Below are 72089 nucleotides of genomic sequence, written 5' to 3'. Positions count from 1 at the left end.
AACTAGTTGAGCGAGTTCACAGAAAGTATATGCGTAATAGTAAGTTCGTTTGTAACAGGTGGCTCTACTGGGCCGTTTGTATGTTCTAATGGTGGTGGTGTTCCACGTTATTGGTGGTGGTGTTCCACGTTATTGGTGGTGGTGTTCCACGTTATGGGTGGTGGTGTTCCACGTTATTGGTGGTGGTGTTCCACGTTGTATAACCACTAGACTACTCGTAACTATAGGTATCCTTCACAACCGAGGATAGTGACCAGTATAAGTATCCTTCACATCCGAGGATAGTGATCAGTATAAGTATCCTTCACATCCGAGGATAGTAATGTGGTAGTCTAGTCATAGTGTCAATAGTGTATCTAATCAACCTTTCAATCCCATTCCCAACACCCCGGGAATCCCATGCCTTGGTAAGAGTGTGAACTCACCTTGGTTTGCTCGGTATGCTAGGTTATGCACTCACAAGAATTTAATCACGTCCTATTGTATGCACGTATAACAAATCAGTTCATGTTCGCAAGGATACGCATGCAATTTAATGTTCACATAGCAGTCAGTTTGCATGTCGGCACAACACGTATTATTGCACGTATACAAATGTTAACGTTCATCAAGCATGGCATGCCAAATAAATCAAGCATATAATTCCATCTTTCAAAGTAGGTTCATAAATCCCTAATATCTTTCGATCCAGCTGTTATCTTTCGACACATAGTGATCTTTCGACAAACAGTTATCACAGTTATCCTTCGGACCGAATGTTATGTTTCGAACCAATGTCATCTTTCGGTCAACACTACTATGGTTCGGTCAAAGCTATCCTTCGGTCAACACTACTATGGTTCGAAGGACATGTATCTTTCGGTCTCAACTATGTTTCGACTAACAAGTATCTTTCGGTCAAAATCAGTTACGTTTATTCAAAGTTTCCAAGTTTAACCGTGATTATCAATTAACACAAATTTCACAGATCAGTTAACATCAACAAGATCAAACAAGCATGATTCCCATGTTTATCAAGAACCCTAATCTGAATACAAAATCATTCAAACTATCCAATTTACACATGGATGCCGATTACATAAACATGTCCGATTACAATATTCGGCCGATTATAACCTGATTAACATAAACATCTTAACCACCATGACAATTCAATCCAATTATATTTGCTAAGCCTACCATATCCGATTCATAACAACATACCAACATATTGCAATACTAACATACATATCCGGTTATCATAGCCGATCCGCAAAACATTATCATTGAACATCATCAAAACAGATCCGATTAACATACTAACATTATATTGTAAGACAATTTATTAATCACGAAATCAAAACATCATAAACACATCACACACTAACCGGAAATCTGGATTACGGGATGAAATCCTTCGAACAGAGAGTAGGTCTGCTATATGCCGTCACACACACACAATGGAACTAGGGTTTTTGAAAAACTAACCGTCGACTTACATGCATTCACGTTTATAAACATATTACAGGAGTGGGCCGAGCCCATCAGAAGACTGGGCCGAAAGATGTCGAAGGATCTCTTCTTGGCCCGAAGGATATGTTTCGAGACCCTTCAAGCCGAAAGCTTGATCTTTCGGTTCGAAGGATATGTTTCGTGATCCTTCGATCCTTGAGCCATGTTTCGTGGTCAAGATTAAGTGTTTTAATAATAATCCTAACATTATTTTATTTTCTACCACAGCAAGTAATCACATATAGGCAAAAATGACAATACGTTTCATTAAAACACAACTCGTACAATTTCAAGTCCACAATCCAAACAACTAAACAGTCAAAGTCAACGCGCATTTAATGCGAAAGTGAAAGTCAGAAACTCGAGCTGTCACAAAAAGTTCCCAAAATTTAAAATCCCATTGATAAAGGAAAAGGGATCGAGATTGAGGAAAATGCTAGGCAAGTAGAAATGGAAATTGGGGAAACTTCTAGGCAAGTCGAGGAATTGCCACTGCAAGAAGAATTAGATTGCCTACTGGCAAGCTGTGACATCATCAGGCCTATCAATAATAATCTCTTTCCTTATCCTTCTGAAACCCAACTTCCAATAAATTTGGAACCAGCCATTCCAGACCCTCTGATCCACACCCAACCTTTAGGAGAAATGGATGAGTGGTGGACTAACGACTGGCAGTTTCAAAACCTCCTTAACAACCCTTATACCTTTTTCCCTCAATTTGACCTAGAACTTGCACCAAACCCGCCAATGAGTAATGAAAACTTAGCTGAACTCCGCCATTTTGGCGAGGAGCTGGTGACTATAGGGAATAGGATCCGTGAGGTGGGAGAACAAATTTCCTGGAAGTACAACGAGAGGGAACGTCGCATCTAAAATACCAGCTGATAAGGGATAGTGTAGTTGGGAGGCTGTGTTTGTATAATAACAATAGTAATAAAAATATAACTCTGTAAAATAACTTAAAAATAAAACTTTTGTAAAATAACAGTGTGTATGGATGCCTAATATAATATAAAAGAAATGGAAGTCGAGAAATCGACAATTTTGGCTATACGTGTGTTGTAAAAATTTGTGTGATTATGTGCAATTGTTTTGTTATATTTGGTTATCAATTATTTTACGCTAATTATTTATATAAATTAATTATCAGATGGCAAACGCTACTAATGAACCAGTTAACGAAGTTAACCAATCAGAGCAAAATCAGGAAGGTCAATTTATGACTAGACAAGATATCGAAAATATCGTTGCTCAAGGGATAGCCAATGCTATTCCAGCAATCCTGGCTGCTGCCCAGAAACCTGTTGAACCTCAACAAATTATTCCTAGTAAACGTACTCAAGAAGATAACTTCAGTAATAGCGTAAACGGAGGCGGCAACCATACTAATCACGATAATGATCCACGGCAGGCCCCACTCCCTAAGAAAATGAAAGTTGCAACGCCTGGTTGCACTTACAAAGAATTTCTTGCTTGTAAACCAGCTGAATTTGCAGGCAATGAAGGGGCGACTGCGACACTGCGTTGGTTGGAGAAAACCGAAGCAGTAATTATGATAAGTAAATGTGCTGAGGAAGACAAGGTCATGTATGCGTCGCATCTTTTTAAAGAAGGAGCGCTAGAATGGTGGAATACGGTACTTCAAGCCAAAGGAAGAAATATGGCCTATGCCATGAATTGGGAAGAATTTAAGCAGCTAATGGAAAGAAAATTCTGTCCCGAATATGAAAAGAAACAAATGGCAAATAAATTTCTGAACAATCGGATGATGGGGGTAGATTGTCGAGGGTATACTTCAACATTCTTCGAGTATGCGAGAGTGGTACCAACCCTGGCTTCGCCAGAACCGGTGCTTATTTCCCGCTATATTTGGGATTGATTGGGGAAATCCGTAATATCGTTAAAGCTGCGAGACCTCGCACTATTGACAATGCGGTAGAATTAGCTAACACCCTAACTGGCGAACTGGTACGCACAAGTGAAGAAAATCGGAAAAAGGAAGTAGCCCAAAAGATTACCCAAGGATTTCATGTGGGTAACCGTAATAATTTTCGGAGAAAAGGAACTTGGCAATCTTCCACTGTTCCATTTTGCAATGCCTGTAAAAGGAAGCATTTTGGAAGATACAAGGGGTATTGCAATTTCTGTAAAATTCCAGGGTATCAAGAAGAAGATTGCAGGTAGAAGAAAGCCATGGTCTGCTATAATTGTGGAGAGACTAGACATCTTAGGCCAGATTGCCCAAAGTTGGTCAAACCAGCAGACAACAAAGCTAAGACGGTCGACGGAGTTACTAAGAAGAATGCCAGAGCATTCCAGCTGACCACTCAAGAAGCAGAACTTATTCCAGATGTGATAGCTGCTACGTTCCTAGTGCACAACGTGTATGCAAAAGTATTATTTGACTCTTGTGCAAACCAAAGTTTTATTAATACTTCATTCTGCCAAGCTCTTAATTTACCTTTAACCAACCTTAGGCAGATTTTTACAGTAGAAACGGCATATGGAAATTCTGTTAACATAGATAAGGTTTTGCAAAAAGGAAAGATAGAACTCTTAGGCCATAAATTTTCTGCAAACCTGTTACCTATGAATTTAGCCGGATTCGATGTAGTATTAGGAATGGATTGGTTAATAGCCAACCATGCTCGAATTCTCTGTGATAAAAATTCCATAGAAATCCATACACCCACAGGAGAAGTAATTTCAATTACAGGAGATAAACCACAAAAGCCACTGAAATTAATTTCAGTAATGAAGTTGGCCAGTTATTCAAGAAAACAAGAAGTAGTGTAGATGATTTCAGTAATCATTAACACGAAAAGTAAGGAACTTAAGGAAATCCCAGTAGTCTTAGAATACCCAGATGTGTTTCCCGAAGAACTACCGGGATTACCACCAAATAGGGAAGTAGAATTTAGGATTCATCTAATTCCTGGAATTACACCGATAGCTAAGGCACCTTATCGGTTAGCACCCACAGAAATGCTAGAACTGAAAAGCAATTAGATGAATTACTAAGTAAAGGTTTTATACAACCTAGTTCATCCCCATGGGGAGCTCCAGTATTGTTTGTGAAAAAGAAAGATGGGTCAATGAGAATGTGTATTGATTATAGAGAATTAAATAAGGTTACAATTAAGAATCGATACCCATTACCTAGGATTGATGATCTTTTTGACCAACTCCAGGGAGCTAGGTATTTTTCTAAGATAGACTTACGCTCCGGATACCATCAGTTGGAAGTACAAGAAGAAGACATACCTAAAACTGCTTTCAGAACTAGGCATGGTCATTACGAGTTTACAGTCATGCCCTTCGGACTAACAAATGCACCTGCGGCATTCATGGACATGATGAATCGGATCTGTAAACCACATTTGGATAAATTTGTAATTGTCTTCATCGACGATATACTTATTTATTCCAAAAGTCAGGATGAACACTGTCAGCACTTGCATGCACTCTTAACTTTGTTAAGAAGGGAAAAGCTTTACGCCAAATTCTCGAAGTGTGAATTTTGGCTACAGGAGGTGCAATTTTTAGGACACATGGTGAACCACGAAGGTATTCACATAGATCCCTCCAAAATAGAAGCAATCACCAAATGGAAGGCCCTACAATCAGCTACGGAAGTTAGAAGTTTTCTAGGATTAGCCGGATATTATAGGCGATTCATTAAGGATTTTTCTACGATAGTTGTGCCATTAACTAAGCTAACCTGTAAAGCCGTTAAGTTTGAATGGGGACTTAAGCAAGAAGAGGCTTTTAAGATTTTAAAGCAAAAGTTAACAAAAGCTCCGATTCTAGCCTTGCCAGAAGGAACGGAAGATTTTGAAGTATACTATGATGCTTTAAACTAGGATTAGGATGTGTGCTAATGCAACGTAAGAAGGTAATTGCGTATGCCTCAAGGCAATTGAAAAAGCACGAGGAAAATTATACGACTCATGACTTAGAATTAGGAGCCATAATTTTTGCCCTTAAGATTTGGAGACATTATCTGTATGGAAGTAAGTTTACTATCTATACAGATCACAAGAGTTTAAGATACATATTTGGGCAAAAAGAATTAAACATGAGGCAAAGAAGATGGAGGGAAATCCTAAGTGACTACGACAGTGATATTCAATATCACGAAGGAAAAGCAAACGTAGCCGCAGATGCTTTAAGTCGTAAGTATCATGAAAAACAACGACGAGTTCGTGCTCTTAGATTAAATCTGCAATTAGATTTAATGGAACAATTAAAGAAAGTTCAAGAAACAGCAATCGAAGACGATACTGAAGGAATGAAAGGACGAATAAAAGAGTTAGAGCAAGGAAAGGATGGAATTTAGAGATTCCATAAGAAAAGAATTTGGGTACCTAAGCAGGGAGATTTAAGAGATAAGATTGTAGAAGAAGCTCATAAATCTAGGTATACCATATATCCCGGAAACAATAAAATGTACCAAGATTTAAGAAATAATTTCTGGTGGATGGGAATGAAAAAGGATATAGCTAGATATGTATCTAAGTGTCTAACTTGTTCACAAGTTAAAGCAGAACACCAGAAACCTTTGGGACTACTACAACAATTAGAAATGCCTGTATGGAAATGGGAACTTATAACAATGGACTTTGTTACTAAGTTACCCAAAACCAGAAAAGGTAATGATGCGATTTGGGTAATTGTAGACCGATTAACCAAGTCAGCTCATTTTCTACCCATGAAAGAAACCTTTAGTATGAAAAGGTTAGCTAAGTTGTATGTAGACGAAGTAGTATCCTTGCATGGAGTTCCACTCTCCATTGTATCGGATAGGGATAGTCGTTTCACTTCCCATTTATGGACAAGTTTCCAGGAAGCAATGGGAACCCGACTAAATTTAAGTACTGCATATCATCCACAAACAGACGGACGAAGTGAAAGAACGATACAAACCCTGGAAGACATGCTCCGAGCATGTGTGATAGATTTTGGTGGAAACTGGGAAGATCACCTATCTTTAATCGAATTCTCCTATAACAATAGTTATCATTCAAGCATTGAAGCTGCCTCATTTGAAGCACTTTATGGAAGTGTAGAACTCCAGTTTGTTGGGCAGAAATAGGAGAAAGTCAATTATCAGGTCCTGAAATTGTACAAGAAACTACCGACAAGATCACTCAGATCAAGGAAAGACTGAAGACTGCTCGAGATCGCCAAAAGAGTTATGCTGACAATCGACGCAAGCCACTAGAGTTTCAAGTTGGAGACAAGGTACTCTTGAAAGTTTCCCCGTGGAAAGGAGTAGTACGGTTCGGTAAGAAAGGAAAGCTGAGTCCAAGGTACGTAGGACCATTTCCCGTCATCCAACGAATAGGACAATTGCTTATCGTTTACAACTACCAGAAGAATTAGCTGGAGTACATGATGTGGTTCATGTGTCCAACCTCAAGAAATGTCTATCTGACGAATCCCTGGTAGTACCTCTTCAAGATATAGAGGTAAATGAAAAATTGAAATTTGTAGAGAAACCACTGCAGATAGAGGATAGAAAGATCAAGTTTCTCAAGCACAAACGACTCGTGCTAGTCAAAGTCAAGTGGGATTCGAAAAGAGGACCTGAATACACTTGGGAGCTGGAATCAGAGATGAAGCGAAAATATCCCTACCTGTTCCAGTAAATCTCGAGGACGAGATTTTTATTAAGGTTGGGAGGATGTAACAACTCTCATTGAAAGTATTATTTCTTATTTTATTTTGCCCAATAGGAAACCCTAATTGAGACCCCCAAGTAATCCTACATAACCCCTAAAATTTTCAGAATAATCAGAATCAGGATCAGGGCCCCTAAAACTCAAGGGGGGGGGTAAACCCTAATTGACGAATATCATCACAATTCGTTGTCTAAATTGAAAATTCTCTAACTATCAACTCAGCAGGCCTACACCAGTGACAAGCCTACCCTAGCCTACATTGGATTGCCCCGCGATACGCGACAGGTGCGGAGGATCCTGTCGCGACAAGCGGGAGGCTCCTGTCGCGACAAGCGGGAGGCTCCAATTCAGGCTATAAATACAGGGGCTTGGGACTTGAACTGTTTGCCTGTTTCGACGTTAAATTTCGCTTCATACACTGAGTTATACACTGTTTACTTCAAAACACACACGAACACGAAACGCTACCGCACCAAAAGGGTAATAACTCGAAATTTCGCTTCATACACTGAGTTATACACTGTTTACTTCAAAACACACACGAACACGAAACGCTACCGCACCAAAAGGGTAATAACTCGATCGCTATTACGATTTAATGTCCGATCGATTGTAACTATCCAATGGATGTTTAAGTGCTGCCCACATTAGGGTTATGCTTTGTCATTCGTCGTAAATTCGATGGATGTTAAGTATCGCACTTTGTCATTCGTTGTGAGGGTTTGTATCTCGTGAGTTATCGTAATTGCTGTATTAGTTACTAACCTAGTTCGTGTGCATTATTGTTTAAATTAGGTTATCAAGCTTATCAGTAGGCTAAACTTTGCCCGTTAAACTTGCAATGTGAGTCATTCTCTTTTTATCAACTATTTTACAATACCTCAAATTATTTTCAAATGTTATAATTACAGGGATTAAGTCGTGGTTATCTTAATCACTGGCTAGTGGGGTATTGTGCACATTACTAATTTCTCACGGGTTAGGCTAATAAATCCTCACCGTGATAAAACGTCACTACTTGGGGAAGGACCCAATAGTGGTATGACCATCGTCAGCAAGTGACAAAGTGCCAGATAAAAATAAGATAGAAGCCATTGTAATCGCTCTTATGCTGTAATTTATAACTATGTGTCATTTTATCAAAATGAATGATTCACTCAGTATTTCCCCGCTGACAAAATATTTTTAAAACATGTTTCAGGCGACCTGCTGTAAATCAAGGAAAACGTGCTTTGGAGCACTAACCAGCTTGAAGAGGTGGCTCAGTTAAAATAAATAAACATGTTTTAATAAATCAGGGAATTTCCTAGTAAAATTCCTCTATTGTAAATTACGGGGTTATCCCGAATTATGAAATAAAATAATCAGGCATTTCAAGTTTTAAAAGATCTTGTATTAAAATCTTCCGCTGTCGCATAAATTAAATACCACGGTTTCCTTTCCTGCGGCTCCTGACCGGGTTAAACCGGGGCTGGGGTCGTGACAAAAATCAACGCGTTATGGCTTGAGCGTGATAAATGGATGTGAGGGGGTGTGGGGTTTATTGTTGGGTGTGGTGGTGAGTGATGACCATTGCCAACAAAAAAGGTTGTGAGTGATGGAAAAATTGTTGATGACGTGGTGGAACTTGATTGGGTGCTTGTGAGTGATGGAATTCTATCACTAGTGACCAACCCCACTCGCCTTAGGCTTCAAATTGACAGTCACAATCTACCCATATAAGTTAAAAAAAAACTTTTACTCTTAATTCCCCATCTATCAGTTCGATTACTCCCAAATGGCTTGCACCAAACATATCGCCAGAATATCTACCTGAAGAAAGTCTCCGGTCAAGCAACTCGCCACCAAGGCTGCTCGGAAGTTGGCTCCGACGATGTGAAGAAGGCACATATTTTCTGGGCCGGAACCATTGTGTGAGGTACCGTGTACTATTCAGTGATTTGTTTACACACTGATAATCTCGGTCGCTGTAAAATATTGGAGGTTACCAAAGTCCAATTAATCCCTTACCGGTAACCGGACGAACCAATGAATTCCTTTCCGTCGGAGGTCGCCGCTGGACGGAAGAGTTTTTGAAATTTGTTTAGAATGTGCATGTGAACTTGGCAGGGTGTGCTCCTGCAGCATCGCATGCAACATGCGACTTTTATGGTGTCATAACACTAGCCACATCGCCGGAAAAGCAAACACCGTTGGTGGCGCACCTTCTGTGTTCGATGGTGGTTAATGTTTTAGGGAAAAGAAAGTCACAAAAAGTGGTTTGTGGTTTTGATGAGAATATGGTTTTTGCCAAGACAACGACTTATCTGACTATCTTATATACGAGAGAAGAGAAGAGAACAGCAAAGTGAAACGAACTAATCGCTAATTTATGAAGTGATGAATTTAATCCTACAAAGATTAACTTGACTCCTTTATCAATATACAATATTTACTTCAGCCCCTTGATTCCTCAGCAAAATTCAATAAAACACACCAACTATTCCAAAACTGCAACATTAGTCCTCTATTATAATTTGTAAATAGAATTCTTAACACACGAAGTATACAAAACTAATAGAGTAAATTACGTTTTTGGCCCCTGTGGTTATATCAGTTTTACTATATTGGCCCAAAATAAGAATTTTTAACATATCTGCCCCCATGGTCCCTATAACTAACCGTTTTGGCCCCTAAATCTAACCAAACCCTAACTCAGGTTAATTTCTTGGTCACATGGGTAGCACATGATGTCCAAATTGGTCATTTTACCTCCCCTAAAATGTCTGTATAAATAAAACCTTAAATCCTTATTTTTTTCACCTCCCCTTTAAATCTAACCTAGATTTTTCAAGAACATCATCATCTTCAACCATCATCATCATCCCCAGATCTTCAATTAAATCTAACCCAAATTTTTCAAGAACGTCATCATCTTCAACCATCATCATCATCATCCCCAGATCTTCAATTAAATCTAACCCAGATCTTTAACGAACATCATCATCATCCCCACATAAACTTCACACACAAAATCTAACGCAGATCATCATCATCATCATCATCATCCCCACATAAACAACATCCAAACACCCCCTAAATTCCTAACACAAAATTGTCAAAAAAAAAAAAAAACATAACAAAATACAAACCTGAAGATGAAAATCCACATAACAAAATACAAATCTAATATCCCAAGGTGCATAACCCAGAACAAGAATATCATTATAACAAGTATCACTATCTACAAGAAATCAAACACATACTTAATCAAACCCTAACAAAACACAAATCTGCGGATCCATATAACAAACTGAACATTTAAATATAAATAATAATAGTAAATCTCCATTAAAGCCAGTTTACCTTCCTGCACTTCTTCACCGGCGGACGTTCACCAAACACCTGAGATAATTTCCAGTCAAGAGGCGGTGGAGGACCGTCGGGAGCTGCCGCAACATCTCCGCCATCGCCACCGTTCATTTCTCCTCTTCTCATCCTCTTTTTCAATATTCAAATCAATCGAACGATAAATCGATCAACTGAATCCAAACTAAAACCAAATCAACAACAACAATCACGCCATCGATGAGTGTAGGTTCGCCGGAAGTTGCAAGTTCGCCGGAATCTGGGTAAGGTCGCCAGAAGTTGCAGGCTCGTGGATAGGGTGGGGTGTTTTATGTTTAAAAAAATTAGACACCATCTCACTTGAGATTAATTGATTGCTTGTTCTGATTGATGATGATGATGGTTGAAGGTGATGGGTTAGAAGATGATGATGATTGAAGAGGGTAGATGATGGAGAAGTGATGAAGAAATCTGCAAATGTGGGTTAAAAAGAAATCAGGATGAAGGGGGAGGTGAAATTACCATATTACCCATCATGTGGTTATCATGTGCCTAATAATTAACCTGAGTTAGGGTTTGGTTAGATTTAGGGGCCAAAACGGTTAGTTATAGGGACCATGAGGGCAGATATGTTAAAAATTCTTATTTTGGGCCAATATAGTAAAACTGATATAACCACAGGGGCCAAAAACATAATTTACTCAAACTAATAAGATAGAAGTTTACCATTAAATTGAACTGATATTTTCAACAGTTTTAATTTAACCCATGGTTTGTTCTATACTAAGTTTGAGTTTGTATTTTGGTAATTACTATAACTCAATATATTATATTATCCATTTTGATTTCATATTAAAACGTTTTTCGCTAATTTGATTTACCAAATTGAGAAAGAGACAGTTATTTTGTCAAATTATATTTCAACTTATGTTATTTTAACCACTTTATAAAAATAGAGTAATAAACTAAATATTAGCAAACTATGAGAGCAAAAATAGGTATAACAAAAACATAATTATTATTATTAGAGAAGGAGGGGTGGTTCACTAGTGATAGTTTCTATCACTCCCACTATCCAACCAAATCATGTCATGTCATCACCCAATATTCTATCACTAGTGATAGAAATGTAGTGGGGGTGATGACCATGTTAATTATCAAATACATATTTATTACTATGTTCAAGTCAGTGTACACGTGTAAGTGGTGAGACATGCCATGTATCCAAATACATGCAGAGATACATACATGTAGAGCCTTTATCCAATCAACTAGAGCCTTATCCAATCAACTTGCAGAGCATTCAAAATTTTCAACGCGTGATGATTCTAACGCGTTATATATTCGGCGGCGGCGGTGTGCGTGATTATATAACGCGTGACAGAGGATCCATCACGGACCGCCCCGCCTCCCCTTAGAGATCATATTATTTAATATAGGATTTCTACTAAGTTTTGTGTTATCAAGATTTTGTACATAAATAAAACATTAGACCCAAATTATATAAGCAATATATCCAGACTATAAAATAATAATAATTTTCATACAAATACATGGTTAAAGCAATAATGACCGGACAATAAAATAGGAATAATTAATTAATGAAATTGAGGTCTTAAACTTTTCATACAAATACATGGTTAAAAGTTGTGAAAAAAGTATTCACTTCATCATAATTATTATTATTATTATTATTATTATTATTATTATTATTATTATTATTATTATTATTATTATTATTATTATTATTATTATTATTATTATTATTATTGTTGAGTTTTTTTTTTATTTTAGTATGTTCGTAAATTGTTTACTTGAAACCACCTAAGAATTTGAAAGTATAGGTGTTCAATGGCCAATGACGCCTAGCTTAATTGGTAAAAACCTGGGGAGCTAGAGCTGAGGTAAGGTGGAGGTTGGGGGTTCGACTCCGGTCGAGCGTGTATTTACCACCTTGGGTGGACGGTTCTCAGTTACGCTGCGAGTTGCCCTTAGCCGTAGTTCGCTACGGTCTCCTAGCGTAGCTGGATTGTCGTTAAAAAAAAGGTGTTCAATGATTAAAAATTTAGAAATTAGACCGAAATAATTAAAATTATCAAACCATACAGAATCAAATAGTTGATTGGGTAAAAGGTTAATTGGGTAATTTAAGGGAATAAGTCAATAGAGGGTAATAAAATATATTATAAGTAAAATGATCCGAGCTAAGGCGAGCCGAGCTAAAAAGCGAGCCAATCTGGCTCGTTACGAGCCTAGCCGAGCTAGACTCACTTTCTAACCGAGCCGAGCCGGCTTGGCTCACTTTTAAACCGAGGTATATCGAGCGAGCTTTTTCCGAGCTAAATCCGAGCGAGATTCGAGCAAGCTCTGTGCCACGAGCTTTCTTAACAGCCCTAACCGCAAGCCACCCCCTGTAGGTTCATTATTATTACATTTGTTTATCCTTTAAAGATAAAATATAACTGGAATTAACTTGTTAATAGGTATTTGGATAAACTGTTATCCTCTTTATTCAATTGTAATACTTATACTTTAGAACATATGCTTTTCAACAGGTCTTTATGTAAGTTGTTTCTATGGCTTGAGAACATCTCTCCTTTGTTAAATTGTTTCTACGAGTAAGAAAATAATAGGTGTAATATATAATATATCACGAGATGATTGTTAAACTACAGAAAACGAGCATCGCATTGTGAATTATTGGTGCCACAGCAAAGCGCAGGTTTCCTACTAGTATACATATATGTATATTGTCAAATCTTGAATTATACACATATGTATATAGTCAATTTTAATCTATACATATGTGAACACTAGGTTGAGAGTGAACTGTGTGAACTAACCTGGGCCATTGGATTATATTATCTAGATATTTTTAAACAATGGTAAGATTGTAATTATAATGTTGTAACTTACCTTTAAAATAAATGACATAAGGGTATTTGCGTCTTTTGTAAATTGCATTTATTAAACAATATAATCAAAATCCCTAAAATCTCGCTAGTTTCCGTATATACAAGATACACGGCTGTTAGTGTATACATATGTGTACAGTCTGGCTAGTATCGGTTTATACAAGATACAAATATGTTAGTTTATATACATGTGTACAGTCTCGCAAACTATCAGTTTATACGAGATACACAGCTGTTAGTTTATACACATGTGTACAGTCTCGCTAATAATCAGTTTATACAAGATACACAACTGTTAGTTTATACACATGTGTACAAACTTTTATACATCTGTGTATTATATTCAGAAATAGTTACATATGTGTATATTAACAACATATAGTATATTATGCATGCACACCAGTAGATTCATATAAAAATTATGAATTTAATGAAAACGAAATAAGTCACATGTATGCAAAAATAAATAACTTCATTACATATTCAGAAAAAAAGGTTAATGCTCAAAAATAATTACAATTTCAATCTCAGAGAAAATTTTCAATATTTGTTGAAAATTATAAGAAGTTAAAAACAATATCCCGACTACCTGCCATTGCTTTGTAATTGCCCTTTTTCGTGTGGAATGATATTTTTCTTTTAATAAATATATTATGATATCTATATATACGAATAATAAAATAAAAAAATTTAAGTTAAAATTAAAACAAAATCTATGTATAAAGAAATGAGTGCTACGAATATTTGGAAATTAAATAATTTGTAAACAGAATATTTCAAAAAAAAAAACATTTGAAAAAAATAATAGTTTTGTCTTTATCATTTTCTTGAGTGATAAGAATACTTGCAATATTCATTAATCAATTCTACATATGAGCCGAAGATATAGAATGATAATGTCGTAATCCATAATGATCTATCAAAATTTAAAGTCCTTGGATTTCTTATAATTAAAATAATAAAGAAATAATTAAAATTGGTATGTCCAATCCAATACCTGACCAAATAAACAAATATGTAATCACCAGGGACATCAATGTAATTTAGTAGTTTACTCCATGAAAATTGGTATATCCAATCCAATACCCAAACAAAAAGATTAAATGTGACACAACTCAAAAGCTTTTGTCTTTTTCCCATCCATCGTCACCATCACACGTTCACACCTCAACCTGCAACCAAAGAAGATATATAAAACTAAACTATCTAAACCCCTAAAAATATCTCAACCCCCCCCCCCCCCCCACTTGCCAACAACAAAAAAAAATATCTTATACTCATACACCCCCCCTCCCCAAAATCTTTCAATTTCTTGAAAAAGCAGCCGCCTTTATTCTCTCAATCTGTTTCTTTACAATCTTTATACATTAAGGAGGTTGTTTCAAGGATCTTTAGTGATCAGATGTTGTGTTGCAGTTGATCTTGAGTTTAAAGTTTTGATCTTGATCTTGACCCTTCAGGAAATGGATCGGTCCATGGTGCCGGGTATGGATCTACCGATCATGCATGATAGTGACCGGTATGATTTGGTTAAAGATATTGGGGCTGGGAACTTTGGAGTTGCTAGGCTTATGAGAGATAAACAGACCAAAGAACTTGTTGCTGTTAAGTATATTGAAAGAGGCCAAAAGGTTGGTTATAAAGAGTTGTGTTCTTGATTTTTTTTTTTTTTTTTTTTTTTTTTGTAGATGTTGGTTTGATTGATGATTTACTATTGTTGGCCTTGAATCTTGATGGGTTTTGGGAAGTTTCATTCATTTATTTATTTATTTATTATTATTATTATTAATTTTTTTTGGATCTTTACTATTTATGTTAGGTGAATTGGGTTCTAATTTAATTATAGTTAAACTACATTTGCCCATGTTTAAATTTGGAAACAGATAGGACATTGGAGCAAAATCAAAGTTGAGACCATGTATGATGAAACTTGGGGATTTTTTAGTGCCTACTAGGGGTGTTTGAGATTACGTTTTGAAGTGATTATTTGATTATTGCGTTTGTAAAATATAAATAATCTAAAAAAATGTTTGGATGAAAAAGCGATTATCTGCCTCCAAAACGCAGCAGTTTTGGAGAAGCATGTACCTACATGCTTTTTCAAAACGCAGTTTTGAAAACGCATAATCTATTTTGAAAACGCAACACCAAAGACCCCCTAATATGTTAGGTTAACACATTCATTGTGACAATTTGGATTATGCTAATTATAGGAAGTTTTAAGGTCATGGATTCATGGGATCTCTTGGGCAAGTGTTTTTGTTTTAGCTTTTAAGGATTATGCTAATTATGGAAAGCTTTAACTGGAGGTTATCCCAAACCCCTTTTGGCAATTTACTCTTGTTTTGTTCACTAATCTTGGCCATCTTCACATTTACTCGTTGATCAACCAAACACTAGTTGTCATCTAGGAGCATATAAAGCCTATATGAATAATAATCGAAGATTATTATAATTTGATTTTAAGGTAATTGTTTCCCGCACGTTGGTATTAATTCTATGATCGCAGCATGACATGGAATACAAGTGCCTCCGTGTTCTAGATCACTTCAAGAGTACAATTATATAAACATTGTATTGGTTATACAATTAGGTTTTGATGAGGTGGCGTTTGTCTGCAGATAGACGAGAATGTTCAAAGGGAAATCATCAATCACAGGTCTCTTAGACATCCTAACATAGTTAGGTTCAGAGAGGTTTGTTCGTTTTCTTTCGCTTTTGGTATATCATGTTTAATAGTCAATCGGGCTGCAAACGAAACGGCTTATTGTTATTCGAATCTTGTATTTCATTGCAGCTCATATTGACACCGACCCATTTGGCGATTGTGATGGAATATGCTTCCGGGGGCGAATTATTCGATAGAATTTCCAATGCAGGGCGCTTCAATGAGGATGAGGTCTTTTTTTTTTGTTTATTTGCTGTTTTTATGTCCTGAAAATGATTTCTTCTGTTCATTTTTCACAGGCCCGGTTCTTCTTTCAACAACTTATATCTGGTGTCAGTTACTGTCACTCTATGGTAGTTGAAACTTCAATGTTCTTATTTTTCTTGTTTTTGTACGTCTTATTCTTACGTTTAGGCTGATAATTGTTTGCCCTTTATCTGTTGTTTTTCATCATTGAAGCAAGTTTGTCACCGCGATTTGAAGCTAGAGAACACTTTGTTGGATGGAAGCCCGGCTCCCCGTTTGAAGATTTGTGATTTCGGTTACTCCAAAGTAATTTTCTTGACAACTCAGAAATGTTATGTTTTCCAAATATTTGGTCAAAATTCATATATTTTCTTTCTGTGTTGCGTTGCAGTCCTCAGTGCTGCATTCGCAGCCAAAATCGACAGTCGGTACACCAGCATACATAGCTCCTGAAGTGTTGCTCAAGCAAGAATATGATGGAAAGGTTAATTCATCTATCTGCACGTTTTTTTTATTCGTGAATCATAAAGACGTCGGGTCAAATTCTTGATTTCTTGACGTGTGATTGTTTAAAGTTCCGAACTTTAGTTTTACATTTTTTTTTTCAGATTGCAGATGTGTGGTCATGTGGGGTGACATTATACATCATGCTCATTGGCGGCTACCCGTTTGAAGACCCTAACGAACCAAAAGATTTTCGCAAGACGATTCATGTATGGTGTCGACATATTTATATTTACAATTCCTTTTAATGCTAAAATGTGATTTTTTGTTTCACCTTTTTGTGATCTACAGAGAATTCTTCATGTTCAGTATTCAATTCCAGAAAACATTCAGATATCCCCTGAATGTCGGCACCTCATCTCAAGAATATTTGTGGCAGACCCTGCACAGGTTTAGTCATACAAACAGTTGACCTTTAATCGACGAGTGGTACTATGTGCTAAGTTGCTAACGCTGTCGTACATTTTGTCAGAGAATCACCATGGATGAGATAAAGAGGCATGATTGGTTTCTAAAGAACCACCCCGCTAACCTCATGGACGAAGATAAGACGATGAGCAACCAGTTTGAAGAGCCTGATCAACCGATGCAGAGTGTGGACACAATTATGCAGATTATATCGGAAGCCACCATTCCACCTGCAGGCCTATATGATCTTGATATGATGGATGATGATGATCTTGATGACTTCGACTCTGACCCTGACGAACTTGATATCGATAGCAGTGGTGAGATCATATATGCTATGTAATGGTCGAAGCTATATACACGTTGTTGTAAGTTTTCATGTATGTAGAATTGTTTACGGGTTGTGGTAACATGTCAAGATGGGAGTCAGGGTTGTGTTTTTTGAATCTTGGGTAGGTCCTTTTTTCATGGGCTTTTCCGCGAAAGAAAAAAGGACCTGACCCTTTTGGTATTACCACTGGAGTTGAATATATACGCCGATTGTTGTTTCGTGTACGCCTTTTTTGTATTACAGAATGATCAATCTGGAGCAATAACTATTATTTCCATGTGTGCTAATGTTGTGATTTTTGGGAAATTCTGCTAGGAAATGGGGTTTAGGGTAGATTTTGCATTTAGATTGTCTGGTGTTGGCCGTATTTAGTTTCTATTTTGATACGACCAATATAGTGAAAACACTTATCAATTCTAAAAGTGTTTAGAAACTGAACTATCTCTACAACCTTGTTAATAATATATTTTGTTGTTTTCAGGCACCCTATCACTTGCATAAGGTGTTTCAATTGTAAGTTGTTGAACTTAGATTCGCTATGTAGGCCTCCTCCTACCTCACCACCGACGCCTCCCTCTGCATGAGCATCCTCTTGCACATGTCCACAAGCCTAGACTCGTCTTCGAAAATGTAAAAGAAAAAAAAAAAAAAATTGGGCCCTCGGCGAGATTGAAAAACCGGGCCCTATCCATCCTGTAATAATATGATATTTTAAGTTTCTAAACAAAAACATTCGAAGTTTAAATTTAATACTATATCAAGTTTTATCAATTAATCCTGATTATATAAACTATAAAACTAATAACTATAAAGCATAAACATTTAAACAAATAATATATACAAGTTTAATCCTTATTTCGTATTTCATAGTAAACTAATAAGTGACTAAAATTCAATATATAAAATCAGCAACTTAACTAGTATAATTAGTAATAATCAATTAGAAACATCCTGATACAATCACACTCTCTCATGTAACCACACTTTTAAATTCTAAAAGTCAATAAATAAAATGATATTTAAAGTTAAGGGTTTTTTTTTTTTTTTTTTTTTTTTTTTTTTTTGTAAATTCTTTTAACTATGTTCAGTGGCGGCTTTGATGGTGTGCGGGGAGAATCTTCAAACAAAGCCCGTGATTTCGAGGGGCACATGATTTAAAAAAAAAAAAATCTGATATGTATATGTTATTTTATTAAATTGTAAACACATACCAATTTCAATATAGGCCCATTTACAAATATTTTTTATGGTTTAGAACTTAGCTTACTTGACATAGGTTTACTAAGCCCAATACTAACTTGATTATTTTTTTAAATAATAATAAAACTTACTGAAGGACATATACGTGAATTCTCGAAGACGCCTCTAACTATGTTAATAACCCGGCCACATCACAATCGTTTAAACAAATTACTTGCTCAATCTTTTAATTCCTTAAAAACAACAAAACAGCCCAATGATCACTAAGTTGTTTTAAGCCCATAAAAACAACTTTGAACACCCGGCTTGCATCAGCCCACTTTGCATTTAAATGCAATTTTGAAATGTTGGGACTTCAACAAGAAATAAACCGGATTTCATAACACAATTAAATGTTTGGCATTCCTGGTTGGGACATGTATCGTTTGATACAATTTTATCTAATACTAATAAAATGGTCTACTTAATGCCACATGGCATTCTCATATTAATAAAAGAGTTTACATAATGCCATATGGCATTATTCTATCCTTCAATTCACTAATATTATTATTATTATTAATATTAATTAATACAAAACAATGAAAAATTTCTTAACAACTTAATACTAATAAATGTTTTTATTGTCTACTTAAATATTGATCATTTACTTTTGAATTATCTAAAATATATAATTAGTTATTAGTACCAATTCTACTTATAATAAACAATTTCAAATAATGTTAATGTGACAACACATTCTTATTCTTTAAAAGGATTTTTTTCTATATGTTTAAAACATCTATTAAATAAATTATTATTTTATATTATAATAATAAAAATGGTAAAGAATAGGTTAGTCAGATATTTGAAAACCGGTTTACTTTCATGCTTTAAAAACACTTTTAATGTTATTAGACTCGTGTAATACACGAGTTTAAGGATAGAAGATCTTCATAATAATTTTGATGCAAGTCTATACTCACCGGATGTCCTAAATAGAGTTATATTGATCGAAAGAATAGTTTATGTAATGGAACTCTACTACAGGTCCTATCACTGGTTATTAAGGCACTCATATTATCCGGAAGTAATACTGGCACTTAAATGTTTATCCCTAGATTTCATTTAATATTGCCAAACAGAAGGATATGTATTGAAAAGAAGACAGTTTCTCTGGCCCTATGTTTTGCCATGACGATAAATAAAAGTACAAGACAATTTCTATGTAAAGTTGGTTTGTTTCTAAAAGAATCGGTTTTAACACATGACCAACTCGTGCGTCATCTGTGGTAAAAAAATTCACTTATATAAATTTTTAAAGACAACATAAAATTAAATAAGTTATAATTTTATATCCTTAAACCCGTGTAGTACACGGGTCTAATAATCTAGTTTTTAAATAAGTGTGAGCACTTAAAACCACCTCTATCTTACCTAAACCGATCGTATGTTCTTCTTGTGAAATTTCAAAAGGACAATGTTTACCATTTTAAATAAATGAAAGTTGGGCTTCAAATCAATTAGACTTGGCTCATTGTGATTTGTGGGGATCCTCTCCGTACGTCCATTGACAATTTTACCGTTGCTATGTAATTTTTGTGGATCACTTTTCACGGTTCACTTGGTTTTACCCATTAAAAGCGGAGCCCAAGTTCCACATCTTCTAATTAGTTTTTATGAAGTTTGTACAAGATCAGTTTTTACGATCCATTAAAGTATTACAAAGTAACGGGGTATAGAGTTTTTAAACCCTCATGTAAAACGATTAATTGATAATGGCACATTTCATCATATCTCTTGTTTGTATACACCTCAACAAAACAGATGAACCTAACCAAGCACGATCATGTTGTTGAAACTGGTTTGGTATTACTTTTTAATAGTCATGTTCCGACACCTTATTGTGTGCAGACTTTTTTCATACTGGTTATATTATCTATCGTATTCCCACCATGGTGTTGGATGGTAAATGACCATTCAAGCTTCTATTTTTCAAGCAACTGGCATGCAATTATTGAAAACTTACATAAGTCTAAATGAGAAGTATAAATTCACTATCAGGCCATGTGTTATAGTTTTATTTTTTTCATTACTGCCACGTCATAAAGTTACTGTCACCTCACTGACACATTATCACACCACTTTCACTCACTCTTTTTTTTCTACACCTTGTTATAATTTCACTAGTTCTCACTCCACCCCAATTATTTTTTTATTAGAGTAAACTGCAATTTTACCCCCTGGTGTTTAAGCCAATTGGCACTCTGACCCCCCTAACGAAATAATTGCAATCCCCCCCCCCCAACGTTTGGTGTTATGTCGCAAGTTTACCTCCTGGCGTCAAATAAGTTAACAGATCTGTTAACTGGAATGTGAAATGACTATAATGCCCTTTCATATTACCCCTATGTTTTGTTCTACTCTGTAATATTACCCCTTGGTTCATCAAGAACTCAAACAAAACCATCTCTCTCCTATCTCTCTCTCATCCACCACCGGGTACCACCACTGCCACCGCCATTCACCACCACAACCACCACCAAGGATTCGTTCAATTCGTTCTCCATATTTACGAGCTGATCCAAGGATTCGTTCAATTCATTCTCCATATTTGCAAGGATTAAACTCTCATGGATATCCCTCCAACATCAAACATATGTATAACCAAATTTGCAGAGGAACCCTAGAGAAAAATCATACAAAAATTGAACTTTTGAATAATCAATGAACCCGGAAACTGCTAATTGAGTTTTCGAATTAAACCGAAGATCAAATTTAAATTTGCATTTACACAAGCAGGTGGTGTACAACAAAATAAGCCACAAATTTGGGCAATTTCTTTGCAGATTTCAGATTCTTAGTTGTAATCAAACTACATACATACATACATATATATGCAACATGAAAACAATACAAACAAGAAACACAACAATATGAAAAGGGTAAGAAATTACACACATAAAAACTCTTGGTCTCTGCAGTTTACTCATTAATTTATGTTAATCTTCTCGTGATTTCCCACCACCTAATTCTCACATTTTTGGCTTTTCACACTTTCAATAATCATTGTTTCTCACTCCCTCTCTAGGTTTCTTAATCTCATTTTTTTTTTTGAAATTTAACTTTTATTCACAAGCAACCCTCAACCGAGGGAAGCCCAAAACCAAAAACCGATTACATCAAATTAAAAGAGCACCAGTCTCTCCAAGCAATACCTCTATTCTTAGATCTATTGTGGTACCAATGAAATCCTAAAATTTTTATATCTTGAAAAATATCTAAGGTTTCTTTTCTTTTGTTGTTGAATCTCCTCTCGTTCCTTGCCAACCAAATACACCAACAGGCAGTGATGATAATACCGTGAAGAGCTTCACTAGCAACCTTGTTCAACCCAACATGTTCATGAATACGAAGAAGATCTTGTATGGAGAAGGCAAAAATAGGACTTATCTTGCACCAGCTACTGATCATGCACCAAATGTTAGAGGCAACAAAACACGAACAAAAGAGATGGACGGCCGACTCGTCTCCGTCTTCGCAGAGGGGACAAAACGAGTCACCATTGAAGCAATTCCTTCTAATAAGCGCGTCAGACGTCGCGATCCTACCCATTTCTGCTCTCCAAATTAAGATGTTACACTTCTTTGGCACCCATTTTGACCATTTAAAAATGAAATTCCTGCTATAATCGACCTCACTTCTTAGAAAAATTTTAACATCCTTCACCGAAAATTCCTTGTTCTTACCACCGGTCCATTCCCATTTATCACAGTACTCCCGTAAGGACATGTCGGACAGCAATGATTCCAACGTCAGCAGATCGTCGGACTCGAGCCAGGAAGCAGGAGGTCTCAACCAAGCCCATTTACCAGAAAAAGAGCTGGTTTCAACATTATATCTTTCAGCAACTTTGCAATTTTTAACAGATTCAAGGCGGAATAAGGCTGGGAATTTATCCTTGAGAGTTTGGCTATCGGCCCACCGGTCCAGCCAAAAATTAAGAGATGTTCCGTTGCCAACCTTACCGAAAAAATTATAAGTTACACAAGCGTCCCCGATCTTTGTTTTCTCCAACAAAGCTATGACGTTTTTCCAAATACCGTTGATACTATTGTTGCACGGGATCGAACTCCAACTATATCTTTTAGAGTGAATCGAAACAATAACTTTCCTCCACAACCCATTAGGCTCGGTTTTGAATCTCCAAAACCATTTAGAGAGGAGCGCAATGTTAACATCCGAGAGATTAGAGATACCTATCCCACCCATCTCAATAGGCAACGAGAGACGGTTCCAAGCGACCCAAGGGATTTTGAAGGCTTCATTGCTCCCACCCCAAAGGAATCTCCTCATTATCTTTTCCAAACCTTTGACCACACTCACCGGAGCTTTGAAGAGCGAGAGGAAGTAGTTAGGAATGCTTTCGAGAACAGACTTAATAAGGGTTAATCTACCACCGATTTTTCTTATTCATTGATACAACGGACAAAAACTTCAAATCTTACTGTAAATTCATCAACACCCATTTCAACAATTTACATTTATTCAACTGGGTATTCTTCTTTTCGATGTCACATCATTGTGATACCCAAATCTTGAATTCTTGAATCTTTTTTTCCATTTTCTCACACACCCAGTTCGTCCAACAACCCAGGTGATTTTATTTGGTTAAAGATTGAATCTTTTTGTAATTTTATGAACACCCACATCAAGATTTGATCAGTTCTCCGTCTGGTCGCCGCCGTGGTGGCGGCGTTGTTGCTGCTGTTGTTCTCTGCTGCCACTGAGTCTCACCGGAGACGAAACCGGGTGGGAGTGGTGTAAGGGGGAGCAGGAGGTGTTGTGGGTGGGTGATTGAGTAGTGAAGTAAGGAGACCAATGGGGATTATGGGTGGGTTGAAGAAGGTGTTGCATAGAGAAAGATTCAAGATTGTGAGTGTGTTTGTGTGTGTGTGTGTTTGTGGGTGTGTTGAGATTTATGTGGAGGTGATGATGATTTGAAATTTCATTTTATGAAAACCCTAATACGGAGGAGAAGAAGATGCAGTGTCTTGTAAATAATAATAATGGTTTGTTGGAAATTACCTTTTTACCTTTTGACCTTTACATACTTACGTTGACTGTTAACCATAATTGACGTCGGGGGGGGGGGGGGGGGTAAACTTGCGACATAACACCAAATGTTGGGGATAAAATTGCAATTATTTCGTTAGGGGGGTCAGAGTGCCAATTGGCCTAAACCCCAGAGGGTAAAATTACAGTTTACTCTTTTTATTATTACCTATTTATTTAAATCTTATATTTTTATTACCCACAATAACCTTGTAAAAACTAAAAAAGTGCGGTCAAAATTAAAACAACTAAGATAAAAATACATTAAAATTAAACAACTAGACTAAAAATACATTAGAATTCAAAGAAATAGGCTAAAAGTATATTAAAATATCAAATAACTAATCCAATTTCACTAGAAATCATTGGCGAATTTTGTCTTTTTTCGTTTCAGTTATTTGTTTGTCCAACTTCGACATATCGTTAGTTTTCATCCAAAGCACCATAAGATCAACGCCATCGGACTTTCATTGCTTGAGTGCTAACAATTGTTTGATATTCTTGTCGGGACTATCCATTTGGGCTTGGATATTCGATTGAGTTGAAGACGAACCTGCACCTTTGCGTTTTGATTTTGCACGATATCTCCTATTGGGAGACTCACTTCAACTCGTTCAACTGGAATATCAAAATCACCGTCCGAATCGTTTAAATTATATTTGGGTTGCGCATTCGAAGGTATATCGGTGGTGGACGATAAGCTTTTCGACCTTTTGGACCGTGTCCCCCGCACGTCTATAAGCGAGACAAGATGCCACTTGGTGCTTTTAATTAAGATTTGTCACGGTTTCTCCATTGTAAACAAATGGTTTTTATCTTCTTTGTAGGTTTTATAGGTCTCGATAAGTAAATCTACATCATTAGCACCGCTCGTTTTGCCACCGCATTGGTTGGAGAGGTTGTTGTAGATGGCTTTAAAGGCATTTTCACATTTCTCTCTGTTTACCGAAAATGGAATCCAGATTGCGGTAAGGTTCAAGTCCCATAAGATTGTGAAAAGTTTTACAAACATGACTCAAAAAATCGGTTCTTTTCTGACCGGTTGTAAAACATTTATATAAATATATAATTAAAACATAATATATTAGGAAATATAAATATGAAATAACGAAATAATATATAATACCGGTAGTCGGATCCTCCGAGATGTCCACCCAAGCATGAGACAAATTTATCTCCTCCGTAGCCGTCCATCGCTCACATGATTTTTCAACAGCCTCGTCGTCATCTCCCTTTTTATGCACTCTTTTCTGTTGTTGTAAGGAGGGGCCCGTTTGTGTTGGTTGTATAAATCAGGGTTTGGTTTTGAACGGTCAATGACGTGGTCCCACACAACCACAACCCCTTCACGTCGTTACCACCACCACGCCCCTCCGATTTAGCACACCTTAATCCCCCTAAGGGCGGTGTTTCATGCCATTAACAATGAAATCAGAGCCAGGTTGACATGGGCGTAGCTCTGTAAGCCACGCTGGTAATGGCGTGGCTCTCTAACACTTAACCTCACTACAATCTGATGTATTATGTGTTAGAAGTTAAATCCTACTACAATGATAACTTACTTTGAAAGAGTTCGAAGTTCTTCCTTTTGTAGGAGTTCCAAGTAGTTGAAGTGCACCTTTGTAAGCGTTAGTAGCAGGTCATATCTTGAAATTTCTTCTTCAAATTTCAACAGTACTGTCTTGCTTTCTATCATTGGATGCCCTTGATGAAGAGGCCTCTTAAACACATGTTTCTGATGCAGTTTCGCGTGCGATCAAATGGCTGAAGAAACAATTGATAATCAAAGACGATAAATCGAACCAAAGGTTCCAAGAACATTGTTCTTTTCTATTATAAATCAACCAAAAACTGTCAAAACAATAACCCTAAACATCCTATTTATAAGATATGAATCGTAATTCAAAAGGAAACAAAATAAGATAAAATATTAAATTCAAATAAAGAGATAACTAAAGAGATCGAGCCTATCCGCATCATTCTCCCCATCTTAAAAAAAACTTGTCCTCGAGTTTTGTCTTCAAACCAAAGCCACCTGGATCAAAAGGAAAGTTAACCCAATTCCAATATGTTATTATTATTACGACCCGCCTAAACGGTTCAACCTCATGGATTGTCTCGCGCGACGTTAGATTTGTACCACCGGGATCGAATGGAGCATTGGACCGCATCTTGTTCACTAGCCATTCAACAACAACAACTGATCCACCCATTTTTGGCCCATCAACTAGATCAGTTAAAGCCTTCGACCCAATCGTTTTTTCCACTTTCGCTTGTTTCACTTCCACACATGTTTGATCTGCAAGCTTTGAATGAAGTGGATGTGTCCTATTTAATTTGCAAAGTGCGTTTATAGAGCCACAAATATAAGACTCCAAGAATTCTTTTTTATGCTGCTCCCCCATCAAAAGTAAACTGTGCATTGGCCACCATTTGCATGACAAAAATAATGACTAAAATATAATGGACCAATAGGAATATTTGGAAGTGGACTTCTAAAAGTTATAATGGTCTCCACTGATTCATGTAAATCTTTCTCATTATTAACTTTGCCACATGATCCCATTCGATTAGCTTGTATTGTGTGTTAGCCTCATCTTTTTCAAAGATACTGCACTCTCCAACAATATCACCCCTATAACTGGAAATATTAATTTTTCGAATATTTGAATTATTATCTCCTTCTAGTTGAAATCCCAAAAAACATGCGTCAACATTTAATCCGAACGTTTCATTCAGCATGAAAGAAGGGATTGCCTTTGATTGTGATTGAAACCCACCACTAGCCGTTTGACCACCTCTCAACGTCGTAGAACCACCGGAAGCTATCACATCACCTCCATTTTCAACCGTAACACCCGGCACGTTCCGATCAACACCGGTAACCCAAGAATACCATTCCTCGTCCCCGTATTCATTATACACGGAAGGGGGAATCATAGATAGTGTCGTCATTGGTAGCATGCTCCTCGTCCCCGGATAACTCATCCTTGACGGGGTTTTCCGGTTCCGTTTCCTTCCACGATGACGAGTCCTCAAGATCCCAGATCCTTTGCTTGAGTCGTATGATCTCGTGTTGTAACTCGAGATTTCTGACTCGTTGCCGAAGTCGCATGATCTTAAGATCCCATGGGTCGGATTCAACTCTTTCGTTGCCTCAGTCGGCGGTTCTACAAACAGGGTGTCGATCTTCTCCACGAGCACGTGAAACAACCATACTTCTGTCGTTGCCTCTGTCGGTGAATCTACGATTGAGCAAGTATCTTCCTCCACACAGAGCCATTTGAAAACCAAAGCCCTGATACCACCTAATGCAGTTTCGCGTGCGATCAAATGGCTCAAGAAACAATTGATAACCAAAGATGATAAATCGAACCAAAGGTTCCAAGAACAATGTTCTTTTCTATTATAAATCAACCAAAAACTGTCAAAACAATATCCCTAAATATCCTATTTATAAGATATGTCGTAATTCAAAAGGAAATAAAATAAGATAAAATATTGAATTCAAACAAAGAGATAACTAAAGAGATCGGGCCTAGGCGCATCAGTTGCACTTTCCGTGCAATGGCTTCATCAAGGGCATTGGAGAGGCCTTTTCACCAAGGGCATCTAATGGTAGAAACACGACAACTACGTTTAAAGTTCGTTATGACAACTTAGTTAGTTATTTAACCAACTATTGTTAAAGATCGTTACATTTGTTACTTTATTACAATATAATCCCTGATACAAGTATTATGTTTTTACACATTTAGTCCCTCTATTCATTAACAGTGTAACACTTCGGTATTGAAATGCTATTTTTTTGCTTTACTATTTGATGACGGGGGTAGCCCGAGACCAAATAAAATGGCCAAGTATGTAAACACCTAAAAGGTTAAAAGGTTCAACGCTTGAAAAAGCTGAGGAGATGGAGTAAAGTAACACGGGAACAGTGAACAAGTCACATCCCCAAACAGTCTCACCAACCACAGCCGTAAAATCAATGCAGGTCCACAGAATACACGCTATTATCCGGGGGTCAAAAGGCTTCAACCCCCGAAAGGGTAAGCCCCTCACTGCAAGCTGGTTCACTAGTCAAATGAATACTCCTTTGGGACATGTCTTTGCCTATAAAATGACACTTCATTCATTAACAAAGGCATCCTGGATCAGACTTGTTCTCTCAAACTCTGGTCCTTTACATCGTACATTCACTTCACTCAAAGTGTCCCCCATTCAAAGTGACATTACACTTATTCTTTCTGTTCCTCAATCCATTTCTGAACAATACTTCAGAATTGAATCCTTAAACAAGAAACATAAATTAGTGAACCTCCTTCCACGTCTTGCAAACGTGGTCTTGCAAATTGAATCCTTTAACCCTTCTGCCTAACCACCCCTGTCACTATCCTCGGTCTATATTATGTTGTCTCAACAAGTTGGCGCCCACCGTGGGGCTACGCCACTATTTCTCCTCAAAAAAGACCTAGTAGTGTAGCTCTTCTCTCTCAAAGTCGTCATGTCTGAAAGTGGATCACCAGGTGAAGTGAACCAGGTACCAAATACTTCAACTCCGGGTAGTAGCCAAGCCCATGTGGCTATCCCGACTTCTTTTTCAACTCCGGGGAGCACACCCAAGTTTCTCACCTTTAACACTCCAACCCCCTCTAGATCTGGAGTTCCTTCCCCTAACGTCGGTGTCACGGACACCCCCACACGTATTGAACTCACCCCCGAGGGAGTTGCTAACGATTTTCTTGAGTTGAGAACCCTCCTCAACCAGTATGTGAACAAAGAGAAGGACAAGGGAGTAAGGATTCGCCTAGATTACGATGAGCCTGAACCAACACTATCTCCCGGACCTCCCATTCCACCTTTTACAACCAGGAATGAGGCTGGCCCCAGTAATCCTTCCAACCCTGTTTCATATTTACCCACCATGGCTAATCCTACAACATATCCCCTCTTTTCATCCCAACCAATTACAAGTGGTGCTCCTCTGGGTCATGAGCTGACTTTGGATCAGCTCCTACATTCCCCAGTAGCAAGCTTTCCAGCTTCAACCTCCACTTCGTGGGAACAAGCCCTGTCAGTACTTCCATTAGCACGGAGTGCGGTAATGAGCACCCCCCTTGGGGTTAGCTGCCCGGTCACATTCGGAAGCCTCCAAGGTTTCAACCCTATGTCCCAGATGATGACCCAGATGATGGCCAGTTTCCCGTGGCAACACTTCATTAATCAAGTGCTAGCCACTCAAAGGGCCAACAATGGCAATAGTAATATGGGTACAAGGGTCGAAGAAGACTTGGCTAAACCCTACAAGCCGAGTAACCTTTCATGCTTCTCACAACAAATAACTGATTATGATTTCCAAACAAAGATCAAGATGCCGTCCCACATCAGAACGTACGACGGGTCTGAAGACCCGGAGGACCATCTTCAGATCTTTACCGATGCAGCAAGGATAGAAAAATGGTCAAACGCTGAATGTTGCTTAATGTTCATGCAAACCCTCATCGGATCCGCTAGAATCTGGTTCAACGATTTACCCGCTCGAAGCATTCGAAGCTTTGACGACCTCAGCAAGGGTTTTTTGGCCAACTTCTCCCAGCAGAGACGGTATGTCAAAGATGCAACCCTCATTTTTCAAATAAAACAGAGAGACAATGAAAGTCTTCGCGAGTCTATTGAACGATACAAGAAGGAAGGTCTAACCTATGTAGGGGCATATGAAAAAATGAGGGTAGCTGGTTTCATGAACGCTATCACCTCAAAGTACCTCACAAGAGATTTCAACAAGTCCCTGCCTAAGACCTTGGAGGAGGCCCTGGAAAGAGCAGAAGCCCACATTCGGGGAGAGGAAGCGGTTGACATCAAAGAACAGAGGAAGAGAGGGTCTAGCTGGAGAAGTAATAGCCCAGTCAGAAAAAGAGGGAATTACAACTCCTATGACAGACGGAAAAAGGGTTCAGACCATCGAAGGTCTGAAGGCCGGAACCCTCCAACCAGGGAAAAATGCATGAGTTTCACACCCCTCACAAAGACCCCTCAAGAAATCCTGGCAACCGAGGAAGTCAAACAGAACTTTAGGCCTCCCAGGCCTCTCCCCAAAAGTAGAAAAAATGAGAACTCCACACAGTTCTGCGAATTTCATGAAGAAAAGGGACATCACACCAACGATTGCTTCCAGCTAAAGAAAAGAATTGAAGAGGCTGTTAAGTCAGGCGAACTCGCCCATTTGGTAAAAGGGGTTCGAGACAAGATGGCTGAAGGCAAAGGAAAGGAAGTCAATATGGTAAACTCTGATGAAAAGGTTCCTCATAAGAGGCAGCGGTTGGAAGCTTGGGAGCTTCAATGTGTTTGCTTTCCCCCAACTGAAAAAGACCCCCTTTCAAGCCCTCTAGTCGTAGAAGCTACCATTGGAACGTTGGAAACACATAGGGCATACATAGACACTGGGCAGCCACTGAAGTCATGTTCGAGAAATTTTTCAACCGGTTAAGCAACGAAGAACGTTCAAGGCTTCAACCCTCTGGAACCTCCATAAAAGGTATCGCCGATGTACCCCTCAAGCCTTTAGGGCAATTAACACTGGATGTTTGCTTCAGTGAAGGTCAGAAGAAGAGAGTCCAGCCGCTTACCTTTGTAGTCCTCAACATACCTTCGAACTATGATGTAATCATAGGAAGGCCAGGGCAATGTGCCTTCTTTATGGCAGTATCCGTTGGGCATGGCACGGCTAAATTCCCAACCGAAAGGGGGGTAGCAACCCTTCAACCCTCCCAAGAGGCCTACATGATCGAAGGTGAAAGTCCCAGAAATGAAGAAGACAAGCAAAGGCTTATCATAAACCCTGAGTACCCTGAACAAAGAATAAGGGTCAACCCAAACCTTTCACAAGAAACTCTCTCCTATTTGGAAAAGTTGTTGACACACTACAGCGATGTCTTCGCTTGGTGTCCGGAAGATATGACAGGAATCCCTCGAAGCATTGCCGAACATGAGTTGAGGGTACCTCCTAATGTCAAACCTGTTGTACAAAAGAAAAGGAGCTTAGCACCAGAAAGAAGCCTGGCTGCTTGTCAGGAGGTTGAGAACCTCGTCTCAGCTGGCATTCTCCGAGAAGTCAAGTACCAATCATGGGTTGCAAACCCGGTCATGGTCAAAAAACCTGATTACTCCTGGAGAATGTGCATAGACTTCAAAGATCTCAACAAAGCTTGTCCTAAGGACTGCTACCCACTACCAGAAATTGACCTTAAGGTTGACTCGCTCACCGGTTACCCTTTCAAATGCTTTCTTGATGCTTACAAAGGGTATCACCAAATACTCATGAAAGAGGAAGATGAAGAAAAGACGGCATTCCACACTGATAAAGGAATCTTCTGTTACAAGAAGATGCCTTTTGGGCTAAAAAACGCCGGTGCAACCTACCAACGTCTAGTGGACAAAGCTTTTGCAAGCCAAATTGGTAAAAACATGGAAGCCTATGTTGATGACTTAGTAATCAAAAGCAAGACGGAGAATCAAATGCTCGACGACATCCAAGAAACTTTCAAAAATCTCAGAAAGGTTAACATGAAACTTAACCCTGAAAAGTGCTCGTTTGGGTTCGAAGAAGGAAAATTCCTGGGTCACATCGTCGGAAAACAAAGCATCAAAGCCAACCCAAATAAAGTAAAGGCTGTCCTTGAAGCCAAGCCACCAAAAACCAAAAAAGAGGTTGAAAGCTTAAACGGGAAACTTGCTGCCCTGAAGCGTTTTACTTCCAAGCTTGCTGAAAGGTCCGTACCCTTTTACAAAACACTTAAAAATTGTTCTGATAAAAAGGATTTCAAGTGGACCAACGAGGCTGAAGAAGCATTCAACCAGATGAAACAACACCTGGCCTCCTTGCCAGACATTGCAGCCCCAGAAACGGGAGAATTAATATCAGTTTATCTATCAGTTGCTGAAGAAGCGATAAGTGCAGTCCTCACAATCGAACAAAACACGGCTCAGGTACCCGTTTACTTCTTCAGCAAAACTTAAAATTAGCTGAAACTAAATATCCTCCCCTCGAAAAACTTGCCTTAGCCCTAGTTCAAACAGCTAGAAGGCTTAGGAGGTATTTCCAAGCACATCGAATACAAGTGGTCACTGACCAACCTGTCAAAAATGTGCTCGAAAAACCTGAGAACTCAGGCAGACTAGCAAAATGGGTAGTGGAACTAGGTGAGCATAACATCACCTACGTCCCACAAAAAGCCATAAAAGCCCAAGTTCTGGCCGACTTCCTTGTGGAAATCCCAAGCCAAACAATTTACGAAGTAAACACCACAATCACTGAACCCTCCAACCCTGAGGCCTGGAAACTATTCACCGATGGGGCTTCAAGCATTGAAGGGTCAGGGGCTGGGTTGGTTCTAATCAACCCCGAAGGGTTAGAATTCACATATGCTCTCCGTTTTGATTTTCAGACCACCAATAATGAGGCTGAATACGAGGCACTGATCGCCGGCTTAAGACTGGCCAAAGAAATGGAAGTTCAAAAGCTTGAAGTGTTCACAGATTCATTACTAGTCTCAAGCCAAGTCAACGATAGCTACGTTGCAAAATAACCCAATATGAGAAGATATAAAGAAAAATCCAAGGAACTGATGAACACCTTCCAAGCATGCAACATCAAGCAAATTCCAAGGTCCCAAAACAAAAAGGCTGATGCTTTAAGTAAACTAGCATCCCTCACCTTCGCCCACCTCACCAAAAAGGTGTTGGTTGAAGTGTTGAAGGCTCCATCGATTGATGAATTGGAAGTCTAAGATGTAGTCACCGAAGAAGATCCAAACTGGATGACTCCCATCAAAAAATTCCTTCAAAATGGTGAATTGCAAAATGATCAAGTAGAAGCTGAAAGGGTTAAAATCAAAGCAAAACAATATGTGTTGCAAGGAGAAACCCTCTACAAAAAGGGTTACCTTGCCCCCTTGTTAAGATGTGTTGGTCCCGAGCAAAGTAAGTATTTGATCAAGGAAATTCACGAAGGCATATGTGGAGCCCATTTTGGAGCAAGGTCGGTGGTTGCAAAACTCATGAACCTCGGATATTTTTGGCCCTCGATGCATCGTGACACCACCGAGCAATTGAAGAAATGTGATGCTTGCCAAATTCATGCTCCAATCCCAAAAAGTCCCAAGCATGATCTTGTCCCAATAACCTCGGCATGGCCGTTCCATAAGTGGGGAATGGACATTGTTGGACCATTCCCTCCAAGCAAAGGAGGAGTGAAATTCTTGCTAGTGGCAATAGACTATTTCACCAAATGGCCCGAGGTTAAACCCCTTGCAAAGATCACAGGCAAACAGGTCATTGACTTCGTTTGGGAAAGCATCATCTGCCGCTATGGATTGCCAGGAGAGATCGTCACCGACAATGGAAAGCAATTCGCTGACAAACCTTTCAGCCTTTGGTGTAAAGAGTACAGAATCAACCAGATCTTCAGCTCAGTGGCTTATCCACAATCGAATGGCCAGGTTGAAAGGGTTAACCGAAGCATAGTGGAAGGCATCAAGACAAGATTAGGAAGGTATGAAAACAATTGGCTTGAAGAATTGCCTAGTGTTCTATGGGCAATTAGAACAACCGAAAAAACAAGCCACAATAAAACACCCTATAGCTTGGTTTTTGGATCTGAGGCCGTAATCCCTGCTGAAATAGGAGTTGTAACCCAACGAATCGTCAACATGGATCCCAAAACAAACCAAAAAGAGACCATGTTGAATTTACAACTCCTAGAGGAAGCCCGAGATCAAGCCGCAATCCAAGAAGCCAAATACAAGCAGAAGATGGAAGCCTACTACAACAAGAAGGTTAAGAACGAACGATTCAAGCCAGGGGACCTAGTCCTCAGGAACAATGAAGCTAGCAAAAAGGAAAACCAAGGAAAGCTGGGCCCAAAATGGGAAGGTCCATACACCATCCTCGAAGCACACAAGGGTGGATCCTACAAGCTAGCAGATTCAGAAGGCAAAAGGCTTCCAAGGCATTGGAACGGCAAAACCCTGAGAAGATTCCATGTTTAGACAGTAAAGTTTGGTTTGTATCAAAATGTACCTCGAACAACGCTATGAAAACCTTTTGTAAAAAGCAAAGTATTGCTTAAATGAATGAAGTTGTTTTATCAAACTTGTCTTTCTAGCCTAAGATCAGGTTGAGAACCTAGCAAAAAACTCCATGGCAAGGGCCATGTAAGGGGATGAGCTCCCAGGCCACATCGCTCAATAGGTTCAAGGGTTGAATGAACCTATATAAGGGGTGAGTTCCTAAATCAATACAACTCCATGAGACTTATTAAGCCAAAACAATAATGTCTCATAGACAGGTTTGAACAACCTACACCAATCGTTCCTTAAGCCTTAGAAATATAACCAACAAATAGGCTTACGAAATCGAGTAAATCACAAAGAAATAATAAAGAGGATAGATACTACGTCTTCTTGTTCAAAAACACCAAGGCTAAGTGTCTGCAGCACTGAACCCTTTAAAGTGTAAAAAACATAAAGACAAAGTAAACTCAACAAAGACAAGGTAAAAAAAAAAGAATGAAAATTGCAAAAGGAAAAATAAGCAAATCCCTCAATAAAACATACAAACCAAACCAGAAGCTATCAAGGCTTCAAGCTGCCCACACAACATCTTAAAACGTTGCAGGCTTCAACCCACCGACGATTAGCCAGAAGGCTTGCAAGGTTAAAGCCAATCAAACAAACTAGACAAAACAGGCATAAAAACACAACACAAGTAACATAATAACCATCATATCATAGCAAAGAAAGTCATAAGAGACTTTCAAATAAAAGTTAAAGCAAGTTCTAGTAACTCGCAAGGTAAAATATTGTTCAGATGGCCATGCAGGCCCAACACACCACCAACAGGAACCTTAAGGGTTCCTGGAAACCTAATATTGTTCAAAATAACATTACAAACCATAGAGTGTTTTGCTAAGAAAGCTACGAATAATCATCAGATGGCAGAAGACTTGGAACCTTCAGCTTTGGACTTCTTGGCTTTCTTAGACTTCTTAAACTTAGCACCATCATCACCATCAACAGCTGATGTCTCTAAACCAACATCCTTCGAAGCATCCGGCAGACTCGAGAGAGTATCATCACTATCTCCGGAATAAGATCTCTTCTTTGAAAGGGAGCCCAAGACCTCAGTGCAAACCTTTTGATTTAGACCATCTGGTTTCAAATCCTGTAAAACAGACAAAGGCTTACCGAAGCAAGAGGAAACCTAATGAACATAAGGATAGGTTAGCCTCTCCATTTGTTCAACTAAGCTTTTGAACACATCAGGAGCATCTGGGCGAAATAAGGGAGACTTTTCCAGAGCATGCCCAACTTCATGCAGCTTGTAACCAACAACGAGACATTGGTGTTTTCCCAAGTTTAGCAACTTTGTATATACATCACCAAGAGCAGAATTAAACTCGGTAGAATGAAGCAGGTAAGTGACAACCTGTTGAAAGCCCTGCTCAATCAACCACTGGTTATCACTAGTTGCACGAGATACCGAAGCCTTCAAACTCTCCTTCTCTTCATCAAAGGCTTTCTGGGCAACAGACAAAGCCTCCCTGTCCGCCTTTAGCTTCAACCGATCAGCCTCAAAGCTCTTCTTAAAGTCAATCATTTCAATCTCATGCTGCTTGGACAAGCCTTCAACCTTCTTCGACCAAGCTTCCTCCTTCTCAGCAAAGATGCTTATCTCCTTTCTCATCGACGCCATCGAAGACTTCATCTTATCTTTCTTCTTGGAAAATTCTTCATACTCTCGCATCCTTTGGTGAAAACGAGCAACCCCCTGAGGAAGCATAGCAGCAAGGTTGCAAGTACTAAGAATCATCCGGGACAACATCACATCATCATCCATTTCGGAGATAGTCTTGTGAACCGAAGGAGGAGCAATATGACTCAAGGCCTCTTCACAAACAACAGCATCTTTAAAGCTATCGTCAACCTTTACCGACCAGCTTGGCACATAAACTGCATCAGGATCCAACCCTTCAACGTCTATACTCGAAGAACCTTGAACAGGTGTAGCAGCAACCTTCCTGGTTGAACCCTTTTTGCCATGAACAACTAACTTCCTCTCCCTTTCAGAACCCGCCTCAACACCTTGGTCCTCAGACTCTTCAACATCATCACTCAACTCCACCGGTTCAGTAGAAGTGGATTGAGGAGCAGCTTTCAGACGACGAGTAGATCGCTGGGTTGAAGTCTTGGGAGCAAGAGGTTTAGAGAAACCTTTAACATTCGACACACTAACATACCCAGCACCTTCAAACCTTTGTTCGGCACCTTTAACCACAACATTTTCATCAGGAACAACAGGAACATCCCCAAAAACCACATCCGAAGTGTCATCACTTTTGATGAAATCCAAGGCAAACATAACTGCAAGCAACAAGCAGATAGATCATGAGACAAAAATTAGAAAGATAAAAGAAAGGAGAAAACAAAAATGCATACCCGTGCCATCTCTCATCAGAACCGGATCCCGGTCAGCTTTTTCCCACAACTTACTAACCCCTAATAAAACCAGCAAATGCTCAGGAAAGGGACGAACCCTCGCAGGGCATTTACGAATAGATTTCAGAAAAGCATCATTTAAATCAGATTCAAGGGGTTCCGGTTCATTGAGAACAGCATCCGGGTGACGCCACACAGTTTTAAACGGAACAATAGTGTCTGAAACCCAGAAAAAACGATTCTTCCAAGTTCCAAGTGTGGTAACCATAGATGAAATAAGGCCAGAATCAACCTTAGATGCTTCAAAAGTAAACCAATCGCCATTCTTGGCCAATCGGAAAAAACGACGGAATAGCAATAAGGAAGGATCATATCCGAGGGCACGACACAAAACCTCGAAATGTAAAACCCTAGCCATGCCCTTCGGATGAATCTGACCAAAAGAGACCCGGTAATACTCTAACAAATTCAAAACAAACAAAGAAAACGGATAGCGAAGGTTTGAAAACTCAAAGTGACGACAATAAAGGGCGATGAAACCAGTTGGGCATTTATCAATCGAAGCATCACACGCAGGAGCAGTAGGTGTAAACTCAATCCTAATGCCATATTCCTTACAAAATAACTCTACTTCCTCTTGGGTTAACCGGGAAAAGGATTTTGCTAAATCCTTAAGGGCACCCATTTTTGCAAAGAAACTATGAAAAAGTAAAGTAAAAGAAACCAACACTAACCTTGAAAGAAAAGGGGAAGACTTGCAGAAAATACTTGGATGGAACAATGAAATGGCAATTAAGAAAAATATAAACAAGTTAATATAGGGGAAAAAATGTAAACAATACACCCTGCAAAACCGCCACCCTAGGAACTGCTACACATCAATCAAATCAGTTGTCAGAATTTCAAAATTCAAACATTAACTGCCGACAACCTTCCAATCCTCCAAACCTCGAACCCTTGAAACCTTCAGGGAATAAAGCAGATGCTTAAAAAAGTCAGAAGTCTTTGAGTTACTCCCAAAAACCTCTGACTTGGGGGGCTGATGACGGGGGTAGCCCGAGACCAAATAAAATGGCCAAGTATGTAAACACCTAAAAGGTTAAAAGGTTCAACGCTTGAAAAAGCTGAGGAGATGGAGTAAAGTAACACGGGAACAGTGAACAAGTCACATCCCCAAACAGTCTCACCAACCACAGCCGTAAAAGCAATGCAGGTCCACAGAATACACGCTATTATCCGGGGGTCAAAAGGCTTCAACCCCCGAAAGGGTAAGGCCCTCACTGCAAGCTGGTTCACTAGTCAAATGAATACTCCTTTGGGACATGTCTTTGCCTATAAAATGACATTTCATTCATTAACAAAGGCATCCTGGATCAGACTTGTTCTCTCAAACTCTGGTCCTTACATCGTACATTCACTTCACTCAAAGTGTCCCCCATTCAAAGTTTACATTACACTTATTCTTTCTGTTCCTCAATCCATTTCTGAACAATACTTCTGAATTGAATCCTTAAACAAGAAACATAAATTAGTGAACCTGCTTCCACGTCTTGCAAACGTGGGGGGACCCCACGACCTGCGTTAGGCAAGGTTAAACCCTTTAACCCTTCTGCCTAACCACCCCTGTCACTATCCTCGGTCTATATTTTGTTGTCTCAACACTATTCCTAATAAGAACAAAAAGTGTTTCCCAAGTAAAATTACTAAAAGATATTCAACATCAAACATTTCATGTAGAGATTGAATATTATTGTAATTATAAAGAGAGTAAGAAGTTACTTGTGTGAAAAGTGAAAAATAAATTAAATGTTGTTTTTTTTGAACGATATATTTGGATCACTGACGGACTGCTGGAATATAATCGTGCCACCAGCGAAACCACCCGATCATATCCATCTCCACTAGTCAATAATGCTTATATACCAATTCAGGAGGAAACCTTAGGAAAAAACCCCCTTATGGAATCGAACCCAGGACCCAATGTTGAACCCAGGACCAATGGCCCATAAGCTTTATCCCACCCCGAAAATACCAATAGGCTATAATGACATGAGCAAATTAAATGTTGTTTTGAGTTAGGGTATTTTGATTCAACCAATATAGTACAAAACATATCAATTCTAAAACTAGTTTAGAAACTGAACCATATCTAACAACCTTGTGATAGTTATTAAACGTTTATACAAAGCATTTTAAACGGTACAATCAAAATATTCATTTTGTAATGCCGTATCAGAAATTAAGATTGAATAATAATCTTATCAAATTCCAATTCATAACTTTGTACTACAAATGTTTTTTTTTCCCTCAAGAAGTCATTAGCAAGATTGTAACAACAATCTCAAATCAAATTTAGCTTGAATATGGCACCCAAATCATTTAAATCCGGTTTAAGGTTGTATGAACATTCTGAAATAAAAAGTTGTTCAAGACAGAAGGGTATAGAAATTTTATCAATTATAACAAACTAAAGATACTCTCTTTATTTATGAGAAATAACATAGTACAATAACATTTGAACAAAAAAAAATATGAAAGAGATTCTATCTAGTATTCAACACCATCTCTAGCTATTCTATTAGAGATTATAAACATAATTCGTATATTGTTGTTGCCGGGAACTTTATTATTTATGTGTGTGTATGTATAACGGTATAATCGAATGGGTATGTCGGTTGGTTGATGTCATTCCAAATGACGGTTATTCCCGCCAATTTCAACCACCCTTCATAACCGTTCTTCCTGATGTATATATTGCTGTTGCCGGGAACTTTTCTCGGTACCAAGACAATTTCCTTAACTGTCGAATTGTCTTTATTTTGATTACCATTCATTGATCAATCAAGATCAGATAATGAATCCCCTGTGTGATAATACTTCCGCTGTGAATCATTTCAATGATCAAGAAAGTGGTATCAGAGCCAGTTTCTTCAACAGTGATGAACTCCGGCCAACTTCAACAATGATGCCGTGTAAACACTGCTCGGATGAGAAAAAGGAACGCAGATGGCTGCAAAGACGGTGCTACTACTACAACAAATCTGGTCACCAGATGGCTAAAAGAAAAGGATGAAGAAGTTCAATTGCTTCGTCTAGCGGTTGATACTGGAACGCAGAAACAACTAAATGCAGACTCCAATCAACAAAACGATCAAAGAATGGAATACACGGTGATCGGGACAGATGGAGGATATTGGTCAGAGATGTGGTATGTTAGTAAAACCCTTAAGCACCATTTTTCTGGAAACTTAGATATGTTTAAGCGAATAAAAAGCATGTCTAGTGTTGAAACAATGACCGGAGAAAATCAATTTTTCTTCATAAGGGGTATTTGGTGTTGTTGAAGTTATAACTGGGTCGGAAAAGGTTCGTGTTCAGAGTGTGCTTTATACTCCGGACATAGACATAAATGTCTTAAGCCTTGATCAATTAATAACTCAAGGTTTTACGGTTAAATTTATGGGGGATAAGTGCAAGTTATTTCCAACATTTAGTGTTCCTTTGATCAACCAAAGAAATGATCAAACGGGAATGACAAGGGAGGAGGAAATCAGTAAATTAGAAAAACAGTTTATGATGAGTAAAGATTCAGAGCATGAGAAGTATAAATCTGAATTCTTAAACGAATATTTTGAAAATCTGAATATCTCAACGAATGAACCAGATTGGAACGTTCTAATATTACAAGCGATGTCCTTTAAGGAATTTCAAGATTGTAAGGCATTACTGGACATGCTTGATGATGAAGATTATGTTATTAAGTATAAATATCATCTCGAAACTACATTCAACAATATGATAGATTGGTTTCTCAAGGAGAAACTAGGAATTAATCCGAGGCCACTACCAGCATATGCATCAAATAACCGGAAGGTAAGTTTATTAGATCTGCATATGGCTATGAAAAGAGAAGGTGGTCATCGGAGAATCACCGAGAACGGGATGTGGGCAATGATAGCCAGGGACACAGGATTTGAATATGATGATGGAGAATACATGCGGCTGATATACGCGATGTATTTGGATGTACTTGTATACTATTACAAGTACAAGGCAACTCAAGAAATGGCACTCGAGAAGGAGGAAGTGAAGATGACAGTCGATCCGAGACAGAGCAAAAGTGAAGGTGATAAGGCAGCAGTGACTGATGCAGATCAAACAGAAATGGAAAGCCGTTCAAGGTGTGCGGATGCTGTAGGTAAAGATGCAGATCATTATGCTTTCTTCGCCGGCAATGACTGGGATGGAATCAAGAAGCTGAACATTCGAAGGAGGTTTGATTTTAACCGAGCAAAAGCTGCTGTAGACGATGCCAACAACAGTGTTCTCAAAAACTCTCGTAAACACAATTATGTTTAGGGGAGAGTATTAGAGATTATAAACATAATTCGTACATTATATGTATTAAACATAGGATTTATTATTTATGTGTGTGTGTGTATAATGGTATAATCGAATGGGTATGTCGGTTGGTTGATGTCATTCCAAATGACGGTTATTCCCGCCAATTTCAACCACCCTTCATAATAACCGTTCTTCCTGATGTATATATTGTTGTTGCCGGGAACTTTTCTCGGTACCAAGACAATTTCCTTAACTGTCGAATTGTCCATATTTCGATTACCATTCATTGATCAATCAAGATCAGACAATGAATCCCCTATATGATAATACTTCCGCTGTGAATCATTTCAATGATCAAGATATTCACTAGCTTTATTCATTGTTACATAAATATAGATACGAATCCAGAACCACTATTTATTACATAGGGACTGAATCGCATAACAAGAGTGTAATATACTTCTTCAAAGTTTTTTCAGGAAAAGTAAACCCGTCATTGTACTGGTACGCCACATCTATCATTCGTGCAAGATTAACAATTGGAGAAAGTAGATCCATTGGGACCTCCCTTGGCCTTAGACACCCCTCGTTTATATCTTTCCACGCATTTTCAACAAGTTTTTTGACTTCCTCGACTGCTTCATTTTCCGGCACCCCATAAGTCTTCATATATGCCTCTACACCTGTGGCTGATGGACCTCTTTCACGCTCAAACTTCATATGAACGTCAAATGCTATTAGACTAGATAAACACTATATGATTTCTTGTTTTAGCTAATAAACATGGAAAAAAAATCTTGTTATTAAGGTGTATATGAGTATATTGACAATTCATTACAATAAAAATCTTTCCAAAAAAAAAAAACCCATGGGTCTATTCAAAACAACAATGATCTTCTTGTAGGTAATAAATTTTGGAATTTCAAAACTTGGTTGTACAAAATCTTTTACATTATAAGAGTTGTTATGTATATAGATAGTGTGAATTTAATACCTCAACAGTCATCACATCATCATGGAGTCTTGCAATTGACTCTGAAGCTATCAAGATCTTTGGATGACTTTGGTACCAATTAAAAGCCTCTCAAACTTCATATGAACGTCAAATGCTATTAGACTAGATAAACACTATATGATTTCTTGTTTTAGCTAATAAACATGGAAAAAAAAAAATCTTGTTATTAAGGTGTATATGAGTATATTGACAATTCATTACAATAAAAATCTATCCAAAACAAAAAAAAAAAACCCATGGGTTTATTCAAAACAACAATGATCTTCTTGTAGGTAATAAATTTTAGAATTTCAAAACTTGGTTGTACAAAATCTTTTACATTATAAGAGTTGTTATGTATATAGATAGTGTGAATTTAATACCTCAACAGTCATCACATCATCATGGAGTCTTGCAATTGACTCTGAAGCTATCAAGATCTTTGGATGACTTTGGTACCAATTAAAAGCCTCTTCGGTGACAATCTCGCCCATACCAATCCAAGCAGCCTTACCAAGAAGCTCATGTGTAGAAGTAGTTAACCCAACCCTCATGTACTCTTCAAATGATGGCACCTCTCCACTGTGCCTCCATTCAGCCTCTTGAAGATAGCCTCTAGCTAATTCTTGAAACTATGTTCATAACATAAATGAACAAAAATAACAATATAAGTATAACTTTTTTTTTACCATGTTTCTAAGTAAGAATTTACACGGAAGCATAATGTAGAATGGAATCATACTGCTTTTTTTGTAGCCTCAATGAGATCTTTTGTTTCTTGCTGAGGTAGTTGTTTGTTCAGTTCAACAAACTCATCCAATAAAATTTCATAGAATGATTTGATAGATTCTGGAAGTTGTGACACAGCACTAATATCCCACCTAAAAAGAAACAAGGGTTAACATCATACTAAAGGAGTAAAGGACATGTACACAAATATTTTAATTAAGGAGCGTATATAACAAAGAACACCTATTTATTGCATGCGTTAGAAGTCGGCTCTCCTCAATCGTAGCATATGCATCATATGTATCATCTAACATCAACACAAGTTGTATGACTTTTGTTGTTATGATTCGGGCTTGAGAGTAATAAGGTTCCAAGAATAGTGCCAATATCCATACATAGAGCTCAGGCACCCTATCTCTTACATAAGGAGTTTTCACTTGCAAGTCCAAGTCCTTAGACCACCTAAATCAAAAGCATAAACTCATTATCACTAGAATCTCACATTTTCTTGATCATATATCAGAAATAAATGCTTATGCAATGATAACTTACTTTGAAAGAGTTCTAAGTTCTTCCTTTTGTAGGAGTTGCAAGTAGTTGCAATGAACCTTTGCCAGCATTTGTAGCGAATCATATCTTGAAATTTCTTCTTCAAAGTTCAACAGATATTGCCTTGCTTCTACCATTGGATGCCCTCGATGAAGAGGCCTCTCCAATGCCTGTTTCACTTGCCGCGCAAGAGCACCTTGGAGTGTTTTCTCTATGGTTTTTAGTTTAGTTTCAGTGAATGCAATGGCTTCATCTAAAATAGATTCTCCTCTTATTCTTAACTGAGAACTCTCATAGAAACTCATCATTCCCCTCACATCTGTAGTAATGTCTTCCTTGAATTCACCCGAACTAAAATCCTTGAATTTGTTGAACACCTCTACATAACCACCCATGATAAATTATTTGAGTAAATCTTAGAAAAATGACACATAAAAGAATTTTATTAAAGATCATAAAATTAAATCTTTTATTAACCAATTTTTATGAGTGACATACCACAAGAAAATTTGTAACCAAAGATTCTAAACACTTGAAAGTGAATAGATATTGTATATAGATCTGCTTCGTCGTAATCTTGCATGTTTAGCTGATTGAAAAGTTTGTCAATTTGGCCATCAATATCTTTCGTGAAAAGATACGCCAAACCAAGACGATACACATAATAAATCAAACTCAATTTCTCGTTCGAATCAATTAAAGGGTTTAATATCAATCTTCTCAGTTCTTCTTTCGGCTGCCCCATAGCTTTACTATATGCTTCCAGTTGCTAGAAAATGAAGCAATGTATTTGTAGTTTATAAGGAGCACATACCAACACAACAAAGTTTAGTTAAAACTGCAAGTGAGCTCAATCTTACCGAATTGTCAAGCAAGAATAATAGGAAGCGATCGGCCCAAATCGAAGGAGGAAACTTGGCCAAAGAACGTGCAGGCTCTGTTGCGCAAATTTGTGCGTGGGCTTTGAGGATAGTGTTAGTTTCAGTTGAGGCCATTTTTGGTTTTAATCGATTATTACCACAAACTTTGTTGATTGGTATACATTATCTTTGGTTTTCAGTGGTATTTATAGAGGATGTATCCACATGCAGGGATAACGATGTTTTCTGTTGACATGATACGATGAATGCAGTTAAGTGGGTTTTATACCAACTAATAACGGTTAAGTTATTGTACAAATTCTGTTGACATGATACGATGAATGTAGTTAAGTGGGTTTTATACCAACTAATAAGGGTGAAGTTATTGTACAAATTATTCTTAACATACAAAATATCTATAACGTAAGAATTGAAGAAGATTTTTTTTTTTATTTTTCCTTACTTATTAAGCACGTATTTCAATAAAAAAAATCATGATTTTACATTAGTAGAGTAACTATGTAATTTTGTAGAGTAATTATAATTAATTAGATTATAATTGCCTACTTATTAAGCACATATTCTGACCCGAATTTTGCAATTATAATTAATCAGATTATAATTGCCTACTTATTAAGCACATATTCTAACCCGGTTTTTTTTTTGGAACGGCCGACAAAATATTTTATTCATTGTAGCGGGATGCTACAACCAAACATACATATTCTAATCCGAACTGACCCGTAAATGATGGAACTGGTTGTAATTGCATGCTCTAATTAATCTACAAAGTTGTAGAGTAATTATAATTACCATACAATAATTACTCTACTACTGTAAAATCATGATTTTTTTTTTTGTTTTTACATTTTGTAATTAAATGTCATTCTTAAGTAGTAGGGAAAGAAATTCTCTCGTTCACTTTTTACGTTAAAGGTATTTTATATGTTATATTCACTAGGTTATAACCCCGTGTATTACACGGTTAAATAAATAAATTTTATATACTAAATAATAAAACAATATATCTTTAAAAACTCCTTTATTAAACGGGTTGAATAAATATAATTTTATATATTAAATAATAAAAATTTATATATATATAAGAACCATATTGTACGGGTTGAATAAATGTAATTTTATATGCCAAATAAAAAAGTTATATCTTTAAAACCACGTGTATTACATGGGTTGAATAAATGTAACATTTTTTACTAAATAATAAAATAATACATCTTAAAAAAACCCCATTTATTACACGGGTTGAATAAATGTGATTTTATATATCAAATAATAAAAAATTACATCTTTAAAAATATGCGTATTACACGGTTTAAATAAATGTAATTTTCTGTACTAAATAATAAAAAAATATATATATCCTTAAAAAACCCTGTGTATTGTATGAATTGAATAAATCTAACTTTATATATCAAATAATAAAAAGTTATATCTTAAAACACCTCATGTATCACATGGGTCTAGTAAATGTAATTTTGTATAGTGAAAATAAAAATATTTAATATATTAATACAAAGTTTGGTTTTCGTGATAAAAATAGATTATTCTGTTGTTACAAAATTTGTTAACGAAGTCTCAATAAATGTAACCCTTTATTTAAAACTCCGTAAGTATATAAATGATAAATAATATTAGTTAATTTTATTTCAAGTTTCGTAAAATCTATTTGATATCAAACTAAACAAAACGTTCAAATATATAGTTAAGATCAAATTAGATAACTAAGTTTGAATTTGAAGTAAATAGATAAATATAAAAGTAATAATTAATTGAGTTAATTACTGTTTTCGTCCCTGTGGTTTGTCAAAAATCACTATTTCAATCCATTAGTTTAAAAATTGCGATGTCACTCCCTGTGGTTACGACGTGGACTGAAATAGTTACGTAACCATTTTTGTCCCTATGATTTCAATTTCGTAACAATTTCAATCCATTATTCTGTTAATTACAGAGACTGAAATGGTTACGACGTGGACTGAAATAGTTACGAAAGTGAAACTATAGGGACTGAAATCGTAATTTTTAAACTAATTGACTGAATAGTGATTTTTGACAAATCACAGGGACGAATACAGTAATTAACTCTAATTAATTCAAATAAATAATATTATAAATGAGAAGGAGATTAAACTAAATAATAATTATCTATAAGTTATTAAACTAAATAATAGTTAATAGAAGGATTATCTATAATTAATTAGAAGAGATTAAACTAAAATAATAATTATAGATGATCTAATATGATGACAAGTGTCCCTAAAGTGATTTCTTTTATTATACAGTAATAATTTGTATTTCATCTTTAACTAATTAATAATGTTATGGCTTCCTCGTGTTATTTCATAAGTGAAATAATATCTTTATAGTATTCAATATTAAATTATTGATAATAATTATTATTTACGAGAATTAATATAAATAAAAATATAATATACTACACACCATTGTCATATAAATTCAGTTATATTATTGTAGCCTATATATTGTCATAAGAAGTTGATCACAAGGGTGCAACGACTTTTAGTCACCCTCGATAGTTTCGCTTCTTCTTGATTCTTTTTTCCAGATTCAAAACTAATATTATGTTTCTCTCTAAATATTCGATAAATTGCATTTGATGTGTTTGATGAAGTGATTCAGTTAGAATTCTCTGAGATTTATGATTAATAATTACACGTAGAAGATTGAATATTACGTTTCCCTCTAAATATCCAGAGCCTCTTACCCGTTAAACCTCTTACTGGTTAGTACTTTTGGGTTTAGAGGTAAAAGGTCGTCAAACAGCTTTTGTTCCTAAGGAGATAGTCTGGTAGTAAAGTGATGTAGTCACCAATCAAGTGGTTATGTGTTCAAATCCTAAAAAAAGTAGATGTGTGATTTTAACCATTAAAAAAAAAGTAGATCATGTGAAAATACACATAAAAGGATCTAAAGAATAATTTTCTTTAGGTAAATTGGAAAATAATAATCTCATCTATCTGAACTTGGCCAATAATAATCCGAGTAAATTACAAGTTTTGCCCTTTATGTTTACACCAAATTGCAGGCGCTGTCCTTTAGCGCAAAAGTTGACAAGTTTTGTCCTTAATGTTTCAAAATCTTGCACATTATGTCCTTTAGACCAAACCCAGTTAGATTTTTTGGTTAAATCTGGTCACTCAAGGGCATTTTAGTCTTTTTACCCCATTTATTTAATAGTATTTAAAAAATAGAACAAAATAATTTAAAATATTATTATTATTTTAACTATATATATAACCTCCATCACCACCACCCTTCACCACCACCAGCACCCTCCACCGCCACCGCCACCGCCACCCTCCACCTCCACTGCTACTTGCATCAAAAAACTTGTCAACTTCACTCAAATCTCGTCCAGTATTTTTTGTAAAGTACTCCACAGTTAAATCTAGTTAACGACGTTATAAAAAATTGTGACGTCGCTGCCACATGTTAAATGACTCAAATGAGATTATTTATTTCCAATGACATGATTTATTTTAATCCTTTACTGTTGACTGACTATAAAAAGGGGCATTGACCCCAACATAACACACCAACGATCAAAACACCATCTCTTGAAAATCCTAAAATCCATCTCAAGAAGAAAGCTGCAAACGATCAGGCATGCTAAAATTGTTGCTACATTCTTGTTGTTTAAATTAACAAAAACTATTTTGTGAAAGAAAGCATGTACTTTTCGTTGTTGTCATCTTCACTCAAATCTCTCATTCTTTCCTACATTTGTCTGCAACGGTTTTAACGTCAACCCAAACAGATTGTTTTAAGATATAATATATGATTATCTGATTATGTTAAAAATAAATTAAATAACCTTATGTTTTCATCCAATCCATGTTCTTACATAGAAAGTCTTTGAACCTCTGTCTGTAACAGGGGGACATCATCCTCCATCTCTTCGGGTTTAGTAGCATCAAGGCCCCTAAACATTTAATTAAAAAATCAAGTAAAATACAGATGTTGAAACATGTGATATGTGATAAAAGTTACTTACTTCCAGCGGATTCTGTTCTTGAGCTTCTTTTCGATAAGACCAATGCCTTCAAGGACGTTTGTTATATCATATATCCGCCTCTTCTGCACCTATATAATGATAGCTCCTTCAAAATTATGATTTTAGATAAGCGCATATAATACAAGTGGCCTAGATCCGCCCCTTTCCAGCCACCCTATGGCTTGTAACTAATTCATGGTTACAATAAACTTTTCCATCCGTGCCAAATCTGAAAATTTTGGGGTTTTTTGAACGAATTGAAGCAGACGATGATGATGAACTCATATTTTCGTTATTGGGATCGATTCAAGAAGCTTAATTTGTAGATTGAGGGTTCGCTTATGAATGTGTAGAATTAGGGTTCATGTTGGTGTGTTTTGATCTTCTGGTGTTTTAAGTTGGGGTCAATGCCCCTTTTATACTTGGTCAACAAAACCAATAAAAGATTTAAAATAATCCATGTCATTTGAGTCATTTAACATGTGGCAGCCACGTCCCCATTTTTTATAACACCGTTAGCTAGATTTAACTTTGGAGTATTTTACAAAAAAATTGGACGAGGTCGGAATATTAGCGACTAATTCCTGAATTGGGATTATTATTGGCCAAATTCAGATAGATGGGATTATAATTTTCCAATTTGCCTTTTCTTTATATATTATATGTGGTAGAAAATATTTGGTAAGGCTGGGGGTCTCACCGGAAGCAGCCTCTCTATTCTTATGGGGGTAAAGGTAAGGCTGTCTACATCTTTCCTTCCCCAGACTCTACCTTAGCTTTGCTATTGATGGGATTTACTGAGTATGATGATGATGTGGTAGAAAATATTTGGGGATTTTTATCAAATAAAAACTATACGATTCACAGAACTGGTACTTTTGCCTTTTAATAGATTTTTAGTTAAAACAACTATAACTACTAGATCACCTATAAAATCTAGTCGGGCATGTTGGCAAAACCACTAACGGTGACAAATAGTAGGCGATCTATAGATCGGTAAAATTGTTGTCAGCTATCTGTTGCTAAAGTTCCACTGCCGATATATTAGTGATGTTATCGGTGATATGTAGTTTTTTTGTTCATTGGGAGAAAGGCCTTCGATGACCCATCAATAACATGCGTCGTTTATCTTTCGGTTAACTCTTTACCCACACTTAGTTTTCCAAAGAATTACAACGACAAACTATCGACGTTTGAAATCTTCACCGACATGTTCAAGATGCATCTTGCAGTTGTAGGTTATTGTTAGGCTGCTCGGTGTGGGGGATGTCCCCGCCACGTCGAGCGCTGCCGCCGTCCCAAACACCATTTCCACCGACTCGGCGTCCTCCTAATCGTCCTCCACAAGCCGTTTGTGCCAGTCCTCTCTCTCCTTCTTCTTCTTCTTTATACACACACACACACACACACACACACATATATATATATAGTGGAGGGTTCAAATGAGAAGAAAAATTTTGTAAGAATAAAAAGAATAAGTTTTAAACCAATAGAAATGCTCCATTTTACTTCATTTAATATGTGTATTTAATGTTATTAATAAGGGTATATAAGTAAATTTCTAATTGTAATCAATTAGCTAACTAATTAAAATTGTAACTCCCTTTTAAATATACTCTTTCAAGATAAAATAATTTAAGATGAATGACAATTTTCGACATATGTAGGATAAATTTTAGTATGTGTAGGATAAATTCTTAAATGTGTACGATAATTTAGATATGCGTAGGGTAAATTTCGCTAAGTGTAAGATATATGTAGGATAAATTTTGAAATGTGTAGGATAAAATGTTTTGTGCTTTATTAATGAGAGATAACATAATTAATGGGATGAGTTATAAACTATTTAATGTTTTACCATTATGCCATTTCTTCTTTTTCTTCTCACATTAACTTTCTTCTCAAATGAACCTTCCCCTATATATATATAGAAACGGGTTCAGGAGAAAACGCTCAAAAGTGTGAGAACGGTGAGAACGCTTTCTGGCCTAACACGTGTCCCGCGTCATAGAGAAGGGCGGAGGGGCTTTTTTGTCTTTTCATTCTTCTTTTATTTTCTCAACGCGGTATTATATTTTATGGCGTCTAAGTTTTTTTTTTGGCGTTAATCGTATTTTTTAAACTTTTTGATGTTGAATTAATTGTTTTTGTGTCACATATATAATTTTTTGGCGTTATAGAGTTCTCTGGTTTATTTTTTTTGGCGTTATGGTGTTTTGTATAATAATTCACTACGAGTCTCTAATTTTTGCATATGATTTCAATAAGACCAATTTTTTTTGGCGTTTAGTGAATGTTTTGGCGTTTAATAACCTTTTCAAGGTTTTTTGCCAGCAGCTTTTCTCCTAGTTTTCATACTTCTAGCTTTTTGGTGTTTGTAGTTTTTGGCGTTTTATATAATAATTTTATTTTTTTTTATAGAGAACCAGTTAACAAATCAACATATAACTTGATATCAAAACAATATAAAATGAAAACTAAAATAATAAAAAATTGTAATCTAATTTCTCTTCCGAATCTTCACTGTCATCAGCCTATAACTTCTTGAATTTGTTTTGGCGTTTTGAACCTTTTATGAATAGTTTTGCTAGTTGCCAACTTTCCTACATAAACCCCGTCTTTTTCAGAAGAAGCTGCTTAGTGGCATCCTGTTTTTTGGTGTTATATTATTTTTTGGCGGCATGTCATTGAAGATCAACTCTTGCTTGATGCTATTTGTAATAATGGAGTCCAAAATAGCATTTTAAACTTTAGTTAAACCCTTTCTTCCATGACTATAATCATCAAGAAGAAAGCTCACATGATGGCATATCACTGTCATCAGTCTCTTTTTCTTAAATATTTGTCCATCTCATCCAGCAAAATACTATTGAGTTACCCCCCTCAGGAAAATGATGCATTTCAGTGAAAGCTTTGACATCTGTGGCGTTTTAAAGGGAGTGGTTTCTAAAGGATATGGCGGTTTTTGTGTTTTTCTGTGTGTGATTAATTTCATTGTGTATAGACCCTCTCTTATAGGAGTTTTCTGGCGCGTAGTTTAGGCGGGACTTTTTATTGTAATAAATGATAGTTATAAAGTAACTGTCTTTTCAGTTACTGTATTTTGTATTTACTGTGTTGATCAGCTTTTATCAGTTTTATAGGTTTTAGGCGTCCCATCTTCTAAGTTTAGCTTTTTTTTAAATGGCCTTATGCAGACTATCATGACAAAATACAATAACGGAGTAAATAAAATAGTAAGGATGAAAATATTTTTTGTTATTTATGGCGTTTTGTTAGGGTAAACCATGTTTAGTATTATTTTGGCGTTTTGCTAATAAAGATAGTAATATATCATTTAATTATCTTTAAAAAAAAAGATTACATAGAAGAAAAAAAAGAGGAAAAAAAATTAAAATCCTTCGTCAGAAGGTACTTTATCTGAATAGTATCCATCACTTGTGTCATCTTCTTCCTCCTGGGAGTCTTCATCTTGATCTTCATCCATGCCATCACATTCATCTTCATCAGCTTCTTGTTCCTGAAGATTTTGAAGCCTCCACCTGAACATGTCTTGCATTAACTCCAATTTTGAGTCTATTTCTGGGTTGGTACAGGTGGCGTTATACAATTCTTCCATGAAACCGAGTCGTTGCTTTGCCATGATGTTCTCTAGCCAGTAGTCTTGCTGCTCTCCGCTGTCGTATGTAATCGTCACCATGTCTGTTTCATCATCAAAACGCCATAATGTCATGATAGGGTCTGACTTCACATTTCCTTTGATTGGTCCAAATTTGCTGGTTAATGCTTTCATAAGCATATGCGTTTCATGGCATTCGTTGTCTAGAGCGATGCCAATGGATATGATTTGCCTCTGTATCTCTTCTTCCATCTTCAGAGTAGCCCTGATCGTCTTAACATGCACCCTCCTTCTGTTGTCAAAATGGATGACGTATCGCCTGATCCCCAGAGTGTATCTCCACGAAACGATTGTTGCCATTTTTGGCGTTTTGTTTAATTTGGCGTTTTTGGTTAAATGTGTTTTTTTTTTGCAGAAAATGGATAGATTGAAGTGATTATGGAAGCTATGGTTTCCGTTTATTTATATAATGATGTTTTTGGCGCGTAATTTAGGAGGGAATTTCTTCTAATAAATGTTAATAACTGAAATTCAGTTATTTGTGTTGTTTCATCTTCCTGTACTATTCAACGCGTTTTATTTTTAATTTGTGACGTTTTGTTTTAATGGCGTTTTATTTTTATATGGCGTTTTGTCATATGATGGCGTTTTGAATATGAGGGTAAAAAGACCCTTTTACCCTTAATAAAGCGCGTCCCACCTAATAATATTGATGTTATTTACGAAAACGCCACCGCGCAATCTAGTCCATGGATTGTTTTGATCGGACGATCCATAATCGTTCTCACCGTTCTCACACTTTTCACCGTTTTCTCCAAATCCCGATACTATATATATATATATATATATATATATATATATATATATATATATATATATATATATATATATATATATATATATATATATATATATATATATATATATATATATATATATATATAGGGAAAGTGTATTGTACAATATTCCTTATCGTACATTACGTACGCTACAATCCCAGCTGTTAGATCATCTTCCCGCATTGAAATCGCATGTTGTTTTTTTGTAACAATTTCGCATGTGATAATTTTTGATGAAATCACATGTTGTTTTTTTAACAATTTCGCATGTGATAATTTTTGATGAAATAGCATGTTTTTTTTTTGTAACAATTTCGCATGTGATAGTTTTGATGAAATCGCATGTTAAAAAACCAACATGCTAAATTGTTACAAAAAAACAACATGTGATTTTCAATGCGGGAAGATGATCTGACGGCTGAGATTGTAGCGTACGTAATGTACGATAAGGGCATTTGTACGTTAACCTAACCATATATATATATATAGGGGAGCGCTAAAAAGAAAACCACCTCCAGTTGTAAAACCATGAGAACCATTTTCTAGCCATTAGATCAAGAAGATGGATGGATGAGATTAAAAGTATTTAAAAATAATAATAAGTATTTTTTGTCTTATTATGTCTTTAATATTTTAATCTAAAAGGGTATTTTAGTAAAATTACTCTATTTTGTCTTTTTTTCTTTATTGTTTTTTTATTACTTTTTTTTGTATTATCATATTAGTTTTTATTTTTGTAACATAAGTTTCTTTATTAAAAGCATTTTCAAATTCAGATTTTTTTACAGATTTTTACGTTTTACGTTAAACTTTTTACGTTTTACGTTAAACTTTTTACGTTTTACGTTAAACTTTTTACGTTTTTATGTTTTACGTTTTTACGTTAACCTTTTTACGTTTTACGATTTACGTTTTACGTAAAACATTTTACGTTTTATGTTAAGCTTTTTACGTTTTACGTTAAACTTTTTGCGATTTACGTTTTTACGTTTTACGTTAAATTTTTTGCGATTTACGTTTTTACGTTTTACGTTAAACTTTTTACGTTTTACGTTTTACGTTAAACTTTCTATGTTTTTACATTTTACGTTAAAAAGTTTACGTTTTACGTTAAAAAGTTTATGATTTAACTTTTTTTTTTACAAAAACTTTTTTACGCAAAAACGAAGGCGCCTATAAATCGCAAACTCGAGAGGTGTCTCAGATAGATTGTTATCATCATCGACTGGGGAAAAAAATAAAAAACGAACAATATCAAAACAATATGTATCTCGAAAAAAAAAATGGGGCTTGGCTCAAATTTTCCGATAATCAAATGGCTGCAAAAGTGGGGTTGCAAGTTAAAAAACTACCCTCCACCGTCCTTGTCGCGCCATAATCATCAAAAGCTACGGTTTTTTTTTTGCATCATCGCCGCCCTAAATCGAAAACAGAAATAAAAACCCACAGATTTAAAATACAAATAAAAAACAGAAATAAAAAAGAACACATCAGATTCAAGAACACACCACATCATCAGATTCAAAAAACCATCAGATTCAAAAAACCATTAGATTCAAGAACACACCACCATCAGATCAAACCCCCAAAACATATCGGAGGTCTCAATCACCAACAGGTTTTGATTTGATTTGATTTGATTTTCAGATATAGATATAGATGAGAGAGAGAGAGAGAGAGAGAGCAATGGCGGTGGTGTCGGAACCCTAGCTGCCGTCGTTTGAGATGAGGGTCCATTAAGCTGGAAAAGTGACAGATCTGAAAAAGGGATACGTCGCTGCTGACCGCCACCAACCATCCGTCGTTTTGTTTAGGGTTTGATGATGGGTTTGGTATGTGTTTGGAGAAGGTTTCATGAAGCAGGTGGGCGGTGTCGGGAGTTGCAGGTGGGGTTTGTACCCACCGCCGTCTTCCGTTGCAGGTGGGGTGTATGGGGGGTCGGAGTTGCAGGTGGGGTTTTTACCCACCACCGACTTTCGTCGCCGACCAACAACCTCCCACCACCGTCTTCCACCGCCGACCAAACCACCTCTCACCCACTGATCAACGATCTTTTTTGTTCCTTGATTTGGGTATGAAACAGAGAGAGATGAGGGAAGATGATACAAGAGATAATGAGAGATGATGTCTTATTTTCAAAGAAAGAGATGTCTGCAACTTTAAAAGAAAGACAGAGGAGAGAGAGGAAGGATTTGACATTTGGGGTAAATGACCAATATACCCTTTATGTTGGCATAATCTGATTGGTAAAGAGTGGTTGCGCGGGGCATGATCAGGGTCCGAGGGTTTTTTTTTTGTTTTTTTTAGTATTCTTCTCCTTTCACGATTTTCGCGTTTGACATGCTTCTTTATTTTTTGTGTGCAAAATAATTTTGGCGTTATGTAGAATTATTAATTATTTGGCATTTTACTGTTTTTTCTCAGATTTCTTCTCGTTGAATTAATTATTTTTGTGTCACATAGTTAATTTTTTGGCGTTATGGCTTTTTCCATGTCATTTTTGGCGTTTTGTATCTTTTTGTTAATAATTCATTACCATAGATTAATATTTTATAAAACTACAATAACACAAAAATCAAAATTGTGACAACTAGCACCCAACCGGTAATGTCCGTACACTTTAATTATTAATTAATGACTGCAATTATGTGTTTAAATGTCAACGTTGTCTGATTTCATACTATACAAGTGAATTCATGCACGTTTTATACTACAAGATATTGCTTTATGCATTAATGAACAGCGTTGCGTCAGAAATACTAGTAAACTCACCGGTAAGACACATTGTGTCAACAAATCTGAAGAAAGCAGTCAGACAAAAGAATTGGGCCTAGGTGTAGGTCCAACGTCAAGAATACATTAAAACCCAAGAGTACATACAAGGGTTTATATATATATATATATACACTTTCCGGAAGCTAAAATACGCACTAAAAAGCACCCGAAACCCACTTTAAATGCTGAATTTCACATATTTCAGCAAAATTCAGCATTGTGACAAGTTTATAACATGCAAAAACATGACTAAATGGTCTTGACTATTTTCCTAAGTGTCGGGAATTAAAAGGGTCACAAAAGGATACATAAAGAACACTAAACGGTGCAATTTAGCACTTTAACGAACCGGTATCTAACCGAACAACAGGACATTACCCGGTACACCAAAACATTGCTAGAAACATTGTTCACTTTTTTCGAGCTAGTTATGGTTCCCGAACACCCTAACATATTATAGAATGCATCCTACACATTAAACACTAGACTTACACTTAACACCTCCACTAATTAACATCATGTGCCATCAAATTACATTTACCCCCCCCCCCTTTGATGTTCACGACCCATGGAGGGGCCCCACACCCAAGATTTACAAAATCTTCCTAATATCTTCCATAATCCTTTTCCGAGATCTTATTAAATGGTGTATGTACTTGAGGGAACACAAAGACTCTTGGATAATAACATTTAGTTTATAAATAACCATCATCAACATTCTATCTTCATCACAACACAACTTCTCTCCTCCCTCTCCCAAGCTTCGGCCGAACACCCCACTCCACACTCCACACACCACCATTTTTCATTCAAGTTTCATTCATCCCAAGTGTATCTCAAGGTGTATCAAGGTGATTTAGGTGGCTCGGTGCTCACGGAACTTGAAGGACCTCTCTTGTGTGCTTTTATCCACCACATTTTCAACCTTGTTCTTCCCTAGCTTTAAGCTAGTTGTAAGATTCTTGAACACCCTTGTTTACTTCACATTTTAGTGGTTAAAAGTGGTTGTTTGATGATTAACACAAGAACACTAAAGAACATACACTTGAATCTTGAAATATAAGATGAACATGATGTAAAATTTTTAGAATGATGTTGTTTTGAATATGTTGATGATTGCTTGTTGATTTCTTGATAATATGATGTTGATCATCATATAGAACTTGTTAGATTATGATTAAGAACATGATTTAACAAGTTAGGAGATGATTATGTCTCTACATAAAATAATCATCTTCTAATAAAGATATGAACTTGAAAATAAAATGATTTCTTGAAAAATGATAATCAAGTGAGTTGTTAAACTTATAGATCTTATATTTATGAATGATTTTCCAAGAAAACCAAGTTCAAAATATGATTTTTGAAAAAATCATGGTTTTTACTTAAACCTACACTATTTTTAGTAGAAAAACAAGTGTATAAACACTTAGGAAACAAGAAAAATACAAAAGAAATATTTTTAGAAAAATCATCTTACAAGTTGTAAATGACTAAATCCTTCAAGAATGAGATTTTCAAACAAACAACCATGTTTTTAAGGGTAACTAAACCTACTAAATAACATGGAAAGTTACTACAAGTTTTTACAAAACTTCAAGTTCATGATGTAGTGTAATTTACTGGATCTTGACACTCGGTAGGTGTTGAATGAGTTGATTATTGATTGTGATGATTTAAAAGAAAATAAACACATGTTTTGAAAACATGGGAAACCTCCATTTTTAGGGGAAACTATGTCAAAATTTTTATAAATTTTGACACTTAGAAGAATATAAGTCTTTGAGAAACTTATTCCCTAAAAATGTATCTAAAAATATTTACCAAGGTTTCCCTAATTTTTGTCTTAAGAAATGATGATTTCTTCAAGATTAAAATTGATATTAAGTATGTATATTTTTGAGAAAAATATATATATTTATTGATCACCAAATTTTGTGCTAAGTGTATGTAGTATGTATTACATGTATAGTGTATTAGGACTTGAAAATACACTAAATACTCCTAAGGAGTGAAAATACAAAAATACATATACAACATGTTTAGACAAATACAAGAAAATATATTTATGAAAATATATTACATGATAGAATAAATAACTTGGACAAGTTATGAACAAGAAATGAAGTTTTGGACAAAATACATTATTCGGGTGAAAAATACAAGATACTTATGTTTATTTTTGAGAAAATAATATAAGTAAGACACATAGTTAAAAATATAAATTATTTTTAACACAAGAACAAATACATAAAATATGGTGACTTGTACTTGTGCGATGCAAGTCTAGTGACTAACGTTAATAAAACGCGTTTAGGTCACGAAGCAATATAAGCAAACCCCGGTGAAGTTTACGGCGCAAGGAACGCAAAATTGTGAGTTCATGTCCCCACTTTTAAACTTTTACTTGTTTTCTAACTTGGAGAAAATACATGTGTTATGGTATGTTGAATACAAAATCTAAGGAAAGACATTCTAGATCATGTCCCGAATAGGGTACCATAAGCACCATTAATCAACGTATACATTCAGACCGCGGAACAAAAGGTTAGATCTAATGGGTTTCAGACAACCCCACTCTTGGCCTACTTCTACCAATGAGTGCTTCTGTGTCTCAATCAAAGTCGACAAAAATGCCTAGGTTTGGTGGCTTCCTATGTCGTGACACATGTTAGTGGCCTTGCAAACCACTAGCGATCTCATATTACTTACATTCACAGTACTCAGTTACAGATACGTTTTACAAGTTACATACTATGTTTTCATTCAAGTATTTAAATATTCAATACAAAAACTGCATGAATTCACACCAACATTATGTTGACGTTTTTCCAAAAACTCACATGTATTTCAGGTAACTAAAGTGGATGTGCGCACAGTCTTACTCTTGCTCGTGGATGTGGTTTATGTTTGCTTTTGAATAAAGTTGTAAACTGTTCAGATAATTTGATGTCTCATGATGTAAACACTTAAACTATGATTTTCAGTTATGTAATGTTTTGCATTTGGAGTTATTTTTACGAGCATGTAGTATGTTTACCAATCGTATGCAATGAAAACCTTTCATGATCACACCTCGTGCTTCCGCCAAAGAAAGGGGTGTGACAGATTGGTATCAGAGCTGCGATTGTAGTGAACCAGGATTCCTTCTCGAGTCTAGTCTACAATCTCTAGGATCCTTGCACGAAAACAATTTTCCAAAAAGTTTTCATTGCATAAAACTTTCCGCGACATCCACTACCTGAAAACTATTTACAAAGAGTCAAGAAAAGACACTACGAGACTTAGGGTGCACTGGAGTAGCACTTGTCTGTGATTAAGAATTACTTGCAATTATGTGTGATAATTGATACTTACATATACTAGAAATAGAATATCTCAGGTATTCGTGACTTTTCCTGAAAACAGTGACCTATCTGAAGGAAGAGATACGAGGATGAAACGAACTATGCGGACTGTGCAAGGAGTTACGTAATTATGGATGCATACATAATTAGAAACCACAGCAAGTCTTGTCTCGTATAGATTCCCTCAGTACAAGAAAAGGTGTCACACCCCCAAAATCCACCTGCGGAGTATCACCGCTTGGGAGCGTGACTGACCAGGATCAAGCCACCAATCATATTGAACATGCATTTAATATTAAATAAAGTAAGTGAAAACCATCCATTCAATACAAAAGGTGTCCAAACATTAAATCGTTTCAAAAGTGTTGCGGAAGCATAGTAAGTAAACCAGTATCAATAGTTTTAAGTATCACAATAGTAAAGCGGAAAAGCCACGATCCTCGTCCACAACGACCCGCTTCTCAAGTGCAAGCTCCAAGTACCTAGCGATCTGCAAGGCATGTAACAGAATGATCAACAAACTAGTTGAGCGAGTTCACATAAAGGAAATGCGTAATAGTAAGTTCATTATAATAGGTGGCTCTACTGGGCCGTTTGTATATTTTACTGGTGGTGGTGTTCCACGTTTCCTGTGGTGGTGTTCCACGTTTCCTGTGGTGGTGTTCCACGTTTCCTGTGGTGGTGTTCCACGTTTTCCTGTGGTGGTGTTCCACGTTTTCCTGTGGTGGTGTTCCACGTTTTCCTGTGGTGGTGTTCCACGTTTCTTGTGGTGGTGTTCCACGTTTTCCTGTGGTGGTGTTCCACGTTTCTTGTGGTGGTGTTCCACGTTTTCTATCCACTAGACTACTCGTAAATATAGGTATCCTTCACAACCGAGGATAGTGATGTGGTAGTCTAGTCATAGTGTCAATAGAGTATCTAATCAACCTTCCAATCCCATTCCCAACCCCGGGAACCCCATGCCTTGGTAAGAGTGTGAACTCACCTTGGTTTGCTCGGTATGCTAAATAAGTGCTCACAGTTAATTAATCACGTCCTATGTATACACGTATAGCAAATCAGTTCATGCTCGAAATGTTACGCATGCAATTAATTGGTTCACATAGCAGTCAATTTGCATATCAGTACAACACGTAGTATTACACGAATAAGTTCATCACCAAGCATGACATGTAAATTAATTCAACATACGTTCCACTGTTCAAAGCATTTTCAAAACCCTAGTATCTTTCGATTCATAATTCATCCTTCGACAGTCCATTATCCTTCGGACCGAAGGTTATGTTTCGGACCATGCCATCTTTCGGTCCAACTATCTTTCGGTCCAACTATCTGTCGGTCAAACTATGGTTCGGTCAACAAGTATCTTTCGGCCAAACAATCCTTCGGTCAACTACTATGGTTCGAGGGATCGTTATCTTTCGGTGTATTGATAAGTAACAGTTACGTTTATCCGATTAACCATTAACACAATTTTCACAAATCTGCTAACATCAACAAGATCAACCAAGCATGATTCTCATGTTTATCAAGAACCCTAATCTGAAACAAGATCATTCAAACTATCCGATTAACACATATGCGCCGATTACATAAACGTGTCCGATTACAATATTCTAAATCACAAGTTATCATCAAATCGTATTACCAATCATCCATTTAACAAACATAAATTTCCTATCCGATCGATCACCCTGACTGGATTAACTAGCCGATTAACAAAACGATTCGTAACACCGAACATGAAATCATTTGACCATAATCACAACAGATCCAATGTGCATACAATTCCGATTAATACCCATACACAATCATCTTACAAATCAGTTAACATACAACCAACATATTTACATACGATTGATAATTCAAGAAATCATGTACTGTGGACACTAACCGGGATAGTAAGCAAAAGAATTGATCAGCAAAGTCTCCGTAAGGGTTGTGGTTGCCGTCACAAATTAAAAGTGTTCTAGGGTTTTTCTTAGAATAATAACTATCAGTTTACATGCATCCTTATATATACGTATCACAGTAATGGGCCAAGCCCAACAGAACAACTGGGCCGAAACATATCGAAGGATATGTTTCGTGATCCTTCGGACCGAAACAAGGTCGAAGGATATGTTTCGGAGTCTTCGAGTCGAAGGTTATCCTTCGAGGTCCTTCAAGTCCTTCGACTGTATTTATCTTTCGGACAAAATGTTATTATGATATTTATGATAATAACAATAATAATAATTCTAATATTATTATCTATCACAGCAAATAATCACATATAGGCAAAAATGACAATACATTTCAGTAACACACAATTCGTACAATTTAAGTCTACAATCCAAACAACTAAACAGTCAAAGTCAATGCGCATTTAATGCGAAGGTGAAAGTCAAAAACTCGAGTTGTCACATTATCCCCAACTTAAAAGAAATTTCGTCCCGAAATTTGGTACGCACTCACTGAGGAAGCTAGGTAAGTTACATCGTTCACTGGTTTTCCTGGGGTGTCACATCATCCCCCCGTTGATTTGGAATTTCGTCCCGAAATTCAGTAGTAGTAGCTTCAGCCTCAGAAGTGGATGCATTGGTTTCGAATAGCTGGGGGTACTTTTCTTTCATCTGGTCTTCGCGTTCCCATGTATACTCTGGGCCACGCTGGGAGTTCCAACGAACTCGCACAAGAGGGATTCTCTTGTGTTTGAGGACCTTAACATCCCGGTCCGTGATTTCAACTGGTTCCTCGACGAACTGCAACCGCTCGTCGATAGTGAGTTCCTTAAAAGGAACTATGAGGGTCTCATCTGACAGGCACTTCTTCAGATTCGACACGTGAAATACATTGTGAACTGCACCGAGTTCAGGAGGTAGGTTTAATCTGTAGGCTACCTTGCCAATCTTTTCTAAGATTTCGAACGGTCCGACGTACCGCGGATTCAGTTTGCCTCTTTTACCAAAACGAACCACACCCTTCCAGGGTGAAACTTTCAATAAAACCCGGTCCCCGACCTCAAATTCCAATGGCTTTCTACGCTTGTCCGCGTAGGCTTTCTGACGGTCGCGTGCTGCCGCCATGCGTTGTCGTATCTGTGCTATCTTTTCTGTGGCGTCCACAACAATATCTGGACCCGTAATCTGACTATCCCCCACCTCTGCCCAACAGAGAGGTGACCGGCATTTACGTCCGTACAATGCCTCGAATGGAGCGGCTTGAATGCTGGTATGGTAACTGTTATTGTACGAGAACTCCACCAAAGGGAGGTGCTTTTCCCAGCCGTTGCCGAAATCGATAACACACGCTCGAAGCATGTCTTCTAGAGTTTGAATAGTTCGCTCAGACTGCCCATCTGTCTGAGGATGATATGCTGTGCTCATGTCTAATCGTGAGCCGAAGGATTTGTGCATCGCTTGCCAAAGCTCTGACGTGAATCGTGCATCGCGATCCGAAATAATAGAGGTGGGCACTCCGTGCCTCGAAACAACTTCTTTAAGATAAACGTCTGCGAGAGTGGAGAACTTATCCGTTTCCTTGATCGGTAGGAAGTGTGCAGACTTGGTGAGTCGATCAACTATGACCCATATTGTATCGTTCCCACGTTGAGATCTTGGTAAGCCCGTAACGAAATCCATGGAAATTTCTTCCCATTTCCACTGCGGTATCTTGGGCTGCTGAAGTAGACCAGCTGGTTTCTGATATTCAACCTTGACTCTCGCACAGGTTAAGCATTTTCCAACGTAGGTGGCGATGTGAGCCTTCATACTAGGCCACCAATAAGTAGTGCTGATGTCGTGGTACATTTTATCCGACCCTGGATGTACCGAATAGCGAGACTTGTGAGCTTCATCCATTACAAGTTCGCGTAAACCGCCATAAAGTGGGACCCAAATACGCCCCGTTACATAGTAAGCACCGTCTTCCTTTTGTTCCATGCGTTGCCTTGAACCGCGAAAGGCTTCAGCTTTGACGTTGTCAGGTTTCAGTGCTTCTAACTGAGCAGCTCGTATCTGTGCAGGAAGACTGGACTGAATAGTAAGCTGTAGCGCTCGCACGCGCTTAGGTAGAGTGTCTTTCCGACTAAGGGCATCAGCCACAACATTGGCCTTGCCTGGATGATACTTGATGGCGCATTCGTAGTCGTTCAGAAGTTCAATCCATCTTCGTTGACGCATATTCAAATCCTTTTGCTTAAGAATATGCTCGAGACTCCTGTGATCGGTGTAAATCGTGCACCGGGTACCGTACAGGTAGTGTCGCCATATCTTAAGCGCGAAAACAACAGCTCCCAGCTCTAAATCGTGCGTCGTGTAGTTCCGTTCATGAACCTTGAGTTGCCGAGAGGCGTATGCAATAACTTTATCCCGTTGCATCAATACACAACCAAGCCCTTGTATCGATGCGTCACAATAAACCACGAAGTCATCCGTGCCCTCGGGCAGTGAGAGAATAGGCGCGCTGCAAAGCCTATCCTTTAAGTACTGAAAAGCGGTCTCCTGTGTATTACCCCATCTGTAAACGACACCTTTCTGTGTAAGCATAGTGAGTGGTTGCGCGATCTTGGAGAAGTCTTTAATAAATCGCCTGTAGTAACCTGCCAAACCCAAAAATTGGCGTATTTCTGTCGGTGTACGCGGTGCTGGCCAGTTTCTGATCGAATCAACCTTGGATGGATCGACATGAATCCCATCCTTGTTTACCACATGACCTAAGAAGTGGACTTCACGAAGCCAGAAGTCGCATTTTGAAAACTTTGCGTACAGTTGCTCTTTTCGAAGAAGTTCCAAGATAATACGTAGATGCTGCTCATGCTCCTCCTGATTCTTGGAGTAAATCAAAATGTCGTCGATGAAAACGATGACGAACTTGTCGAGATACGGTTTGCACACCCTGTTCATAAGATCCATGAAGACTGCAGGTGCGTTTGTAAGCCCGAATGGCATGACCAGAAACTCGTAGTGACCATAACGAGTTCTGAAAGCAGTTTTGGAGACGTCCTCATCCCGGACTCTCAGTTGATGATACCCTGACCTCAAATCGATCTTGGAATAATAACACGACCCTTGCAACTGGTCGAATAAGTCGTCGATGCGCGGAAGAGGATAACGGTTCTTCACCGTCACCTTGTTGAGTTCACGGTAGTCTATACACATTCTGAATGTACCGTCTTTCTTCTTCACAAATAACACTGGAGCTCCCCAAGGCGAAGAGCTTGGACGAATAAAGCCCTTTTCCAAGAGCTCTTGCAGCTGTTTCGACAGTTCTTCCAGTTCGGTTGGAGCTAAACGATATGGTGCGCGGGCTATTGGCGCTGCTCCAGGTGCCAATTCGATCTGAAACTCGACTTGACGATGAGGCGGTAAGCCTGGTAAATCTTCAGGAAACACCTGAGGGAAGTCACGTACAACTGGGATATCCTCCAGCTTCTTTTCCTTTGCTGATGCATCAGTAACGAGAGCCAGAATGGCAGTATGCCCCTTTCGTAAACATTTCTGCGCCTTCAAGTAAGAGATGATACCAACCACAGCACCACTCTTGTCGCCCTGAACTTCGAGAGGTTCTTGACTGGAGCGAGGAATACGAATAACCTTTTCCTTGCATAAGATCTCTGCGTGATGTTGAGATAACCAATCCATGCCAATGACGACGTCGAAGCTACCCAAGACTATGGGTATAAGATCAATCGTGAAAGTCTGACCCGCTAGAACAATGCTACAACCCTTGACTACATGAGCGGCTTCTACACTTTTACCATTCGCTAGTTCTACGACGTGTTTAGTGTCTAGAGGTGTTGGTGTACGTTTTAATAAGTTACTCATTTTCATGGACATATAACTTGTATCAGCACCCGAATCAAATAAGACAGTAACGTAAATATCGTCGAGAAGGAACTTACCCATAACCACGTTAGGATCATTCACTGCATCCCCTCGACCCAACACAAATGCCCGACCACGAGCTTCATTGCCGTTGTTGTTGTTATTTCCCCCGTTGTTGTTGTTGCCATTACCCTGATTGTTGTTGCGGTTGTTGTTGTTCTGATTTCTGTTCAACTGAGGGCAATTCCTTTTAAAGTGTCCCTCTGCACCGCACTGAAAGCACCCTCTGTTACCCTGCTGCTGATTCTGCTGTGCCTGAGGTTGCTGCTGATTCTGGTTTGCAGGACGAGCGCTTCTACAATCTTTAGCCTCGTGACCCATTTTGTGGCATCTTTGACAACGAACCTTATTACACTGGCCGCTGTGGTGTTTGTTGCAGGTGTTGCACTTTGGGAGATTTCCTCGATACCCTCCCTGTTTATGGCTGCTAGAGGAGTGCTGACTTGGACTCTGGTAGCTGTCTGTCTTTCGCTGCTGAGACTGCGACTGCACTGAAGCTGACCCCTTGCTAGAATCCCCCTCCCATTTTCTTTTACTTTCACTGGGAGTAGCAAGCGTAGTAGAAGCAGTAGCGGTAGCAGTAGCACTGATACGCTTTGGCAGTTTGTTCTGATCCACTGCCTGATCTGTGATGCGGTGTGCAAGGCGCTGAATTTCCTGGATGTTGTTGAGGTTAGCCGACGTCACGTGGCTCTGGATTTCTGGCGCCAAACCCTTGAGATACAACTCAATGCGCTTGTATGGTGGGTCTACCATGGTTGGACACAGCACAGCCAACTCATTCGACCTCTTGGTGTAAGCTTCGATTTCTGAACCCACCATCTTCAAATTGTACAACTCATCCTCCAACTTGTGGATGTCTTCTCTTGTGCAATATTCCCTCTTAATCAGTTCTTTGAATTCATTCCAGGGTGTGGCGTTAGCAGCTGCCAACCCTAAGATCTGTACTTGCGCATTCCACCAGGTGAGCGCAATCCCTTCAAGAGTGCCAGTGGCGAACTTCACCCTGCGAGCCTCAGGGCATTCACACATTTCAAAAACCGACTCGAGCTTTTCAAACCAGTGGAGGAGTCCAACTGCCCCCTCCGTGCCACTGAACGAGCTAGGACGACAGTCCATGAAATTCTTGAATGTGCACCCAGGTTGTTGCTGAGCGGGTTGACCTATTGTGTACGAATAGGGCAAAGTTAAGTACGAGAATTAATGTAGGATCTAAAGATCCTAGTGTCTATACTGCAGGATATACTACCTGCTTGGGCGGCTGCAACTGCCGCAACAACGAGAGCCTCTAGCTGGGCTTGAGTCATGGTAATTCGTGCGGCCATTGATCTTCACATCAAAGGCAACATAAGTGAGAAAGGTTCGCGAATAGTGCGATGACAGAAGAGTGTAAGCACATAAGTATTCTCATGCAATGTCAAGTTGTGAGCAAAGTAATGTAAGCATACTACGAGCAAAGTTCTATGCAAATTCTAGCATGTAGGCAATAAACATAAACCTTATTACCTAGGAAGTTGAGTCTTGCACGTGGAGCGAAGCGTCGTTGTGGATCGTTGAGAGCACTGTTCTGGTTATAGTCTGGTTTTAATAAAACGTTTTCCCATATTAAAACCAAGTTCTCTATAACCAATGGCTCTGATACCAATCTGTCACACCCCCAAAATCCACCTGCGGAGTATCACCGCTTGGGAGCGTGACTGACCAGGATCAAGCCACCAATCATATTGAACATGCATTTAATATTAAATAAAGTAAGTGAAAACCATCCATTCAATACAAAAGGTGTCCAAACATTAAATCGTTTCAAAAGTGTTGCGGAAGCATAGTAAGTAAACCAGTATCAATAGTTTTAAGTATCACAATAGTAAAGCGGAAAAGCCACGATCCTCGTCCACAACGACCCGCTTCTCAAGTGCAAGCTCCAAGTACCTAGCGATCTGCAAGGCATGTAACAGAATGATCAACAAACTAGTTGAGCGAGTTCACATAAAGGAAATGCGTAATAGTAAGTTCATTATAATAGGTGGCTCTACTGGGCCGTTTGTATATTTTACTGGTGGTGGTGTTCCACGTTTCCTGTGGTGGTGTTCCACGTTTCCTGTGGTGGTGTTCCACGTTTCCTGTGGTGGTGTTCCACGTTTTCCTGTGGTGGTGTTCCACGTTTTCCTGTGGTGGTGTTCCACGTTTTCCTGTGGTGGTGTTCCACGTTTCTTGTGGTGGTGTTCCACGTTTTCCTGTGGTGGTGTTCCACGTTTCTTGTGGTGGTGTTCCACGTTTTCTATCCACTAGACTACTCGTAAATATAGGTATCCTTCACAACCGAGGATAGTGATGTGGTAGTCTAGTCATAGTGTCAATAGAGTATCTAATCAACCTTCCAATCCCATTCCCAACCCCGGGAACCCCATGCCTTGGTAAGAGTGTGAACTCACCTTGGTTTGCTCGGTATGCTAAATAAGTGCTCACAGTTAATTAATCACGTCCTATGTATACACGTATAGCAAATCAGTTCATGCTCGAAATGTTACGCATGCAATTAATTGGTTCACATAGCAGTCAATTTGCATATCAGTACAACACGTAGTATTACACGAATAAGTTCATCACCAAGCATGACATGTAAATTAATTCAACATACGTTCCACTGTTCAAAGCATTTTCAAAACCCTAGTATCTTTCGATTCATAATTCATCCTTCGACAGTCCATTATCCTTCGGACCGAAGGTTATGTTTCGGACCATGCCATCTTTCGGTCCAACTATCTTTCGGTCCAACTATCTGTCGGTCAAACTATGGTTCGGTCAACAAGTATCTTTCGGCCAAACAATCCTTCGGTCAACTACTATGGTTCGAGGGATCGTTATCTTTCGGTGTATTGATAAGTAACAGTTACGTTTATCCGATTAACCATTAACACAATTTTCACAAATCTGCTAACATCAACAAGATCAACCAAGCATGATTCTCATGTTTATCAAGAACCCTAATCTGAAACAAGATCATTCAAACTATCCGATTAACACATATGCGCCGATTACATAAACGTGTCCGATTACAATATTCTAAATCACAAGTTATCATCAAATCGTATTACCAATCATCCATTTAACAAACATAAATTTCCTATCCGATCGATCACCCTGACTGGATTAACTAGCCGATTAACAAAACGATTCGTAACACCGAACATGAAATCATTTGACCATAATCACAACAGATCCAATGTGCATACAATTCCGATTAATACCCATACACAATCATCTTACAAATCAGTTAACATACAACCAACATATTTACATACGATTGATAATTCAAGAAATCATGTACTGTGGACACTAACCGGGATAGTAAGCAAAAGAATTGATCAGCAAAGTCTCCGTAAGGGTTGTGGTTGCCGTCACAAATTAAAAGTGTTCTAGGGTTTTTCTTAGAATAATAACTATCAGTTTACATGCATCCTTATATATACGTATCACAGTAATGGGCCAAGCCCAACAGAACAACTGGGCCGAAACATATCGAAGGATATGTTTCGTGATCCTTCGGACCGAAACAAGGTCGAAGGATATGTTTCGGAGTCTTCGAGTCGAAGGTTATCCTTCGAGGTCCTTCAAGTCCTTCGACTGTATTTATCTTTCGGACAAAATGTTATTATGATATTTATGATAATAACAATAATAATAATTCTAATATTATTATCTATCACAGCAAATAATCACATATAGGCAAAAATGACAATACATTTCAGTAACACACAATTCGTACAATTTAAGTCTACAATCCAAACAACTAAACAGTCAAAGTCAATGCGCATTTAATGCGAAGGTGAAAGTCAAAAACTCGAGTTGTCACAAAAGGTCAAAAGTAAACACCCCTCCCCCAGCCTATTAAATACTCTGCTGGAGTAATAATCGTTTGATATCACTTATGTGGGTATATGTTATACTACTACTGTCTCGCATGACGATATCAAACAAATGTCTAACCCTATTGTGTTGTGTTCTGTCAGAACATGGCACCCAGAAGAGCTGTGAACGCTCGTGATCAACCTCCTCCTCCCCCACTACCAAGGACTGCTGAAGAGCTAAACGCCTTACTAGAAGAAAGGATCTCCGCAGCTATCGCCCAGTACGAGGCAAACCGTACTGAAGACTGTGGAGGACCAAGCAATGCAAGACGTAATGGGAATGGAGATTCATCTGGAGGAAATGCAGCTCAGGGCTGCACTTTCAAGCAGTTCCTCGACTGCAAACCGCTGAACTACGATGGCACTGGAGGTGCAGTGGCATTTGTACGCTGGACGGAGAAGACTGATGCCACTATCCGCATGAGCAAGTGTACCACGGATCAACAAGTCACTTTTGCTACTGGGTTGTTTGTTGATGAAGCTTTGACTTGGTGGAATTTGCAAGTCCAGACTCTGGGTGATGATGCCGCGTATGGCATGTCTTGGGATGAACTAAAGGAGAAAATGAGAGAGAAGTATTGCTCTCGTGCTGAACTCCAAAGGTTGGAGACTGAGTTCTGACACTTAACCATGGAAGGTGCTGACATTACTGGTTACACCCGAAGGTTCCATGATTTGTCGAGGGTGATCCCCTACATGGTGACTCCCGAATTTAAGCACGTCGAACGTAACATTTGGGGATTGGCCTCAGAATTTCGCAGCATGGTAACTTCGGCCAAACCCGCAACAATCACTGAGGCTGTAACTTTGGCTGTCAGCCTTACTGAAGATGTTGTTCGCATGAAGAAGTTATCACTGAACCCAACTGAAAAGACCGAGACGCATGCTGAGTCGTCTGGTGACAAGAAGAGGAAGCATTCAAATCTAAACCAAGCAACCCGCAACAACAACAAGGGTTCGAACAACAAGAAGCATGATACTAACCCACCTATGGAGGCAAAAACCTTCACAGCTGCAAATGATACTGGAGCTAAGAAATAGCAGGGCACTCTGCCCAAGTGTAACCGCTGTGACTTTCACCATGTGGGAAATTGTCGCGTTGGGAAGTGCGAGAACTGCGGGAAGTCAGGCCACCGTACCGAGGATTGTTGGGGTAAAAGTATTGGAGGCCGCAATGGTAATGGTAATAGGAACGGGAATGGGAACCGTAACGGTGCTGGTAATGGAAGCGGTGGTGGAAATGGCAATGACAATGGTAACCGGAATGGTAATAGAGCTGGGCAGAACCAAGGATGCTTCAGTTGTGGAAGTAGGGATCATTTCATGAAAGACTGCCCAAAGGGAAACAACGCTCAGGCTCGAGCATTCGTAATTGGAGCAAGGAACGCACGCGAGGAGCCTAATGTGGTCACCGGTACGTTTCTCGTTAACAATCACTTTGCATCCATATTATTTGACACTGGTGCTGACTATAGCTTCATGTCTGTGGAATTTAAACGCATGCTTGGAATAGAATCTGGTAGATTAGATATTCCTTATTCTATAGAGCTAGCAAATGGCAAACTTGTTGAATTGGGCAAAGTTGTTAGAGGTTGCACATTGGAACTTGGTGAGCAAAGATTTAGCATCGACCTCTTACCTATTCAATTGGGTAGCTTCGATGTAGTGGTCGGAATGGACTGGTTGTCCAAGAACAAAGGTGGAGTTATTTGTCACGAGAAAATCATTCGCATCCCTCTGACGAATGATGAAACTCTCATTGTACATGGAGAAAAACGAGACGCGCCTCTACGAATCATCAGTTGTATGAAGGCACATAAGTGCTTAAGGAAAGGATGTGTTGCTTTCCTAGCGCACGTTGTAGATAAGAAGGCTGTGGAGCCGAAACTCGAAGACATTCATGTGGTGAAGGAATTCCCTGATGTTTTTCCCGAAGATCTGCCAGGACTACCTCCGCAACGACAAGTCGAGTTCCACATAGACTTGGTTCCAAGAGCTGCTCTTGTAGCCAAGGCACCCTATCGGCTTGCACCATCCAAGATGCAAGAATTATCTACACAACTCCAGGAGTTGTTGGATAAAGGATTCATAAGTCCAAGCTTCTCACCTTTGGGAGCTCCAGTATTGTTCGTGAAGAAGAAAGATGGAACACTGCAGATGTGTATCTACTATAGAGAACTGAACAAGCTCACTGTCAAGAATCGGTACCCACTACCGAGGATTGATGACTTATTTGATTAGTTGCAAGGATCAAGCTACTATTCCAAGATCGATCTTCGATCTGGATACCATCAGTTAAGGATTCAAGAGGAAGGCGTACCAAAGACAGCAGAAAGAACACGTTATGGGCATTACGAGTTCCTTGTGATGCCATTCAGACTGACGAACGCGCCAGCGGTATTTATGGATCTGATGAACCGCGTATGCAAACCATATCTCGATAAATTCGTGATTGTATTTATTGATGATATCCTGATTTACTCGCGAACGAGAGAAGAGCACAAACAACACCTCAGAACCATTTTGGAATTACTGAAGAAAGAGAAACTTTATGCAAAATTCTCTAAGTGCGAATTTTGGATCCGCGAAGTTCAATTTCTTGGTCACGTTGTGAATGAGAAGGGCATTCATGTAGACCCATCCAAGATTGAAGCCATAAAGAATTGGGAAGCTCCCAAAACCCTGACAGAAGTTTGACAATTTTTGGGCTTAGCGGGCTATTACCGACGGTTTATTGAAAATTTACCAAAGATAGCTCAACCGCTAACTACCCTTACACAGAAAGACAAGAAGTACGACTGGGGTGACAAGCAGGAAGAAGCCTTCCAACTGCTCAAAAATAAGCTATGCGATGCACCAATACTATCCTTGCTCGAAGGCACTGAAGACTTCGTGGTATACTACGACGCTTCGCGTCAAGGTTTGGGTTGCGTGCTCATGCAACGCCAGAAAGTCATCGCTTACGCTTCAAGACAATTGAAGGTGCATGAAAGAAATTACACCACGCACGACTTGGAACTAGGTGCGGTGGTATTCGCCTTGAAGATCTGGCGACACTATTTACATGGTACTCGATGTACAATCTTCACAGATCACAAAAGTCTACAACACATATTTGATCAGAAGGAATTAAACATGCGTCAGCGACGATGGGTCGAGCTGCTAAACGATTATGACTGTGAGATTATGTACCATCTTGGAAAGGCAAACGTTGTAGCAGACGCGCTAAGTCGAAAAGAAAGGGTTAAGACCCTAAGGGTTCGAGCATTGGAAATGACTATTCGGACAAACCTCACTGCACGCATTCGTGACGCACAACAAGAAGCCCTGAAAGGGGAAAACCGTAGAGTTGAATACCTCCGAGGCATGCTAAAGAATATGGTGCCAAACAAAGAGGGAACCTTGTACTTTAAGGGGCGTATTTGGGTTCCGCTCTATGGCGACATTCGAGAAGTCATCCTTGATGAAGCACACAAATCGAGATACTCGGTCCATCCAAGATCGGACAAAATGTATCAAGACTTGAAAGACTACTATTGGTGGCCGAGACTTAAAGGCGATGTTGCTGTTTATATTGGAAAGTGCCTAACCTGTGCGAAGGTTAAGGCTGAATATCAGAAACCGTCTGGCCTACTGCAACAACCAGAGATACCCATGTGGAAGTGGGAGCAAATCTCAGTGGACTTCATAACGAAATTACCCAAGACCCCTAGGGGGCACGATATGATATGGGTAATAGTTGATCGATTAACGATATCTGCACATTTCCTACCGATCCGAGAGAAAGACAGCACTGGAAAGCTTGCTGAGATATACTTAAAAGAAATTGTGGCACGTCATCGAGTGCCTATCTCAATCAT

General features: G+C 38.0%; 2 protein-coding genes and 1 long non-coding RNA gene across 4 annotated transcripts; 1 reads left to right on the top strand and 2 right to left on the bottom strand.

The window, feature by feature from the left end:
• The first annotated feature begins 14658 nt into the window (after positions 1–14658).
• LOC110912424 (serine/threonine-protein kinase SRK2E) lies at positions 14659–17853 on the top strand. The gene is made up of 10 exons (XM_022157112.2): positions 14659–14792; positions 14878–15048; positions 16039–16113; positions 16215–16316; positions 16385–16438; positions 16545–16637; positions 16723–16815; positions 16940–17044; positions 17127–17225; positions 17308–17853. The coding sequence occupies exons 2-10, from the start codon at positions 14881–14883 to the stop codon at positions 17584–17586; spliced, it is 1068 nt and encodes a 355-aa protein (XP_022012804.1). The 5' UTR covers positions 14659–14792; positions 14878–14880; the 3' UTR covers positions 17587–17853.
• Positions 17854–41044: 23191 nt separating this feature from the next.
• On the bottom strand, positions 41045–44409 carry LOC110912423 (alpha-copaene synthase-like). 2 transcript variants are annotated; one of them, XR_004881762.1, is made up of 8 exons: positions 43839–44404; positions 43477–43747; positions 42982–43357; positions 42673–42891; positions 42443–42581; positions 42084–42332; positions 41701–41795; positions 41278–41420 (listed from the first exon to the last, which is right to left on the bottom strand). XR_004881762.1 is itself a non-coding variant. In XM_022157111.2 (7 exons), the coding sequence occupies exons 1-7, from the start codon at positions 43971–43973 to the stop codon at positions 41127–41129; spliced, it is 1683 nt and encodes a 560-aa protein (XP_022012803.1). In that variant the 5' UTR covers positions 43974–44409; the 3' UTR covers positions 41045–41126. The 2 variants fall into 2 exon arrangements, 1 of the variants encoding a protein (XP_022012803.1); XM_022157111.2 differs by lacking the exon at positions 41701–41795 and having other exon boundaries at positions 41045–41420; positions 43839–44409.
• A 2814-nt stretch (positions 44410–47223) lies between these two features.
• On the bottom strand, positions 47224–48264 carry LOC118487399. The gene is made up of 3 exons (XR_004881761.1): positions 47875–48264; positions 47695–47802; positions 47224–47607 (listed from the first exon to the last, which is right to left on the bottom strand). It is a non-coding gene; the product is annotated as an uncharacterized LOC118487399 (long non-coding RNA).
• Positions 48265–72089: the final 23825 nt, after the last annotated feature.

The sequence above is a fragment of the Helianthus annuus genome, chromosome 15 (assembly GCF_002127325.2).
Source record: "Helianthus annuus cultivar XRQ/B chromosome 15, HanXRQr2.0-SUNRISE, whole genome shotgun sequence".
NCBI classification, from domain to species: domain Eukaryota; kingdom Viridiplantae; phylum Streptophyta; class Magnoliopsida; order Asterales; family Asteraceae; genus Helianthus; species Helianthus annuus.
This window is presented reverse-complemented; position numbering and strand designations above follow the sequence as displayed.

What these genes read in the sequence shown, in the direction of transcription:
- LOC110912424 (XM_022157112.2), top strand. Translation starts at nt 14,881, where the DNA reads ATGGATCGGTCCATGGTGCCGGGTATGGATCTACCGATCATGCATGAT. An exon ending in TCAGTTACTGTCACTCTATG is followed by an intron (nt 16,439 to 16,544) that starts GTAGTTGAAACT and finishes TCATCATTGAAG; the next exon opens with CAAGTTTGTCACCGCGATTT. An exon ending in AGCAAGAATATGATGGAAAG is followed by an intron (nt 16,816 to 16,939) that starts GTTAATTCATCT and finishes TTTTTTTTTCAG; the next exon opens with ATTGCAGATGTGTGGTCATG.
- LOC110912423 (XM_022157111.2), bottom strand. Translation starts at nt 43,973, where the DNA reads ATGGCCTCAACTGAAACTAACACTATCCTCAAAGCCCACGCACAAATT. An exon ending in TGGTTACAAATTTTCTTGTG is followed by an intron (nt 43,358 to 43,476) that starts GTATGTCACTCA and finishes GTGGTTATGTAG; the next exon opens with AGGTGTTCAACAAATTCAAG. An exon ending in ATGATGTGATGACTGTTGAG is followed by an intron (nt 41,421 to 42,083) that starts GTATTAAATTCA and finishes GTTCATATGAAG; the next exon opens with TTTGAGCGTGAAAGAGGTCC.